The sequence below is a fragment of the Nicotiana sylvestris genome, chromosome 6, assembly GCF_000393655.2.
Source record: "Nicotiana sylvestris chromosome 6, ASM39365v2, whole genome shotgun sequence".
NCBI classification, from domain to species: Eukaryota; Viridiplantae; Streptophyta; class Magnoliopsida; order Solanales; family Solanaceae; genus Nicotiana; species Nicotiana sylvestris.
The window spans coordinates 74457635-74529723 of NC_091062.1; the positions used below are offsets into that span (position 1 = coordinate 74457635).

The following is a 72089-nucleotide window of genomic DNA, read 5'->3' on the forward strand; positions in this document are numbered from 1 at the left end:
CTATTAGGATCCATGTATAGCTCTTCTATGCTACGATGGGTTGTGATTGATTAGGTATTTGCACATACGGTGTGTTCTGTCTGGGTCTTGTGGCGAAATTTGAGTGAGATGGTTCTTGGGGTATTGAATGGTTGATTGTGCCTTGGTTATGGTCTTTCCTGGTTGTGGTATATTGTATTATTTGTTCTCCACGATTATGGTCATGTACTTCATGTGTTTGTGGTTGATATGCATATGGTAGTTGATTTTTAGCATTATGGCTTGAGATATTTCATATGGACCGGTGTTTGGATGGGGTCATGCATCGTGATAGAGTTATGTTGGGATATGATCTTTTGTGTTGATTTCATGTGTTTTGGTTCTCCTTTGGGTGATGGGTTACTAGCATTGCGCTTGTGGTGGTATCTGTCAAGCTTGCAGGACAGTTCTCTCATTTGAGTCATTTTCCATTTTTGGGTACATTTGAGTTGTTGCTTATTAGTGCATGGATTGCATGGTTTGTGACTCTAGGCAGTATTGGTTTGACATGTTAGTAGAGCAACTTTTATTTGATAAGACGAGGTCATTGGACCTAGAATGATGCTATCATATTTGACTACGTTATGATTTGAAGGATAATATAGGAAGTCGGCTTATAATTTGGTAATGGATCTTATCGAGCGAGAGCTCCATGACTTATTGATCTGATGAGTGGTTATGAGCTTCTGCGTGTTTCTTCCATTATTGGTGGTGTACAGAGTTTGAACAAGGATTTATTTAATATGGGGTTTGTTACCGGTACTGAGTTTGTTATTGAGCAGTTATTATGGTTGGGAATTGGTGCTATGAGTATCTGAGTTATGTGGCATATCATGTGATTACATCTTGGGCTATGGTTATGGATCGATACAGCTTGTTCAGACTTATATAGTGTATTTATGCGAGATTCGAGCATTATGATGTGTCCCGGATATTGGAGATTTGATTCTAATTTGTATGTACTAAGGTTGAAGTAAGGATCTTCAGTTAGGTTATTTTGTCAGGCTTATATTGATTGTGCTGACATGGTATCACCCACATGTATGTGCATGGTGAGTTTACACTGTGATTCGATGGCTTTGGAATGACTCTTGGCACGTTCGAGGACGAACGTATGTCTAAGTGAGGGAGAATGTAACGATCCAACCGATCATTTTGAGCATTTGCATTTCGTCTAGCTGTTTGAAGTCTTGAGTAACTTCATATGATGTATTATGACTTGTGTGAATCGTCGGTTTTGGTTTTCAGGTGATTCAGGATTGATTTGGAAGAATGGTTCTCAACTAAGAAGCTTTAAGTTGGAAGAGTTGACCAAGCTTGAATTTTGTATATTTGACCTCGGATCGGAGTTTTGATGGTTTTGTTAGGTCAGGATAGTGATTTTGGACTTCGATGTATGTCCGAATTTTTATTTAGATGTTTCTAGAAGGTTTTGGCGCTAATTGGCAAAAGTTGACAATTTGAAGGCTTGGAATGTTCTTAAGTTTGACCGGGAGTTGACTTTGATGATATCGAGTTTGGGTTGTTCTGGGAGTTAAAATAGGTTCGATATGTCATTTGAAACTTGTATGCAAAATTTGGGTTCATTTTGGTTTGGTTAGGCTTGAATCGAATGCTTGGTTCGATGTTTGAAGTTTATGAACTTAAGAGATTGATCTTGATCGATGATTCATAGTTTTGATATTATTATGTGTGATTTGAGGCCTCGAGTAGGTCCATATTATGTTTTTGGATTTGTTGGTATGTTCGGACGGGGTCCTGAGAGGCTCGGGTGAGTTTTGTAGTGGTTTCGGACCATGTCTAGGCCCTTTTTAGTTGCTGGTTTTTGGCTAGAGGGATGTGAATTGTGATCGCGGACCTTTGGGTTGCGTTCGCGAAGAGAAAATTGCTGTTTGGGCCTTGTGAATCGCAATCGCGGAAGCCATTCTCACGATCACGTAGAAGAATTTATGATATCACAAGACGGACTTTGGAAGCTTATATCTTGCAATTTATAAGGAATTTGGAGATGATCCAAAAATGAAAGTTGTAGACCTTTGTGTCTAATTTTTAGAAAACTAAATCGTTTGTCATTTTAGAGTGTTGTAAAAATGATTATGGCCATTATATTAGAGGCTGTCTGGAAGAGTTTGGCAAGCTTGTTGGAGTTAGTTCATCGCGATCGTAGGGACATGGCCGCGATCGCGAAGGGTAAAAGTTGTGCTGGAATTTTTTTGAATCACAATCACAAGGTTGGTGACTGGGATCCCCAAGAAGGACCCCTGCACTGCATTATAACATCAAATTTCAGAATTTTGAGTTCATTTTCTTCACTTTTTGAGTTGGGGAGCTCGGATTTAGGTGATTTTAGAGGTGATTTTTACCACATGGATTGAGGTAAGTGTTTTCTACTCGGTTCGAATTATATTTCATGAATCTATATTAGATTTTGGATTTCATGAGTTTTGTTGGGATCTGAGGTGCGGGCCTAGGGTTGAAGTTTTGGTTGACTTTGAATATTTGATTAAAGATTCAACCTTTTTCGATTAGGTTTGTTTCCTAAGGCATTATTTGATGTTTTTGAGTTGAATTTAGCTAGTTTCGAGCCAATTGGAGGATGTTTCATGGAGGATGGCATTTTTAGAGTATTGTTTGGCTTGCTCGGTATTGGATTTGGCTTGTTCGAGGTAAGTAACATTTCTATGTTTGGAATCGAGGGTAATTATCCTTCAGAACCATGTTATTTATGATGTGTTGAGGTGTCGCACATGCTAGGTGACGGGCGTGTGGGCGTGCATCGGGGTAATCATGATTCAAGTTGACTTTTCGACTTGTACGAGACTTGTTCTATTATCATATCCTGTTATATCCGCATTTCCCCTACTTGTTGATTACTTAAGCTGTGAGTCATATTTGAAATCATGTTTAGGCTATGTGATTATTCAATTGAGACCTAATGAGGCTATTTCTATTGTTTTGAGTTATCTAAATTAATTGTAATTATACACTTAGCCATGATTCTTCATTTGCACATCATATCTCAGTCTCTATTCATCATTCATTATTACATCACATTATATTATTGTTTCTTTTCCATATGTGGAGTTGTTGGGCTGAGTGATATGAGATTGTGAGTCCTTGAGACTTGAGAGGTTGATGACTGAGGTGGGCCATATAGCTGAGTTGAGGGTGTTGTTGTGGATTGGGCTGCACGACACAACATGCCTTATTGGCTTTATTATTATTGTGGATTGGGTTGCACGTTGCAACATGCCTTATTGCTTTATTATTATTGTGGATCAAGTTGCATGTCGTAGCAGACCTTATTAGCTTTTGATTAGCGCTTGGGTAGGATCCACCCCTTTAGAGTCTAACATACTAGCACTGAGCGCAGGAACGGTAATATATACACGTGCTTTAGTGAGGGGCTTCTGGGCTAGGCATCCGTACAATACTGAGTTCTTGTGTGTTTGTGTGATGAAGTGGGCAACTGAGACATACAACTTGAGTATGTAGAGTGATTATACCAGGGAATATCACCGTAAAATCATTCATATGACATGCATACGTGGTATGTAGGCATAGAGATACATTTTCCTCATACTAGACGGTAATGTGACATATATGATTTGACACGTAAGCATAGAGATATATATTCCTCATGGTAGGCGTTATATGATAATTGATTACTTGACATGCATATTGACTTGTAGGTATAGAGATGTACTTTCCTCATTCTAGTTGATAAACGAAAAGTCTTATATGATATTTTAAATTGGAAAACACTGTTCTTTTGATAAACCCATGTTTAATTGATTTCATTGGTAAGATTTAGACTTGGTCTGTTATTCTTGAAAGGCATGTCTACTTTTCTGTATCTGTGAACGAGCTGATCGTAACATCTCTTGAGTTATATACGTTTACTACCTTTACTATACTGCTATGAATTGTTATGGTTATTGGCGATAGGAACTGACCTTCTTCTGAGCTCGTCACTACTTTCAACCCAAGCTTAGGTTTGTTACTTATTGAGTACATGGTGTTGGTTGTACTCATATTACACTTCTGCACATTGCATGCAGATCTTGGAGCTGATGTTGTTGTGTATGACAAGAGCTAATATTAAAGATGTACCCGCGTTATGATTGCAGCTGCCACTTGTCCTTGGGTAGCTTTAGATTTATAAATCTGTTTATGTACATTTCAAAACAGATGATATATTTACTTCGTACTAGCTTTGTAAATTCTGAGTCTTAGCTTATGATTTGTACTATCAATCCTTAGATTATTGTATAAAAATTTAGTTAATTTATCATTAAATTTCTTACTAATCTCATTTAGATTGTGTAGACTATTAGGTTGCTTACCTATCGGGTTGGGTTAGGTGCCATCATGACTAGTTGAAATTTGGATCATGACATCCCAGCAATATCTAGTGGTGTTTCTGCTCGGATTTAGATGTATTGGAGACTTGAGGTATAACTACACGGCGTCTGCAACCTTGAAGTCCCATTCTTTATCCAGTTTTATTATTTATTTAGTTTCAAACATTTGTACCTTTTTCAGACCGTATATGTAGTATTCTAGCTGCTCATGTACTTATGACTCCAGATTTCCTGGAGTAGTTAGTATCGTGTTATTTCTGTTAACACTATGTTAAATTCTGAGTTTATTAATCGTTAAATATCATCACTCTATAATAATTGTTAAAGACTGGTTAATTAATTTAATAACATCGGCTAGCCTAGCAAGTAGATGTTAGGCGCCATTTTCTGTTTAGACCGAACCAGTTAGACCAACTCAAGTCCCGGAGGGGTTTAATTCTACTCTGATACTTCAGGACGCTCTAATCCGCTTGGTGGGACTTATGGAGAGCGTGGACTAGATAGGTGTATTTCCGGTGGAACCAACTATCTCTCAGACTGGGGAGGAGCACAAACTCCCGCTACTCACACACCAGAGCAGATGGCTCACAGATATCAGACTCCGTCAGTTTCGCTAGTTGGAGAGCCTATTGTTGTTGCACAGACCGGGGAGAGGCCCACAATGTCTTCTGAGGGGTTGATGAGATTAGACAAGTTCACAAAGTTATTTCATATTCTCTTTGGTGGCACACCTTCTGAGGACCCATATGATTTCATTAATCGTTTCCACGAGATGTTGCCTAACATGGGTATTGTGGAGTCTAATGGAGTCGACTTTCCAGTGTTTCAGATGACCGGTTCTGCCATAAGGTGGTGGCAGAATTATGAGCAGTGCACACCAGCAGGTTCACCGCCACTCACTTGGGATCAGTTTCCGTAGCTATTTTTGGAGAAGTTAATTCCTTTTACTCAGAGAGAGGAGTACCATAGACAGTTTGAGCACCTTGAGCAAGGTAGCATGAATGTTACCCAGTTTGAGACCATATTCATGGATTTAGCTCGCCATGAAATTGTCTTGATTCCTACTGAGAGGAGAGAGTGAGGAGGTTCATTGATGGTCTTGCTTTTGGTATCAGGCTGCAGATGGAAAAGGATACGGGGGATGATATTTCTTTCTAGAGGGTAGTAGATATTGCTAGACGGATCAAGATGATTCGTGGTTAGGGTAAGGAGACGGTATCTGAGAAGAGACCTCGTTGCTTTGATGGTTTTAGTGGTGCCTCGTCTGGAGGAAGGGATTCATTTGGTAGAGGCCATCCTCCCAAGATGATTTAGTTAGCACTTTAGGCATCTCATAGTGCTTTAGGTAGTCATGGTTCATATGGGTATCGTCTAGAGCAGCTAGCCAACAATGCACCTTCAGCTCCTATTAGTGCACCTCTGATCTTGATTTATCAGGGGGTTATTCAGTTCAACAAGGTCAGTTCCAAGGTCAGCAATTACGCAATCAAGGACTTGTTACACTTTTGGAGATATGAGACACGTCGTGAGGTTTTGACCTAGGTCACATGGCAACATTCCACATTAGAGTTCTCATGCCATAGTTCTGGCACTGGTTGCTCCACTACCTGCTCAGCCAGCTAGGGGCCGGGTTCAGTCTGCTAGAGGTAGAGGTCAGTCCACTAAAGGTGGAAGCCAACCAGCTAGAGGTCGTCTATGAGGCGGAGGTTAGAGTGGTAGGGCCCCACCCTATTTTATGCATTTCCAGTTAGACGTGAGGTAGAGTCATCTGGTTCCGTCATAACAAGTATTGTTCCAGTTTGCCATAACTTAGTTTTATTTGATCCGGGCTCTACTTATTCATACGTGTCATCTTATTTTGCTTCATATCTAGTTATGCCTCGTTATTCTTTGAGTGATCATGTCTATGTGTCCACGCAAGTGGAAGATTCTATCATGTTAGATCGTGTTTATTGCTCGTGTGTGGTTTCTATCTGGAGCTATGAGACTAGGGTAGATCTCTTAGTTCTTGATATGTTGGACTTTGAAGTTATTTTAGGCATAGATTGTCTATAACCTTATCATGTTATTTGGGATTGTCACGCCAAGATTGTGAAGGCTCAATTAAAGTGGAGAGGGACTCCTGGTCATTCTACTAGTAGGGTTATTTCATATGTGAAGGCTCGACATATGGTCGAGAAGGTATGTCTAGCATATTTGGCCTATATCCGTGATCCTAGTGCGAATGTACCTTCCATGGATTCAGTACCAGTTATGCGCGAGTTCTCAGAGGTGTTTCCTATAGATTCTCTTGGGATGCCACCCGACAAAGATATTGACTTCTGTATTGATCTAGTTCCAGGCACTCAACCCATTTCTACCGCACCATACTGTATGACCTCAGTTTAGTTGAAGGAATTGAAGGAGAAATTGCAGGATTATCTTGATAAGGGGTTCATTAGACCTAGTGTCTCGCCTTGGGCTATGTGAGCACGTGATTTTTGTTTTACTCAACAACCGCTCCAAAAGAAACAAATAATAGCAATTGGTCTTGCTGTACATTTGTTGAATTTTTACGTGGCATTTTTGTTGATAGTTATTTGTGATTTTCCCACAATTGTTTTATTCAAAACAAAAACAATATATATATATATATATATATATATATATATATATATATATATATATATATATATATATATATATATATATATATGTCTGTATGTCGTGTGAACCGTAATCCGTTTATTAAAAGAAAATATAATAAAATGTGTGCATCCTTCATTGTATTTTTGCCATTAAGTGTTTAGTATAATTAAATGTCAATGCAAGTGATAATTGTTATTTTTTGAGTATTAATTAATATTGGTATGATTTTTATTTTTAGGAATTTTATCTTTTAAGTTGTAAAAAGGAAATATTGGATTTGGGCCATAATTTTGAATGAAATCAGGCCCAAAACCAATAAAAACGACCCAGTCCCACCAGGCCCTCTGCAAGACGCCTAAACGACATCGTACAGGCACCATCTCTGTGAGCCGTTGATGGATTCAAAGGAACGGCCCAGATCTGGCCAATCCTTTACTTAAACGACGCCGTATGAGGCCTTTTAATCATAGCCATTAATCCATTCCTCATCCTACGGTCAAGGTCACTTCCCCATAACCCATGATGAACCCGACCCATTTCCACCCGGACCAACCCAAACCCCCGTTTAGATGAAACGACACTGTTTCTCCTAAGCCTTCATATCCAAGCCGCTGATCTCGATTGATCCAACGGCTGAGATCAACCCACCCATTACATATATAAGCCTCCTACCATACCCTGCCCCCTATCCAAGACCCCGCCTTCGTCCTCATCCCCTTCCCCTCCAAACCCTAGCCGCCCCTATATACCTTCACCATGAAAGCCGGCGGCATGGATGCCGGTGACCCCACCCTTAACACCATAGAACCCCCTTGCCATCCTGAACATGGATCTGTTAACCACTTAGCTCAAATCCCCTCCCACCGTCTCGAATCTTCATTTGAAGATTCGAGTCGGAACCTGACTTACACCAATCGACCTCAACTTCACACCAGATAGTCCCCAGACCCCCCATCGTGACCAAACCATGCTTGGTTTGGTCCGAATCTAACCAGGGAAACACGAATCCCAGATCTGATTTTTTGAACCCTAGGTTTCCTCGTGCCTGTTCCGTATCTGTTTAAGCCGAAGAGATTAAGGTCTAATGGACCTTAATCGAAGTGTTTCTCATCTGAGAAACACTTCGATTAAAGTCCGTTCAGCCTTAAGAAAAGCCTGTTCGAATCCAAACTGAGGCTCTTTGATTTTTCGGGATTTAAGGTGAGTTTTCTTTTCTTTTTTTTTATTATTCCATGTGCTGAGTAAAGGTCTGTTCATGTTTTGTTTTAATTCGTGTTTTTGAATTTTACCAAGTATGTCCTGTCCACCTTGCCTGAACCTCTGTGTTTGATTGAGTCTTTCCTCTACTTGTTACTGATAATGTGTATATGTGTGTGTGCTGTGCGAACAATTGACCTTCAAATTTTGACTGATCAACTGATTCCTCGAGTACAATTTTGCTTAGTCAGTACAATTCAAATCATGTGTTCGATACTGTTAAATGTCTGATTTTGGCTTCGATTGTATGTGTTTTAACTAGTATAGTCGAATCGATATACGTCGTCAATTGGTTTCATGTTAGAATGGTAGCAATTTGACTCAGGCTTTTGTAATTTACTGAAGCATTGTTGAATCAGATTAATGTTGTTGCCACTCGGTATTAATTTGTTTAGCCAAATCAGAAAGACATTTAAAGGATTGATTTATTAGCTAGGTTTCAGATTTTAATTTAGTTGATAGCATTGTTTACTCATCTCTCAGCCTTGGGCAGCATGTGCATTACAATGTAATGGATAGCATGTGCTGTCAGAATACATTCTGCTGCCCATATTCTGCTTTAGTTTCAGAAATAATAAGCATTACTCAAAAGGTAAGCCTGCCAAGGGAATATCATGGGGTTGTGTTCTTATTTAAATAGTGAGTGGAAACTGAAAAGGGGTAGCACATGGGAGGGTGTTCTAATTGTCTAAACATGTTGTTAAAGGGTTGATTTTAGGTTTATAAAAGAGGGGACTTCCATCAGTTTTAAGGGGACATCAGATAGATCCGATAAGAGAGAGCAAAATACATACACATACACACATAGACATGCATACAAACCTTAAGATAGACATAGATACACACACACAAACAGAGAAAAAGAGAATACACACAGAAAACTTAGTTTGGAGATTGAGAGTTGAAGTTCTGAAAAGCAGAAAACTGGAAAAGAACTCTGTTTGATAACACAGACAGACAAAACTAGAAATTGCATTCTTCTTGTTGTCTTGATTTCAATGGTCTTGACCTGTTTGTCCAATACTGATTTCTTCTAAATCCAACTGAGTCTGCTGGTTGTTTGTTGGTTTACTCTGGGATTTGGTCTAGCTGGGATCTTGATTCTATTCCAATTATTTTGCTTGTTGCTGTTGCTGCTATTCTGTTTCTTGCTGCTGCTGATTTCCCTATCTTCTTCCTCTTCTCCTTTGCATTTTCAGTATTTCCAGGTACACATCTCGAGTCTCACATTGGTGTAGCTGAATGTAACATTGAAAAGCATGAATAGAAAGATTTGAAGGAGTTATAATCACCCGCTATTTACTGACTGCCTTTTCATAAATGTTGTTAAGTTGTGTAAATTTTAGTTTATAGCTAATAGAGAATACATTAGTAAGTTTGTACTTAATTAAAGTTTATGTTAATTTGAAACTGTGGTATTTGATTCGTTTAGTAGCATACATGATGTAAATATAATTCATGGAATGTGAAACTATTTAGTACGATTGTTAAAATTAAATTCACTCCTTCAGCATGCTTTGAATAAGCAGGGGCGAGTGGCTTTTAAATCTAACCAAACATGATATAGTTTTGAATCACCCAGTTTGATTTCCTTTAGGCAGTTTATAGGATTAGTTTTGAACATCATCAGTAACATCCTTTGATAAGGAATTCTTTAATCCTGTTTAAGCAAGTTAATTTAAATCCGATTTTAGGATGTTGTTCGGATTAAGTGTTGTATTTCGTCGATCTCGCATGTGACTTCTTTGTCCAATTAAAAGCATGTTGCACAGGGTATGATGTCTCTCCATGTTATAAGTAATTAATCAGAAATTGACAAGGATCCGGGTTTGGCCAAAGCATATACTTGAATTAACGTGTGTCTTTCTTCTTCTATTTTTAGACAAACGCATTTAGAAATGTAGCCGCTTTAGGATATCCTTTCTAAAATAGAGATGAGCCTCGCCAGATAAAAATGCAAATTGCGGGGCCCTCAATAACTAACCATAATAAATATTTAGAATTTAGGACAGGCCGTTTAGTGAATTTCATGGCCTTCCCCGAAAATAATAACGCGGTTAGACTCTTTAGGCGCGGCTTAATTAAATTACATTCTTAAACTCGGGTGCACATTGATGTGACCCGCATCCAAATCTCAACGGAGTCGAAATGTGTTAACAACTACGGGTGCATTGATTGTGATGCGGTTCGAGATGCATTTTCACGATGTTGCAATTCTATAAAAATAAATGATAATAATAAAAGCGGTTTAAACTTAATAAAAGCACATAAGTCAAAACATATATTTAAATCAGATATTTAGCCATTATAACAATTTAAGCGACCGTGCTAAAACCACGGGACTCGAGGGTGCCTAACACCTTCCCTCGGGTCAACAGAATTCCTTACTTAGAATTTCTGGTTCGCAGACTTCATGTGGAAAAGTCGAAAATTTCCTCGATTTGGGATTCAAGATAAACCGGTGACTTGGGACAGCAAAAACCAAACCTTTCCCAAGTGGCGACTCTGAATTGAATAAATAAACCCATTTCGAATAATGTCACTTAAATTGGAAAAACTCCCCTCGCGCGTTTAACCCTTCGGGGCGGGCGTGCAAAAAGGAGGTGTGACATGCTACATCAGTATTGTTTGTGAAGAAGAAGAATGGAACAATGAGGATGTGTATAGATTATTAGAGTTTAACAAAGTCACTATCAAGAACAAGTATCCTTTGCCGAGGATTGATGACTTATTTGATCAACTTCAGGGTGCCAAAGTGTTATTGAAGATTAACTTGAGATCTGGCTACCATCAGTTGAAGATTGGGGCAACAGATGTCCCAAAAACAACTTTTTGGACTCGGTATGGACACTATGAGTTCTTAGTGATGTCATTTGGTTTGAATAATGCCGCAACAACAATTATGGTTTTGATGAACCGGTGTTCAATACCTAATTGGATTCTTTTGTGATCGTCTTTATTGATGATATTTTGGTTTACTGCCGCAGTCGAGAGGAGCATGACCAGCATCTTCGGGTTGTAATTCAAACCTTGAGGGATAGTTAGTTATATGCCAAGTTTTCAAAGTGTGAGTTCTGGTTGGACTCGGTTTCTTTTTTGGGCCATGTTATATCTTCCAAGGGCATTAAGGTGGATCCTAAGAAGATTGAGGTAGTTCAGAACTCGCATAGACCTACTTCAACTATAGAGATTCAGAGCTTCTTCGGTATGGAAAGTTATTATCTCTGGTTCGTGGAGGGGTTTTCATCTATCTCAGCCCCATTGACCAAGTTGACCCAGAAGGGTGCTCTTTTCAGATGGTCCGATGAGTGTGAGCTGAGCTTTCAAAAGCACAAGACTGCTTTGACTACATCCCCAATGTTGGTGTTGCCTATAGGTACGGGATCTTACACCACGTATTGTGATGCATCGCGTATTGGGCTTGGCGCGATATTGATGCAGGATGGTAGGGTGATTACCTACACATCTCGGCAGTTGAAGGTTCATGAGAAGAATTACCCTGTTCATGACTTAGAGTTGGCAGCCATTGTTCACGCACTAAAGATTTGGAGGCACTATCTGTACGGCGTTCATTGCGAGGTCTATACTAACCATCGGAGTCTCCAGCATCTATTCAAGCAGAAAGACCTTAATTTGCAGCAGCAGAGATGGCCAGAGTTGCTAAAAGACTATGATATTATCATTATATCATTCCGGAAAGGCCAATGTAGTGGCTGATGCATTGAGTAGGAAGGCGGAGAGCATGGGTAGTTTGGCATATTTATCGGTAGCTGAGAGGCCACCAGCCATAGATGTTTAGGCTTTAGCCAATCAGGTTGCGAGATTAGATGTGTCAGATCCTGGACATGATCTTACTTGTATTGTAGCACAATCTTCGATGTTGGAGCGTATCAATGCTCACTAGTTTGATGATCCTCACTTGTTGGTGGTGAAGGATTCAGTGCAGCGGGGTGGTGCCAAGGAGGTTGTGATTGGAGATGATGGTGTTGTATGGCTTCAAGACCAGATTTGTGTTCCAACTATTGATGAGTTGAGAGAATTTATCCTTGACGAGGCACATAGTTTGTGCTATTCTATTCACCTAGGTGTCACGAAGATGTATCGTGACTTGAAACAACACTATTGGTGGTGGAGAATGAAGAGAGACATCATTGCTTGTGTATCCTGGTGTTTGAATTGTCAACAGGTGAATTATGAGTGTCAGAAATAGGGTGGATTGATTCAAAAATTTGAGATACCATAGTGATAGTGGGAGCACATCACTATGGATTTTATGGTATGCTTGCCACAGACCTTGAAGACATATGAAGTAGTCTGGGTGATTATGGATTGGTTGAGTAAGTCCGCCCACTTCATTCTGGTGGCGACTTCTTATTCTTCAAAGCGATTGACTCAGGTTTACATTCAGGAGATTACCACTTGCATGGCGTGCCTATTTCCATCATTTCTGATCGAGGCATACACTTCATATCTCATTTCTGGAGAGTCGTGCAGCGTGAGTTGGGCACACTGGTTGATCTGAGCACAACGTATCATCCTCAGATGGACTGACAGTCTAAGCGTACTATTCATATCTTGGAGGACATGTTACGTGATTGTGTTATTGATTTAGGAGGTTCATGGGTTTTGTAGAGTTCACCTACAATACTAACTACCAGTCAAGTATTTAGATGGCGTCATAAGAGGCCTTATATGGGAATCGATGTCGTTCGCTCATTGGTTGGTTTGATCCTGGAGAGGCTAGGTCATTGGGCACTGATTTGGTCCGTGATGCTATGGAAAAGGGTTAAGGTGATTCAGGAATGAATTCGTACATCTTAGTCCATACAAAAGAGTTATGCAGACCGGAAGGTTCAGGATGTAGCTTATATGGTGAGTGAGAAGGTTCTTCTCCGAGTGTCGACTATGAAGGGCGTGATGTGATTCGGGTAGAAGGGCAAGTTGAGCCTCAGGTTTATTGGGCCATTTGAGATCTTAGAGAGAGTTGGGGAGGTTTCCTACATGCTTGCATTGCCTCATATCTTATCAGGAGTACATCCAGTATTCCATATTTCCATGCTTCATAAGTACAATGAGGATAGCTCGCATGTTTTGGATTTCAGCACGGTTCAGCTTGATGAGAGTTTGGCCTATGAGGAGGAGCCGGTGGCCATTCTAGCCCGGCAAGTTTGAAAGTTGAGGTCTATGAGTTTTCCTTCTATGAAGGTGCAATGGAGAGGTCAGCCGATCGAGGCAGATACACCGGATTCAGAGTCCGATATGCGGAGTAGATACCCACACCTTTTCACAAGCCCAAATACTATTCTAGGACCGTTCGAGAACGAATTCTTCCTTTAGAGTTGAAGAATGTGATGACCCAATAAGTCATTTTGAGTACTAGCCTTATTTCTGTGTTTCGAGGCCTCTATTAACGTTATTTGATGTTTCTTGATTTGCGTATGCAGTATGTGTCTTTTTCCTGAACGTTTTTCCGTAAAAATTTGCAAAAATATAATCTTTGGCTTGAAAAATAACTTGAGTTGACTACGATCAATATTTGTGTAAACGACCCTAGATCAGTGTTTTGACGATTCTGATAGGTCCGTATTGTGATATTGGACTTGGGCGTATACCCAAAATTGAATTCGGAGGTCCCTAGGTTGATTTGGCTTATTTTGCCAAAAGTTAGCTATTTGAAAGTTTGGAAACTTCCTAGGTTTGACCGTAGGTTTACTTTATGGTTATCGGGTTCGGTTTTTTGGTTTCGGGACTTGGAATAGGTCTATTTTTCTATTTGAAACATGTTTGCAAAATTTGGTACTAATCGGAGTTGGTTTGATAGGATTCAGACGTTTGGTTGAGATTTTAGAGTTTCTTGAGTCTTCTTTGGAATTTCATGCATTTTGACATCCGATTCGTAGTTCTAGATGTTATTTTGGTATTTTGATTGCTCGAGCGAGTTCCTATAGTGTTATTACACTTGTGTGCATATTTGGTTTGGAGCCCAAGGGTCTCGGGTGAGTTTCGGATAGGCTTCGAACCATTGTTTACTTAAGAGATTACTGGTTTTCAACTATTTCTGGTGTATGATGCGTTGTGATTTGTGATCATGAAGATTCTCTCGCGACCGTGAAGGGGAAGTTTGGGACTAGGGCAGATTGTTCTTCGCCAACGTAGGGGTTGGGTCATGAACGCGAGGCATAGGGCGGCTCAACCTTCGTGAACGTGAAAGGCCTCTCACGAACGCGATTTGGTTGGCGACCTGGGGGTTGGCAAATGGTTGCTTTCGTCGAATGCGGACCTCTGATCGCGAAGGCAGGTGAGAACTTAAGCCTTCACAAAAGTGTAGAGTACCTCGCGAATGCATAAGCCATTTGGCCGCTACTCTTCGCGAATGCGTCAGGTGCTTCGCAAACACGAAAAACACATGACGCCCAGGTATTAAAATAGTTAAAAGTCAGGATTTTCACCATTTTCACCATTTTGAAGTTAGAGTTTGGGCTAGAGGCGATTTTGAAGAGGTTTTTAATCCCTACTTCATTGGTTAGTAAATTTTAACTTGTTTTGTTATATATTCATAAACACCCATTGATTTTAACCTTTAATATAGCATTTTTCATTGTAGAAATTAGGGATTTGAGTAGAATTGGAGATTTTGTAGAATTGAGATTTTGACCTCAAATTGAGGTCGAATTTTGAAATAAATCATATAATCGGTCTTAGGAGTGAATGGATAATTGGGATTTTGTCCGAATCTCGGGTTTTGACCAAGCGGGTCCGGGGTTGACTTTTTTCAAACTTATTAAATATTGAATCTTTTTCGCTCGTGGTAGTTTCTAAAGCATATTTTTAATCATTCGAACTATATTTGGCTATATTTGATTGGTTTGGAGGCTAATTATAAAGGAAAAACCGCGGTTGATCATTGATTTGGTTGCATAGTGAGGTAAGTGTCGTGGTTAACTTTGACTTGAGGGAATTAGGACTTGTTGGTCTATTTGCTACGTAAATTATGTGTGGGGACGATGTATATGTAAGGTGACGAGTACATATGCATTGTCATTGGATTAAAATATGCGGGTGGGAAATTATTTTACTGTATTATGTTGTTTCAATGACTATGCTTTCCATGCCGTAGTTAGACTATTACTTCTTTAATTGTTCGCATTCATATGTATTTTTTATTTTGAAGTTATTGGGATTTTGAAAGTTGAGTTGAATTACCATTACACTATGATTGAAGTGAAATTGCTTCCCACCTTATTTTGGATTAATATTGTTGTTTGGTAAGGAAAAGTGAAAAGCACGAAGGGTGTTACCGAGCCTTATTTGTATATAGTATCATTTATTTGAGAGATTTTAAGGATTAAAGCACGAAGGGTGATGTCATGCATTTTATTGCTCATTATCATTTATCATATCATGTGAGGTTGAGAGTAAAAGCACGAAGGGTGATGCCGTGCCATTTCATTTGTGATATTACATGGTGAGGTTGAGAGTAAAAACACGAAAGGTGATGCTATGCCATTGTTGATTTCATTGCTTTACTTGATTTCCGGATTGATGATTTAATTGGTCGCATCATTATTATTTTTCGAGAAAAGGTTATTCGGTGATTTTGTAGTTGTCATTCTTATCATACTCCCCTTTATACATGTCCCGACCTAGTTAATATTTTAAATGTCCTACTTGTTATTTTGTCGCTTTATGTATATACCTGTACATGATTTATGTAGGCGTTTTGTTATAGCCTCGTCACTACCTCATCGGGGTTAGGCTCGACACTTACGGAGTACATTGGATCGGTTACTCATGCTACACTTCTATACTTCTTGTGCAGATACTCGTGTTGGTCCCAACAATGTCTAGTGGTGTGCCATCTTGGATTCGGTTGTATTGGAGATTTGAGGTATAACTGCACAACATCCGCAGCCCTGAAGTCCCCTTCTTTATCCAGTTTTACTTTTTATTTACTTTCAAACAATTGTATTTGTTTTCAGATCGTGTATGTAGTATTCTAGCTGTTCATGTACTTGTGACTCCGGATTTCTGGGAGTAGTTAGCATCGTGTTATTTCTGTTAACACTGTGTTAAATTCTGAGTTTATTAATCGTTTAATATCATCACTCTGTAATAATTGCTAAAGACTAGTTAATTAATCTAATAAAGTCGATTTGCCTAGCAAGTAGATGTTAGGCACCATCACGGTCCCGGGGTTGGGTATATAGTGTGTTATTTTTGTATATAGTATAAATTAGTTTTCTTCGCTAGTTCAACTCAATTTCAACCTAAATTTCAGTAATCTACTCCAAAATTTCTACCAAATTGACTCAAACTTCAGCCACAACCTCCAATCAAGTATTTCAAACTAAATATTATGGTTTAAGAAAAAATTTGAAAAAACATGAGAACTCCGTGGAAAAGTTGAAAAAGAACTCAATGAAAATTTCAAAAATTCTAAAAGGACCAAATTGTAATAATATATTGTTACATTATATAGTATACTATAACACCGTTGGAATGAACTGTATACCAAAATGGTATATAGTATATCATTTTGATATAATGTATAAATTCTTATTTGCCAGTTCAACGCAATAAAATATATACTATTGAATTAAATATTATATACCAAAACGGTATATGGTATGTTATTTTGATATATAGTAGAAGTTAGTCTTCTTTGCTAGTTCAACTCAATTTCAAAAATCTACTCGACAATTTCCACAAAATTAACTAAAACTTTAGCCATAACCTCCAATCAAATATTTCAAAATAAATATTTTGGTATAAGAAAAAATTGAAAAAAAACATGAGAACTCCGTTCAAAAAGAACTCAATGAAAATTTTAAAAAATTCAAAAATGACCAAATTGTAATAGTATATTGTTACATCATATAGCATACTGTAACAGTGTACCGTTGGAATAAACTGTATACTAAAATGGTATATTGTATATAATTTTGGTATACAATACAAATTCTTCTTCTCCAGTTCAACTCAGCGTTAACCCAAATTTAAAAAATTTACTGCAAAATCTCCTCTATGAGAACGTTATCTAAAATTTAAAAAAGGACCTGAAAATTTTGAAAATCTGAAAAATGGTCCAATTATAACGGTATACTATTGTAGTATATTATATACTATTATAATATACTATTGCAGTATATTGTATACTATTATAGTTGTAACGATCCAGCCGGTCGTTTTGAGTATTAGCTCCGATCCTCTATTTGTTGCCTCCTCTATGTTGTATTGTAGTTATGTGATTTTCCGAGGGTGTTTGGTTTTGGTTTCGGGTGAGTTTCGGATTGAAATGGGACACATAGTCCCTAAGTTGGAGGCTCAAGTTGAAAGAGTTGACCGTAGTTTGATTGTTGTGTAGACGACTCAATAATGGAGTTTTGACGATTCCAATTGCTCCGTAGAGTATTTTTGGACTTAGGAGCGTGTCCGGATGTTGATTTGGAGGTCTGTAGGTCGTTTCACCTTGAATTGGCAAAATTTAGAAAGTTGAAGGTTTGGAAGGTTGAGAAGTTTGACCGGAAGTTGACTTTATTGATATTGGGGCCGGGTTCCGTTTTCGAATGTTGGAATGGGTCCGTCATGTAATTTATGGCTTGTGTGAAAAATTTGAGGCCAATTGGAGTTGTTTTGGTGTGATTCAATGTTAGTTTTAGAAGTCAGATGTTCATGGTTTGTCACGATCCCAATTTCCTTCCGATGGATGTCGTGATGACATCTAGTCTCTAAGACCAGGTAAGACGATTGCTAATAGAGATAAAGCCAATTCTTAACAATGATAAATTCAAACATGGTTTAATAAGAGTGCCGAGACAAAAGCGGAATCAGCATACGTGGAAATAATCATAGTAACTTCCCAAGACTGGTAATACAAAGTCACAAACTCTAGTTAAATACATAGAATGATCTCAAGGATCGAAATACAATACTACTCAAATGGCAAGCTGACAGTACAATGTATGGAATAAACTCCAAGGGTCTGCGTCGACCAAACAACTCTACCTTGAATCCTCCCAATCGATAAGCTAACTCTGACGTGTCCGATATCTCCAATATATGGCTCTGCACAAAAATGTGCAGAAGTGTAGAATGAGTACACCACGGTCGGTACCTAGTAAGTATGAAGACTAACCTCGTTGGAGTGGTGACAAGGTACACGTCAAGACACTGACAAAATAACCTGTGCAATATAAAAGTATAAAGCTAATAATGGAAAGCAGAAATCAGTAAATGGCAACAAGAATCAACAAGTGATATAAACAGTAAAGAAATAAGTAAACCGTAAAGTATCGTTCAAACCAAATAAGGAACACAAAAGACAACCAACTAATCAAGCTGTGTTTCAAAAGTCTCACAACGAAATGACTCTGTGATACCTCATATCATAGTCACAAGTACCAGGTTTCAACCCACTATCATATACTCACGGCACCTCGTGGCCACATCTCGAATCATGACCGCATGGACAATTCACGTGCCAAAATTCACAATCCGCCTAGCAATGTCACACGCTCACAATCAAAATCTGCCCGACATGATCACATGCTCACAATATAACCATGGAAACAGAAAATACAAGAACACATGGCATGATCAATAAATGTCAAGTTTCATACTCATGATCTAGTATATGCAACATGCTACGCTGTAGCACACACTAGTTAGTAATTTCAAAATTATATTCCCCGGCAACGGTGCCAAAATTTGATACACTCAAATTACACCTATATAAATGATGTAAGGCAGACAATATCAAATATAATAACCCAACTAGGTTGGGATTGAATCCCATGGGGAATAGGTGTTAAAACGTTACTTGAGTAGTGTGTAACTCGAATTAAGCCATAATTCTACTGTGTTAGTTTAAAAAGAGTTTTGTAATTGTGAATTGTTAAGAAAAGCTATTTTGTTAAGAGAATTGATTAATTTGACTAAGAAACCAAGGTTGTGTCCTCATCAATAAAATGTAATGTTATCAGTGTTAATATGATATATTTCTAATGGAAGCAAATGGTTCCTAAATGACTATCCAGTATTTTCCAATAATTAGGTAATATTTTCTCTTTATGATTTTTCCACATATAAAAGAGTTACAATTAAGAACAACCAATTTATGCCAAGTAGAACCCACTTATCCTAAGCGATTCTATTAAACAAGGTTTAAAGCCTTGAGCTATTGCTATTCAATTCTACCAAACCTTAATCCATTTTTCTAAGTAAAATAGACTAAAAAGGCACTAGTCAATGTTTGCAACCATTAACCATAAATGAAACATGAGAAATAAATAGAAATCAACCAACCATTATATGTATATTCAATGGTAATCACCTATTAACATTACACCCGCTTAGGGTCCACAACCTTAGTATTTAAAGTTAGCTACTCATACTAGAATACAAGAATAAGGAAATAAATAAAGTCATAAAAGCTTACAAAGATGACAAAGTCTTGCAAAGCTCCAAAATAATAGTGTATTCAATGCTCCAAGTGTAGCCTCTTTTTGAGACATGATGACCCACAAAACCCCTAGTCATTCTATTTATAATGATCTAAAATTCACGGACAAAATATAACAAAAAGACCCCTTCAAAAAAGTTTTGTGATCACAGACTGCACTGCGGAATTGATTTGTGGTCCGCACATCCATAGCACTACCACACATATGACTTTCAGGGCTGTCCAGCTTTACATCGCATAACAGGTCTGCGATCCGCATAATGATTATGTGGTCGCATAGTTGATCACAGATTCATCTCCACTGGAAGTCTGGTTGCATCTTGCGACAATTCTGCAGTCCACACCTGAGTTATGCACCGCATACTGATCGTATTTTTAGCTCTTTGACACTGGAATGGTCTAGTTGTCTCTGTGATGTCTGCGGTCCACACATCATTTTTGCGGCCGCATATCTATCAAATTTCTACCTTATTTATGGTTTTTGTCATCCTTTTCAAGTTCTTGGGTCTTCAAATCCGATTTCCTGCAAAAAACACCAAAGCTACATAAGAAATGACTCACAATGCTTTACAAGATGGGCTAAAGTCTATGTAATTAGTATCAAAAGCGCCACATTTCTACGAGACATCATTGTCCCACTGAACTTGCACTACAAGTACTCTGTCTTGGTCCTGCTCAACTTGAAACCTTTAGACTCCAGGGTCTGCCTCTAAATCTCTAACCTCCCATTAACACTGCCTTGTGTCTCGTCATCCAGAACAATGTCATCTACAAATAACATCCACCACGACACCTCTCCTTGAATATGGTGTATCAACGCATCGATCGCCAAGGCAAATAGAAGTGGACTGAGGCTGACCCATGATGCAACCCCATCATAACTGGGAAGTGTTATAAGTCCCCTCCCACGGTCCTCACTCGAGTCTTAGCTCCATCATACATGTCCTTAATAACCCTAATGTAAGCAACATGAATACATCTAGCCCCCAATCATCTCTATAGAACCTCCCTTGGCATTTTATCGTAAGCATTCTCTAAGTCGATGAACACCATATGTGAATCCCTCTTCCTTTTCCTATACTGTTCCATCAACCTCCTAACAAGATGAAAAGCTTCTACAGTCGAACGACCTGGCATAAATCCAAACTGATTCAGAAATATCCACAATCCTCCTCAACCTCAGCTCCACCACCCTCTCCCATACTTTCATAATATGGCTTAGTAACTTGATGCCCTGGTAGTTGTTGCAACTTTGGATGTCACCCTTATTCTATATAGTTGGACCATCATACTTCATCTCCATTATTCAGGCATCTTCGTCATCCTAAAAATGACACTAAATAATCCAGTGAGCCACTCCAAACCCGCCCTACCAACGCTCTTCCAAAATTCCACCGGGATATCGTCACGATTGGCCGCTCTCCCCTACTTATCTTACACATAGCCCCTTCAGCCCCCTCAGCTCTTATACGCCTACAATACCTAAAGTCCCAATGACACTCAACGTGTTTTAAGTTTCCTAGCTCAATGTTCCTATCCCTCTCTTCATTCAAGAGTTTATGAAAGTAAGTCTGTCATCTATGACAAATTAGTGCCTCATCCAACAAAACTCTGTCGTCCTCGTCCTTGATGCACTTTACTTGGTCAAGGTCGCGGGCTTTCCTTTCTTGCACATTGGATAACCTGTACAACTTGTTATCCCCTCTTCTACCTCCGAGTTCTACATACAAGTGTTCAAAAGCAGCGGTCTTGGCCGTAGTAACTGCTAACTTCGCTTCCTTCTTAGCCATCTTTTACCGCTCCCTATTCATCCTTTTTGCCTCTTCATCCACACTCTCCAAAAGCTTAAGATATTCCACTTTGTTGGCTTCCACTTTACCTTGAACCTTATTACTCCACCACCAATCCCCTGTATGACCACTAGATGAGCCTTTCGAGACCCCCAATACCTCTTTAGCAGCCTCCCTAATGCAATTCATTCTCACGGTCCACATACTATTCGCGTCCCTAATACTCCTCCATGCTCCCATAGACCGCAACTTATCTCCCAATTCCTGTGATCTATCTTTTGTCAAAGCTCCTCACTAGATCCTAGGTAGACCAAACACCCCCTCTTTCTACGCTTCCTCATGATCTCCAAGTCCATGACAAGAAGCCTATGCCGAGTCGTGAAGTTCTCACTTGGAATGACCTTACAGTTCATGCACAGACCTTTATTAGGCTTCCTTAAGAGTAGATAATCAATCTTGGTCCTGGCCACCGAACTCTGAAAGGTGACCCGGTGCTCTTTATTCTTTGGGAAACTAGAGTTAGCAATCACCAAATTGAAATCCTTAGAAACATCCAGCAGGGACGTCCCACCTTCATTTCTAACTCTGAAACCAAAATCACCATGGAGGTCATCGTAGCCCCTAGACATCGCCCCAATGTGGCCATTGAAATTCCTTCCTATGAATAGCTTCTCAGTGTGCGGAATACCACGCACAACCTCATCAAAATCCTCCCAAAAATGCCTTTTGACCTCCTCATCCAACCCCACTCGAGGTGCGTGCACACTAAGCACATTTTGAGTAAAACCCCCAACAACTAGCTCCGGAAGATCCCTATCAACCAAAATACCTACCCCGTTCGTTCCACCCACGCATCCACAATACCAAAGCTTAAATGTCACAACCCAAACTAGAGGGCCATGACTGGCGCCCGGGCCATACTTGCCGAGCACCAACATACATTTTATCTAAACTTTCTTATATCTATAAGGGCCGATGAGATCAATATAAATGGTAGACATGAATCCTAAACAACAAACAGTGATATATAATGGCATGAACATATATAATATGGGCTGACAAGGCTGTCATAAAGCTATGTATAAGGTACGAGCTGACAAGATGCCATGAGAGACTATACAACAAAAATTAATCGACAAGGTAATCCAAACTATACAAGAGTCGACACCTGTCTATGAGGCTCTAAAGGAACATAAGTGCTGCAACATTGCTGAAACAAGGCCTCGACATACCCATAATGTCTATAAAAAAGTGAATATCAAGACCACGACAAGTCCGGAGAAGGGATCTCGCAAATAACCACTGAACTGGGCAGCCTACTGTGGTGGGGGAGCTTCACCTACCTATCTATCACGACTTGCAGCACGATATGCAGTGTCCACAAATAAAAGGGACGTCAGTACGAATAAAGCACTAAGTATGTAAGGCAGGAAAGCATAAATAAGAACAGTAATGTAAACATGGATAGAAACTATACAACCTATAACATTTGGGGGTACCTCTGAGGGTTATTGACATGAAATGCATGATACATATACATATACACACCCATATATATATATATATATATATATATACATATATATACATATACATATATATATATATATACATATATATATACATACATACATACATACATACATAAACTTTTAAAAACATACGCCTTTGTGGGCATCATCATCATCATATCATACCAGGCCGTAATAGGCTCGGTAAAAAATACCCAGCCATCATAAGGCTTGATAGAATCGTACCCGGCCACGTGGAGCTCGGTAAAACCCAATTGATCGGTGGTTGCACAATAGGTGTCGTATCCGGTCGATTATAGTGTGGCTCGGTAGAGTAAAAAAGATACATATATATGATGCATGTTGGACTCATTGGAATCACAATCGGAACCTTTGGGTGTAACGTAAGGTCGGTATCCTCCGTACACATTATTAGGATTAACTCTTCATCATGAATCTTATAAGAATCAGGAAGTACCAACAACATTGATAACATAAGAATAAGAGAAGCAACATCAACATCGATCGTTCCATAAGAAGGGAAACAATGTAATTACTGTTAGCTTCTAAGAATAGAGTATCTTTGGAAGCTCGTTCATTACATTATGTACAATCAGAGTCATGAAAAATAAGGAAAAGGATAGCCTCACATACCTTGTATATACTGACCAACCTCAAGCTATGCGAATGTCACGACTCCTTAGTCTACACTAAGAGAAATGACATTATCGTTATCGTTTAAGCGTCGTAACTATTATGTATCGACCCCAACCTATTTTACGTTGAAACGGACAGAACCTCCCCTATTTATATGACTTTCCACAAGTTAAAAAAATCACCAAACAACCCAAAAAACATTAATAATAATCATATTGAGCCTCCCAAAATAGTCCACCAACCAACAACATTACTAACAAGCCTTTCGATATATAACTCACAAGTTCTTGCTTCAACGACTTAGTTGTAACTTGGATAATCTTAAATACATGTAAAGTAAGAGGTTACTTACCTTTAAGCAGATAGAACAACTCTAATTACATTAATACCCCACGAAATATCCTTCCAATGCTGCCACAAGAACAATGAAGCGAAACTAGCAATCAATTCGGGTTTTTCGGCATTAGAATCACTTTGTAAGAATTGAAATCACCTACAATTGATATTAAAAACATGAGGGAGTAATTTACGGAATATAAACTTACTAGTGCCACGATATTCCCGATCTAGAACAACACAAAAATCATCAACAACAAGAAGAACAAGAAACTTACTAGCGCCACGAGATTCCCGACACTTGATTTGTGTTGTTTTCTCTTTGTTTGGGTCTTGGATCATGAGAGAACCTTGAGAGAGTGTTTCTAGGGTTCTAGGGTCTGAAGAGAATTAAAAATAACGAGTTAAAATAGGGTTGAGGGGTATGATATATATCAATATATCTCAACCGCCTATGTGGATCCCATAGAGAGCTGCTTACCGTAGTATGGCGAAACCACGAATATCTCTCTACTACAATGTTGTATCAATGAACGACTTAGTGTGTTAGAAAGTAGACTCATAGATCTTCAATATTCTGGGTAGATCACCCGTAAATCCAAGTAAATTGGGAGAAAAGCTTAGTAACATTTGACCTAAAGTTTAAGTAAAATTATGAACGTATGTTGCGAAAACTTTTGTCGACTTTTGTTTCGTAACTCGTTTAATTTCAAAACTTATAATACGGATATTATATGATTCAAATACCTTAAAACACGACCTCTTGAGAATATAAAGCACCTCTAATTTTACCCAAAAATATAGGTTACAAAATCCTTGATTCATTTAAATTCTAATACTTGTTAACCACTTTTATACACCCTTATATTGTTTAAGACCAATAGGATTAACTTCGTACCATCTCAAAGATAATCTCTTCTTGGATTTACGTCAACTAAATTACAGCGTGAACTAAAGTATATGAATATGGGTTGTAACACCCTCCCATCCTTAGGAACATTTGTACTCGAATGTAAGGGTTTATGGGGAGTCTAACTCATCGTGGATTCCGATGAAAATTTTCGACTGAGTTTCCCCTAAAAATGGACACTAGCCAAACTTGAAAGCAGTTAAACCCAACGTATGGCCTCACAATTCTATACAAAGCATTATGGATATGTACATTATGTGCATATCACCATTTTTTATTGATGAAGAGTATTCTAAAGCTATTGTTTACCTCATAGATCCGTTTCACCTTCTAATGCGACCTGCGTTCCCCTGACATCTTCGTTATCTTCAATCTGGAATAGGTAAGGGTATTTAGACTTCATCTCCTCTTCTTCTTCCCATATCATTTCTTCCATATTCTTGTTCCTCCACAATACTTTGATGGAAGCTACATCCTTTGTTCTCAGCTTGCGGACTTGTCAATATAATATAGCCATTTGCACTTCTTCATATGATAGATTCTCCATAGCTTGTACATCTTTGATAAGGACGACCCGAGAAGGGTCTCCAATACATTTCCTCAACATAGATACATGAAATACCGGGTGGACAAATTCCAATTCGGATGGCAATTCTAACTCATAAGCAACCTATCCAATCCATCGACGAATTTTGTATGGCCTGATATACTGCGGACTCAGCTTACCCTTCTTCCCAAAACGCATAACACCCTTCATCAGTGAGATCCTCAAGAAAACTCAACCACCAATCTCAAACTCCAGATCTCGATGTCGGACATCGAAATAAGACTTTTTCCTACTTTGTGCCATCCTCACTCGCTCTTGTATCACTTTTACCTTCTCAATGGCTTGGTGAATCAAATTTGTCCCATATAATTATGTCTCACTGACTTCGAACCATTCAACTGGTGATCTACATCTCCTCCTCTACAATGCCTCGTACAGACCATTTTAATACTAGAATGGTAGCTATTATTGTAGGCAAATTCTATGAGAGGAAGATAGTCATCCCAATTCCCCTTGAAATCTAGAACACATGCTCGTAGCATATCTTCAAGTATCTAAATGGTACATTCCACCTGTCCGTTAGTGTGCGAATGGAATGCAGTGTTGAGATTCAGTTGTGTGCCTAAACCATTCTGAAAGACCTCCAAAAGTTAGCCATAAATTGAGTTCCTTGGTTTGATATAATAGATACCGACACACCATGAAGCCTAACAATCTCCTGATATACAACTTTGTATAATCTTCGGCCGTGTAAGTTGTCTTAACTGGCCAAAAATGGGCAGATTTTGTAAGTCGATCAACTCTTACCTAGATGGAGTCAAACTTATGATAAGAGCGAGGTAATCCAATAATGAAGTCCATATTAATTACCTCATATTTCCAGGTCGGAATCTCTATATTTTGAATCAATCTATCGGGTTTCTGATGCTCTATCTTTACTTGTTGATAATTCGGACACTAGGCTACAAATTATGCAACAGACCTTTTCATGTTATCCCACCAATATTGCTGCTTAACGTCATGCTATTTGTCGAGACGAGATGGATGGAATATCGGGACTGATGAATCTCAATCATAATCTTCTCTTGCAACACTGCCACATTAGGCACACATAATCGACCCTGGTATCTCAGTGCCCCATCTCCTCCAATCTCGAAAGTTGTAATCTTACACTGTTGAATGGCCTCTCTCAATCGTACTAAGGTAGGATATTCATATTGCCATACTTTTACCTCTTCTACCAAAGATGATTCTAATGTATTCTGTACAATAACATTTCTGTCATCAAAGTCTAATAATCTGATTCTCATATTAGCCAGCTAATGAAGCTCTTTAGTCAACCCCTGTCTACTTGCCTCAATGTGTACTAAGCTTCCAATTGACTTACTACTGAGAGCGTCTACCATAACATTGGCTTTACCAAGATGATACAATATCTCGACATCGTAATCTTTCGGTAATTCAAGCCACCTACGCTACCTCAAATTCAACTCCTTCTGCTTCAAGATATATTGTAAACTCTTGTGATCTGTGTAGATGGCAACATGGATGCCGTATAAGTAGTGTCGCCATATCTTCAAAGCATATATTATTGCAGCCACTTCCAAATCATGAGTCGGGTAATTATTTTCATGCTTCTTCAAGTGTCTTAATGCATAAGCAATCACCTTCCCATGTTGCATCAATGTGCACCCCAAACCTATACCTGAGGCATCACAATATATCACATAACCTTTGGTTCCTTCTAGGAGGGTGAGCATTGGTGGAGATGTCAATCGATTCTTTAGCTCCTGAAAACTACATTCACAAGCGTCAGACCACTGGAACTTGGTAGCTTTCTATGTTAACTTAGTCAATGGTGCTAATATAGAGGAAAACCCTTATACAAACCGCCTATTATATCCTGCTAGCCCTAGGAAGCTGCGGACTTCTGATGGTGTTCTAGGTCTCGACCAATTCTTCACTGCATCGATCTTCTGAATGTCGAAACTAATACCCTCGTCAGATATCACATGGCCAAGAAATTCTACTGAGTTTAGCCAGAATTTATATTTGGAGAGATTAGCATATAACTTACGATCCTGAAGGGTCTATAATACTATCCGCTAGTGGCCCGCATGTTCCACCTCCGAACGAGAATACACCAGAATGTCATCAATGAATACGATCACGAACACATCAAGATAGGGCCTGAATATACTATTCATGAGATCCATAAAAGCTGCTGGGGCATTTGTTAGCCCGAACGACATCACTAAGAACTCAACACGCCCATATCTTGTTCGGAAGGCCATCTTTGGAATATCTTTCTCCTTAACCCTCACCTGATGATACCCTATGTTACACCCTATATTTTCGTATGTTAGAGTATCCGTAAGTCAATTGATATAAGCTCAGAAATGAGATCAACTTTGAAAGTACGTAAAGTAAGTTAATACTTTTATAATGGAGGTTACAAATCTTTATGATCATGAATAATGAGTACCAAAAGGGTTGGAAAGCTTAGGCACTAAATGAATTAAAGAAAATAAGTTTCGTCGAATGTCGACAAGTTTGGAATGTTATAACCTATACTTTTGGGGTGAGACAAGGGTGATTAACATGATGATGAGGTTATGTTATGAGTTAGTTTAGTCGTATGATAGTCGTGTGTTATGTTTTTAAGTCAAGCAAGTTGTGGAACAAAAGTTGGAAAAGGTCATCACAAGTTACATTCAAAAATGAGTTGAAACTTAGGTTAAATGTAGCTGAGCTTTTCTCCCAACATACTTTGAATCAAGGGATGATCTACATATTAAATTGAATATCTATGAGTCTAGTTTTCAACTCATTAAACTGTTTATCAATACGATCTCGGAGTATATAGATATTCGCATTTTCGCGAGACCCCGCAGCTAGTAGGTGACAAGTAGGTGCATCACCTACTTGCCAAAAAGAGAGGCCTCAACTAAGTCGGTCAAGAGGGGACTTTTAAGGGATTATAAACTCAGTTATTTCACCTATCTTTCAGACCAAGAAAACCTAATTGAACCCCTGCAACTCCTCCCCAAAAATTCCACACAAACCCTAGGGTATTCCGGGTGTTACGACGAGATTCTAGTGCTGAAAAGTCCGGACAGCTTGCTAGTTTCTCTTTATCCTTCTTGTAGCCGTGTTGAGGAACTTATTTTTGATGAAAAAGGACCAGATTTCGTGATTTATACTCAGTACAAGGTATTTTATGCTTCTCCTTCCATTATCTATGCGTTTGCGAGTTGTAACTCGATCGTAAAGAATATACCTAGATAGTTTCGAAAGAATGGTATGTTGTTTGTTCTTGTGTAATGGTTGGCTGGTTGTAAACTTATTTTTAAGTTGAATTCATTGCTGGTTTATTAGATAAGAGGTATAATGATGTACTTTTGGTTGTATTTCCCAATTTGAAAGAAAAGACAAGTCGAAACGTGTTTAAGTAAACTGAAAAATTATTTTTGAGTTGATGAACTTGTGGGAATATTTTTGGGCTGTTTCGTGTTGGTATTGGGTTGTCTCTTTTACTACTATTTTTATGGAGTTGAGAGGAGGAAGGTTGTGGAGAAACACCACATAAAGGCAAGGTTGTTTGTTGGTCGTTCGTCGTAACATTTTCGGGTTGGTTGACACTATTATGGTTGTCGTGTTGTGTATGAAGTGATAGGGGTATGTTGGGCTGTTTGTGATTGTTTTGACTAGTGTGAATTCATATATATAGGGGAGGTTCTGTCCGTTTCATTGTAAAATAGGTTGTGGTCGATACATAATAGTTACGACGCTTAAACGATAACGAGAGTGTCATTTCTCTTATTGTAGACTAAGGAGCCGTGAAATTGCATAGCTTGAGGTTGGGAAGAATATACAAGGTATGTTAAGGCACTTACTTCTTTCTTTTGGCATGATCTAAAGTGACATGAACATAAACGGTACGCTAATTCATAACGGATCTACTCCTAGAAACTAAGGTTGTCCATGTTGTTCTTTCCTTATAAAGTTATTCTAAACAAGTGTGTATGATCCTTAAATCCCACTAAGGTTCATATTGATGGTAGGGATGTCCATAATGTTAATCGAAGGTGCAATGACCTTACATCACTCCGAAAGGGTTAGAACGTGAATTCCATGAGTCGAGCATGCATTATATACATGTATCTATTTTACTCTACCGAGCCACGCTATAGTCGACCGGGTATGGCACCTATTGTGCAACCACTGATCAGTTGGGTTTACCGAGCTCCATGTGGCCGGGTACGATTCTACCGAGCCTTATAATGGACGGGTACGATATGATGATGATGATGCCCCACAGAGGCAAATGTTTTTAAAAAGTTCATGTATATATATGTATTATGCATTTCATATCAGTATCCCCCAGAGGCACTCATATGTTACAGGTTGTATCTCCTCTATCTCTCTTTACATTACTGTTTTTGTTTATGCTTTCCTGCCTTACATACTCGGTACTTTATTCGTACTGACATCACTTTTGCCTGGGGATGCTGCGTGTCATGCCCGCAGGTCCCGATTGATAGGTTGATAGTCCTCCTAGTTGGCTATCAGCTCAGCGAAGGTGTTGGTGCACTCCACTTGCTCCGGAGTTGCCTAGTTGGTCAGTATGCTTTGGATATGTATTGATTGGTATGGCGGGGCCCTGTCGCGATCTTTATGATTTTATGTACTCTTAGAGGCTTGTAGATAGATGTCATGTATATGGATATTTATATGGCCTTGTTGGCCTATGTTTTGAGTGTCCAAATGATCATTTCATTCTTATAGGCCGGCATGTCACATGTATAAGTTTGTATATCATGTTGGGTCATCATATGTCGAGTATTCCCTTTTGTTTTATTCTTGTTATCTCATGACGGCCTTTCTGGATCATTTACTCATAATAGTATGATAAGAAAGATATGTTACGTTGGTACTCGGTTGAGTAAAGCACCGGGTGCCCGTCGCGGACCTCTGATTCGGGTCGTGACAAAAGTGGTATCAGAGTAGTTCTGTCCTAGGGATTCTACAAGCCGTGTCTAGTAAAGTCTTGTTTATGGGTGTGTAGTGCACCACACTTATAAGCAGGAGGCTACAAGGCATTTAGGACTGTCACTCTTTCTTCTTATTCTAGATCGTGTGGTAGAGCTCTGTTGTAAGAATTCAAACTCCTAAATTCGACTTTAGTCGTAATACAACGATACCTACATTTAAAAAGATGGTTGGTAAAAGATTGTATGTGGCTGTGAAAGAGTTGAGTTAGAGGAGCTCGATTTTGCATGATGCATATGATGGGTAAATATAAGGTCTTCAGTAGATCATGTGTGTACTAAGAAGTGTAAGCTTCTCGATAAGGAGCCTTAAGGCAAAGAATATCTATCCACCCCTAAAGGCAATGAAAGATTCAAAAGATAGATACAAGCTTCAACAAGTAAAAGGAGCAAGATGGGAAGGGTACAAGGCACCTAGTTAATAAAGATTATCGGTATTTTCATCTCCGGCAGAAAAATATAAGCATTGTAAGTTACCCTCAACAGTAACAGAGGTATGTATAATTGACCATAACCATCTCAGTTATACCCTATTGGGGGCTAACATGTGTAGATTGAGAAAATGACGAGATATCAGGATCCGGTTGGGGTTAGGATAACCCATAATGGCGAATTGATTGTTTGTGTTAGTTGACAATTTCTGAAGGATAATGCAAATGTGCTAATAAATCTCCTTGTGAGATACCCAGATGGCGCACTCTAAAATAGTACAGCTAGATATGAGTACTATAAAGATAGCCACTGGAAGCCTTGAAGGGATAAATATTACCTTAGCATGGCTCGTGTCCCTAGGAGAGAGAATTTTAGGCATCCCGAAGAGCCAGTGAGATGAAGCAAGGGGAGCTAAAAGGAAAAAAATGTCTTGTTGATGTTTTCAGAATAAAGTGATAGACATAAATGTTAGTAGGAAAATAATAATAGAGTTAATGAAGAATTATGAGTAAGATGTCCACATGGATGACAACGGTGGGAAAAAAATGATGATGAAAATGACAGAATTATAGAGTTTATAGTTAAGTGAAGGAAAAAGATGAGAGGTGACAGGCCTTGAAACAACAAAGGAGCATAGGTCATAAAGTCATATATTCTTTTCGAGAAATAAGTTCGCAACTCTAACGCGATTACCAGCAGGAAAAGATATACCCCAGAGTAGTAGAAATCAGTATGGGCTGGTAAACAAGATAAACTAAACGTGAACTAGGGACTAAATGATATGATAATAGTCGGCATCATGAGAATTTCAGAGGTTGCGTTCCGGCGATAATAGAATGGATGATAAAAGAATGCCCTTTAATGGTCATTCAGGAAGTCGCTTCCCTAAAGCAAGCAATATGAGCAAAGTTAAGCTTAAGGGACTATGTGCGCCAGTTACACTAAGTGTCATCCTCGCGAGCAAGGAATTTTATTATCCTTGGTACAAAAAGCATTACCACAAGGCGAGTAAAGGTAATCGATTATGAAAAGACATCAAATATATAGAGGTAAAATATCTATAGGTAGATCGTCGTAGTTCCAGCTCTTAGTACTCCTCTAAAGGGGGGAATATGGAGTGATGTGGCATGAAGTCAGAATTTAGTGGTTCTACTAATCATGGAGTTGTAGAAGAATAATGCGGTAATGTGAAAAAGGGATGAGATTGTACGTATTCAAAGCCTACAGATATGCTACGATATCAGTGCATTATACAAACACGACGTCAAAGAAAGGAAGTAAGGGTTCCTGCCCGAAATGTCATTGATAGATCAGAGGCCAGTGCATGAGGTAAGTTAAAACAAAGGAAATAACCCAAGAAAGATTACGCGGAAAATTAATGTGAGGATAGGCCAACGAGTATTTGGGATTTGATTAAGGAAAAGCCCAGTTATGGCTAAACAGGAGGTTATAGACGAGTCAACAGATCATGCAAGATAAACGTAGTGAATCCTAATATAGTGAATTCAGTCTCGCAAATATGACATCATAAACCTTGAGAAATGCTCAGATAGGAGTTGGGGTATTTAAAGGTATTGTATAAGTATTACGGGAATAATGGAGGGTGCCACTAAGGAGATAATCAAAATCTGATTTTACAAGTAATCCTACGAGCACAACGGCACGGAGGTATGTAAGTAAGGATGTTTGTAGGCGAGTAAGAATATCAAAAATTCCTTCGAGTATACAGTATAACAAGATCACAACTTTACAAGATCCAAAAGGTCTCCTAAGTACTACCACGAAAGCCTAGCTGAGGAAATAAAGAAGAAGGTTTCCACCTAAGCATAGTGACCTAAAAAGGAAATGATCTTTGATCTTGTAACATCAGTCTCACTATAATATTGCATGCACTCCATAAGAAAGTGTCACCTATCATGGCTAATGAACAGAAAAAAAGGAAAAAAAACATCAAAGGTGATACTTGAGAGCATACGAGTTACAGGGAATTCCAGTGTTCGTGGGCACTATGATAAGCCAAGTATTCATGTAGCAAGTGGCAGAACGACCAGAAAAAGTAATTATTTACATTTAAAGACAGCTGAGAATGCGCAAAAGGGAATCTAAGGTGCTAGCAAGTTAAAGGAAGGTTCTGAGTAGAATAAATAAATATGTGTAGGTCACAAGCGAAAGTATACTAGAGTGAAAAGATTTTGGGTAGATGTGAGTAAGGGTGAGAAAAGGTGAGTTAGAAGCTGATAATAATAGGTAAGACCTCGGTATTAAGCCCATCAAATAAGAGAGCTGATGGTTTATATATGTTATAAAAGCCTCAATATAACTTGAATTAACACGGAGGAGTCTAAGACTATGAGCATTTAGAAGAGATGGAATGCTCCTCTGGTCGTAATGTAAGGGTGTAATAGTGGTAAATTATAAAAGGATGATATATAGGCCTTCATTTGAGTAATGATTCAAAGAGAAGAGATTTCATGGATGGCACGGGATTAGGATACCCCCATAAGACGAATCACATTGGGATGCTATGAAATACGGTTATTGAAGTATAGTATTGTCCCTAGGTGGATTAGGAAAACCACTTCAAATGTTCCCCGATGAGACGTGAGACTTGTGGCAATGTATTACGTAAGAGGTTTCAAGTTATCAGTGGTGGATTATAGATTAACATTAAGGTAAATCAATAATAGATGGATAAAGATTCCAAAGTATGAGAGGAGATTATGATGTCATTCTTTAGATGAACAATAATAAGGATTATACATATAGGATAAACGGTGAGAGAGTAACCTGGAGTTGAGTGGCAGACCTTGGTAATAGTAAACCGAAGTAAGAGTTATTGTATAATATGACCTACCAAGTTGTATTAAAGCCATAAGCATAGATAACTGAGGCTATGAAACAAGATATAGCAAAAGTCGTAAGTTTAACAAAGTACCGAGTGAAGAACTTCAGTATACCTATAGATGCCCAGACGGACAACATATCAAGCTTTGTATATGTTTACAACGTGCTACCTAGAAATTGGATAAAAGCTGGAGAAAAAAAAAGAGTTGCATAGGCGCACATACAAGGAAAAAGTCGTACAAGCTGCATGACAAAAAGGAGCAACAGTTACGAGATTGGAAGGGGTCCGACCACAAGTCGTGGTATGAGAAGGAGGACTAAAGGGGGAATACCCTAGACTTTGGATTTATTCAAAGAATAGTTGCCTACATGGCTATAAGAGTATTAAAGTGTTCACAAGATCTATAGGTTATGAAAATGATAAGTGGATCAGTCAATATTCGAGGACGAATGTTCCAAAGGGGGGGAATGATGTTACACCCTATGTTTTCGTATGTTAGAGTATCCGTAAGTCAATTGATATAAGCTCAGAAATGAGATCAACTTTGAAAGTACGTAAAGTAAGTTAATACTTTTATAATGGAGATTACAAATCTTTATGATCATGAATAACGAGTACCAAAAGGGTTGGAAAGCTTAGGCGCTAAATGAATTAAAGAAAATAAGTTTCGTCGAATATCGACAAGTTTGGAATGTTATAACCTATACTTTTGGGGTGAGACAAGGGTGATTAACATGATGATGAAGTTATGTTATGAGTTAGTTTAGTCGTATGATAGTCGTGTGTTATGTTTTTAAGTCAAGCAAGTTGTGGAACAAAAGTTGGAAAAGGTCATCACAAGTTACATTCAAAAATGAGTTGAAACTTAGGTTAAATGTAGCTGAGCTTTTCTCCCAACATACTTTGAATCAAGGGATGATCTACATATTAAATTGAAGATCTATGAGTCTAGTTTTCAACTCATTAAACTGTTTATCAATACGATCTCGGAGTATATAGATATTCGCATTTTCGCGAGACCCCGCAGCTAGGAGGTGACAAGTAGGTACATCACCTACTTGCCAAAAAGAGAGGCCTCAACTAAGTCAGTCAAGAGGGGAATTTTAAGGGATTATAAAATCAGTTATTTCACCTATCTTTCAGACCAAGAAAACCTAATTGAACCCCTGAAACTCCTCCCCAGAAATTCCACACAAACCCTAGGGTATTCCGGGTGTTACGACGAGATTCTAGTGCTGAAAAGTCCGGACAGCTTGCTAGTTTCTCTTTATCCTTCTTGTAGTCGTGTTGAGAAACTTATTTTTGATGAAAAAGGACCAGGTTTCGTGGGTTACTCAGTACAAGGTATTTTATGCTTCTCCTTCCATTATCTATGCGTTTGCGAGTTGTAACTCGATCGTAAAGAATAGACCTAGCTAGTTTCGAAAGAATGGTATGTTGTTTGTTCTTGTGTAATGGTTGGCTGGTTGTAAACTTATTTTTAAGTTGAATTCATGGCTGGTTTATTGGATAAGAGGTATAATGATGTACTTTTGGTTGTATTTCCCAATTTGAAAGAAAAGACAAGTCGAAACGTGTTTAAGTAAACTGAAAAATTATTTTTGAGTTGATGAACTTGTGGGAATATTTTTGGGCTGTTTCGTGTTGGTATTGGGTTGTCTCTTTTACTACTATTTTTATGGAGTTGAGAGGAGGAAGGTTGTGGAGAAACACCACATAAAGGCAAGGTTGTTTGTTGGTCGTTCGTCGTAACATTTTCGGGTTGGTTGACACTATTATGGTTGTCGTGTTGTGTATGAAGTGATAGGGGTATGTTGGGCTGTTTGTGATTGTTTTGACTAGTGTGAAGTCATATATATAGGGGAGGTTCTGTCCGTTTCATTGTAAAATAGGTTGTGGTCGATACATAATAGTTACGACGCTTAAACGATAACGAGAGTGTCATTTCTCTTATTGTAGACTAAGGAGCCGTGAAATTGCATAGCTTGAGGTTGGGAAGAATATACAAGGTATGTTAAGGCACTTACTTCTTTCTTTTGGCATGATCTAAAGTGACATGAGCATAAACGGTACACTAATTCATAACGGATCTACTCCTAGAAACTAAGGTTGTCCATGTTGTTCTTTCCTTATAAAGTTATTCTAAACAAGTGTGTATGATCCTTAAATCCCACTAAGGTTCATATTGATAGTAGGGATGTCCATAATGTTAATCGAAGGTGCAATGACCTTACATCACTCCGAAAGGGTTAGAACGTGATTCCATGAGTCGATCATGCATTATATATATGTATCTATTTTACTCTACCGAGCTGTGCTATAGTCGGCCGGGTATGGCACCTATTGTGCAACCATTGATCAGTTGGGTTTACCGAGCTCCACATTGCCGGGTACGATTCTACCGAGCCTTCTGATGGCCGGGTACGTTTTTACCGAGTCCTCTTTGAGGCCGAGTACGATATGATGATGATGATGCCCATAGAGGCGAATGTTTTTAAAAAAGTTCATGTAAATATATGTATTATGCATTTCATGTCAGTAGCCCCCAGAGGCACTCATATGTTACAGGTTGTATCTCCTCTATCTGTCTTTACATTACTGTTCTTGTTTATGCTTTCCTGCCTTACATACTCGGTAATTTATTCGTACTAACATCCCTTTTTCCTGGGGATGCTGCGTGTCATGCCCGCAGGTCCCGATTGATAGGTTGACAGTCCTTCTAGTAGGCTATCAGCTCAGCGAAGGTGTTGGTGCACTCCATTTGCTCCGGAGTTGCTTAGTTGGTCAGTATGCTTTGGATATGTATTGATTGGTATGGCGGGGCCCTGTCTCGATCTTTATGATTTATGTACTCTTAGAGGCTTGTAGATAGATGTGAGGTGTAGGGACACTTGTATGGCCTTGTTGGCCTATGGTTTAAGTTTACAAATGGTCATGTCAGCCTTATAGGCCCGTATGTCACATATATAAGTTTGTATATCATTTTGGGTCTTCATATGTTGAGTATTCCCTTATGTTTTATTCTTGTTATCTCATGACCGGTTTTCTAGCTCATTTACTCATGATAGTATGATAAGAAAGATATGTTACGTTGGTACTCGGTTGAGTAAAGCACCGGGTGCCCTTCGCGGCCCTCTGATTCGGGTCGTGACACCCTAAACATAAGTCAATCTTGGAGAAATACTTGGCATCCTGGAGTTGGTCAAACAGGTCGTCAATCCTTGGAAGTGGATACTTGTTCTTTATAGTAAACTTATTCAACTGTTGATAATCGATACACATCCTTAATGACCCATCTTTTTTCCGCACAAACAAGACTGGCGCACCCCAAAGTGAAGTGCTAGGCCTAATGAAGCCCTTATCCAGCAAGTCCTTCAACTGCGCCTTCAACTCTCGCAATTCTGTTGAGGCCATCCTATAAGGAGGGATATAGATCAGTTGAGTGTCAGGCAACACATCAATGTTAAACTCAATCTCCCTTTCAATAGGAAGGCCTGGAAGTTCATCTAGGAAAACATCTGGAAATTCATTGACCACGGGGATTGATTGTAGAGTAGGCGGCTTCGCCTCCGCATCCCTAATGTGAACGAGATGATAAATATAACCTTTTGAGATCATCTTCCTTGACTTAAGATTGGAAATAAACCTACCTTTCGGCGTAGCAATGTTCCCCTTCCATTCGATGATGGGTTCACCAGGAAACTGAAATCTAACCATCTTCGTATGACAATCAACATTTGCATAGTATGAGGCCAACTAGTCCATTCCCATTATCATATTTAAATCAACCATTTCTAACTCAAATAAATTTACCGAGGTTTTACGACTACAAATCATCACTGTGCAACCTTTATATACCCGTTTAGAAATCATAGAATCTCCTATCGGAGTACATACCACAAGTGGTTTACTTATCAATTCAGGTTCAACACCAAACTTATTAGCCACAAAGGGTGTAATATATGATAATGTAGATCCTGGATCAATTAGTGCATATACATCATAAGAAAACATAGACAATACACCTATAACAACATCTAGAGACGACTCACGATCCTATCAACCTACTAGAGCATAGGTTCAATTTTGATCACCACTCAAACTCGGCACATCATCTCTACCTCTACCACGACTTGTTGATTGCTAAAAACCCCATGTTGGAGGTCGAACTGATGAGGAAGAACCAGACACAGATCCAGTCAGCTGAGCCATACCACCACCTCCTCTGTTAGGACAATCCCGCATCATATGGCCAGGTTGTCCGCAAGAATAGCACGTATCAGAACCTTGATGGCACAATCCAAAGTGGGCCTTGCTGCACTAATCACAATAGGGTGTTAGGGGTCTTGTCTGACTAGTATCCCTATGATAATGCGAGCTTGATGCCCGCGAACTCTGACCTGGACCAGAATAGGTAAATTGATCATAGCAAGGCCTCTGAAACTGTGGAGGAGCACTAGCTACAAGTGGCACCGAACTCCTCGAAGACTAGGGCATAATACTACCTCTAAACTCATTAGAATACCCTGCAAATCTCACCCTCTTATGTTGGCCTCTATCCTGCTCCCTATCTGCCCTTTGTTGGAACTTATGATCCTCTAGGGTCTGGGCATAAGCTAGAATACGGGAAATATCCATGCCCTCCACCAAGGAGGTTGTCTTGCACTTATTTATTAGATGTGGTCCCAACCCGTTCATAAACGGGTGCACCCTATCGCTAATCTTGGCCACCATATGGGGAGCATACCTTGCGAAAGAATCAAACTACATACTATACTCTCGCACACTCATATTACCTTATCGAAAGTTCAAGAACTTATCAGCTCTAGCTCGTCGTATCTCAACTGGCAAGTAGTGACGAAGAAAGGCCTTAGAAAATTCCTTCCACACAGTTGGAGGAGCATTCGGAACCCTGGAGCTCTCCCAACTATCATACTAGAAAATCGCTAAATCCCGTTACTAATAAGAAGCCAACTCTACTGCCTCTGTATCACTAGTATGTATAACCCACAGTGTACGTTGAACCTGATCAATAAATGTCTGCAGGTCCTCCTTGGGGTCTGATCCGTTAAACACTGGAGGGTCTAGATAAATAAAATCACAAACTCTCGCACTAACTGGTTTATCACCAGCACTGGTATTCTGCCTCTGAGCCTGAGCAACTACCAAGCTAGTCAACAACTACACTGCATTGCACATATCATGGTCTATTGTTCCAGATGGAGGAACTATAGGTGCTGGGTGCCTCCTAAAATCCTCTAGAGGAGACAGAGTAGATGAGGTATGAGACAGTATCTCATTCTGAGCCTCACTTTGGCCTGCTTTGGCTGGAGGCACCTGACTGGTACCCTCTCCCACAGCTGTATCAAGCCGTCTACTAATTGCTTGCTTCCTAGATGAAGGCATCATTGAAATAAAACAAGGTGAATATTAGAGACGAACACTTAAGACTCAACTCTACGCATGACTAGATTCAGGAAGAAGGTAATAACCCTAGATGTCATGTAGCCTCTTGATTATAAATGTTGCGCGCTACACATCTATAATCATGACTATACTAGTCATGGCTCATATACAACCTCTAGGACAGACTTGCTCTGATACCAAATTTATCACGACCCAAACTGGAGGGCCATGACTTGTGCCGGGGCCATACCTGCCGAGCACCAACGTACATTTTATCTAACCTTTCTTATTATCTATAAGGGCTGACAAGATCAATATAAATGGTAGACATGAATCCTAAACAACCAACAATGACAGATAATGGCATGGGCATGTATAACATGGGCCAATAAGGCTGTCATAAAGCTATGTATAAGGTAAGAGTTGACAATCTACCATGAGAGACTATACAACAAAAATCAGTCGACAAGGCAATCCAAACTATAAATAAGTTGACACCTGTATATGAGCCTCTAAAGGAACATAAGTGCTGCAACATTGCCGGAACAAGGACTCGAAATACCCATAATGTCTATAACAAAAGTGTATACCAAGACCACAGCAAGTCCGGAGAAGGGATTTCGCCAATAACTGCTAAACTAGGCAGCCTACTGTGGTGGGGGAGCTTTGCCTACTTGTCTATCAGGACTTGTAGCACGACATGCAACATCCACAAATAAAAGGGACGTCAGTACAAATAAAGTACTGAGTATGTAAGGTAGGAAAGCATAAATAAGAACAGTTATGTAAATAGGAATAGAAACTATACAACCTGTAACATCTGGGTACCTCTAAGGGCTACTCACATGAAATGCATATATACATACATACATATATATATATATATATATATACATATATATATACATATGTATGTATATATATGTATATATATATATATATATATATACATACATATATACATAAGCCAATAACCGCTAAACTGGGCAGCCTACTGTGGTGGGGGAACTTTGCCTACTTGTCTATCAGGACTTGTAGCACGACATGCAGCATCCACAAATAAAAGGGACGTCAGTACAAATAAAGTACTGAGTATGTAAGGCAGGAAAGCATAAATAAGAACAGTTATGTAAATAGGAATAGAAACTATACAACCTATAACATCTGGGTACCTCTAAGGGCTACTCACATGAAATGCATGATACATATATATATATATATATATATATATATATATATATATATACATATATATACATATATATATATATATATACATATACATATATATATATATATCCCGTATACATATATATATATATATACATACATACATATATACATAAACTTTTAAAAACATACGCCTTCATGGGCATCATTATCATCATCATATATATATATATATATATATATACATACATATATACATAAACTTTTAAAAACATACGCCTTCATGGGCATCATTATCATCATATCATACCCAACCGTAATAGGCTCTGTAAAAACATACCCGACCATCATAAGGCTCGGTAGAATCGTACCCAACCGCGTGGAGCTCGGTAAAACCCAACTGATCAATGGTTGCACAATAGGTGCCGTACCTAATCGACTATAGTGCAGCTCGGTAGAGTAAAATAGATACATATATATGATGCATGCTGGACTCATTGGAATCACATTTGGAACCTTTCGGTGTGATGTAAGGTCGGTATCCTCCATAAACGTTATTAGGACTAAATCTTTATCATGAGTATTATAATAATTAGGAAGTACCAACAACATTGATAACATAAGAATAAGAGAAGCAACATCAACATCGATCGTTCCATAAGAAGGGAAATAATGTAAGTATTGATAGCTTGTAAGATTGGAGTATCGTTGGAAGTTCGTTCATTACATTATGTACAATCGGACTCGTGCAAAAGAAGGAAAGCGATAATCTCACATACTTTGTATATACTTCCCAACCTCAAGCTATGCAAATGTCACAACTCCTTTGTCTACAATAAGAGAAATGACACTATCATTATTGTTTAATCGTCATAACTATTATGTATCGACCGCAAACTATTTTAGGGTGAAACGAACATAACCTCCCCTATTTATATGACTTCCCACAAGTTAATAAAATCACCAAACAGCCCAAACAATATCAATAACAATCATATTGAGCCTCCCAAAATAGTCCACCAACCAACAACATTACTAACAAGCCTTTCGATATATAACTCACAAGTTCTTGCTTCAACGACTTAGTTGCAACTTGGATAATCTTAAATACATGTAAAGTAAGAGGTTACTTACCTTTAAGCAGATAGAAAAACTCTAATTTGACCTTAATTCCCCACGAAATATCTTTCCAATGCTGCCATAAGAACAAGGAAGCGAAGCTAGCAATTAATTTAGGTTTTTTGGAACTAGAATCACTTTGTAAGACTTGAAATCACCTATGGTTGATATTAATAACTTGGGGGAGTAATTTACAGAACATAAACCACTTAAAACAACCTCTCACACGAGCTGGAACAACATAAAAAGCAGCAACAACAAGAAGAGCAAGAAACTTACTAGCGCCATGGGATTTCTAACACTTAATTTATGTTGTTTGTCCTTTGTTTGGGTCTTGAATCATAAGAGAACCTTGAGAGAGTATTTTTAGGGTTCTAGGGTCTGAATAAAATGAAAAATAACGAGTTAAAATGGGGTTAAGGGGTCTGATATTGTCACACCCCAAATCTGAAGAGGCATGGCCGGCACCCTGTGCCATACTCGGTTCGAGCGTACCACTCTGTAACTTTGAACTCTGGAGGGGTAACCCTCAACTTAGGCCAATGAGGCCTTATTATGAATCATTTGAAAATAACATGTACAACCGGCAATACCAAACTAAGCATCTACATCGGACTGGTAAAGCCACAATACTGATATAGAAAATGTACAAGACTCATCTACAAGCCTCTAGGGATAACTGAATTGTATCATGGTTGGGACAGGGCCTCGACCTACCCATCAAACCTGTATATTTAAAATGGACTCCAAGGTATAGACCTGGTAACTCTGAGGAAGTGGAGCTTACCAACTAAGCTGATGTTTAACTTGTTCTACTAGGAAGGTCTATCCAGTTGTCTATCAGGACCTACAGGCATGAAAAATAGCATCCCCAGCAAAAGGGACGTCAGTACGAAATAATGTACCGAGTATGTAAGGCAACAAAATAATTAAAAGCTGAAACTAAACTGATAAAATAATAACTGAAAGTACTTGGGAGTCGAATATAATTTGAAAATATGCTTATCTGTTGATACTGACTCATCTCTCTCAGTATAGTAAGTAAAATAGTTGTCCGGGCCTATAAGGCTCGGTATGTGTAACTGCTCTGCCGTAGTAGGCTCGCTCATAGGCGCTCGACCATACTAGGCTCTATATCTTGGCCATTCTGGGCTTGCTCATAAGTGCTCAGCCACAGTAGGTCGGTATATAACTCACCATCTGATCAGAGGTTGCCTAATAGGGGCATGCCCATCGATTATAGCTCGATGGTGGTGAAAATATTGTAATACTGTATATAAATAGACTCTCTGCTGTCTTGGCTAAAAGAAGACAAAAATTAACTGAATATGAAGTCCCGATAAGGGAGAATACTGTAGCTTATGAGGCTAGGATAATGTACATAAATTCATGAATAAGAACTTCTCTTTATGCCTCGTTATCAAACGCATGTAGTTACGAGATCATGCCAAAATGAAGAAAAAGTTTAGCCTTAACATACCTTATAACAATCTTTCCAGTCACCAAGTTGAAATTCTCTTTGCATCTTAATCTACAACAATGATAATAATACTATCATTAAGATATAAAGGTACTATCGCACAATGAACGACAAGCTTATTTTGTATTAAAACGGGCAGCATCTCCCCTATAATCCATACTTCATCCAAATTCAAAATAACACCAAAAAAACAAGAACACAACAATAACAACATATATACATTATTTTCCAACCTTATATACACCATAAAATACTACAAACCAGCCCAACACACCCCAATATCTTCATACACAAAATGGCCACTGTAGTAGTGTCAAATGACCCGAAAATGTTATGACAAATGACCTGCCCACCACCTTGCATTTATGTGGTGTTTCTGCACACCCTTCCTCCTTCAAAACTCCATAAACAATAGTAAAACACACAATCTAACAACAACACAAAATAGTCTGCTACAAGTGTATATCTCGAACTCACAGCTTTCGATCACCGTCCCGTAAGTTCTTACAATTATAGAATGACTTTTTACACATATCCTGCAGAACAAATAGATGAAAAAGAGCAGTAAACTTACCTAATTTGTTGAATAACTCAGCTCCTATCTTGGTTCTTCAAACACAAGGTTTTTCCTCCAACTAGAACTTGAAAAGGAGAGAAATTCAATTAGGGTTTGTGTTCAATTTTTGGGAGAATATTTGGAGGGGTTTAGGTCTGATATGTGCCCTCTTATCACTGTATTATATGAACGAAATAGTACTTTAAAAGGTCTCTTTGGACGACCTGAACTGGCCCATTTTTGGACTCTCATTTAAGCAAGTAGGTGACACATCTACTTGTCACCTAGCAGTCTGTGCAGTCTCGCAAAAATGCATATATCTCTCTACTCCGATGTATTATGACAAATGGTTTAATGAGATAGAAAATAGACTCATAGATATTCTTGGAACACCCTGTAAATCTAAGTATATTGAGAGAAAATAGCAGCTACATTCGACCCAAATTTCAGTAAACCTATGAACGTAACTTGTGATGACTTTCATCGACTTTTGTTCCACAACTCGTTTGACTTCAAAACATAACACACGACTATCATACGACTAACATAACTCATAACATAACCTCCTTATCATGTTAATCACCCTAGTCTCACCTCAAAAGTACATGTTATAACATTCCCAACTTGTCGACTTTTGAAGATACATTATTTTCTTCAATTCCTTAGCTTCTAAACCTTCCACCCTCTTTGTACTTGTTGTTCATGATCTTCAATATATGTAGCATCCGAGGTAACATGATAACTTACATTATATACTTCCAAAGTTGATCTCATTTTTGGTCTTACATTAGTTTACTTACGACACACTTTTACGTACGAAAACATGGGGTGTAACAGATATATATCAATATATCTCAACCGCTTGTGTGGGCCCCATAGAGAGCTGCTTGGTGTAGTCTCGTTCTCTACTCCGATGTTGTATCAATGAACGAATTAATGTGTTGGAAACTAGACTCATAGATCTTCAATTTGGTGGGTATATCACCCCGTAAATCCAAGTAAATTGGGAGAAAAGCTTAGTAACATTTGACCTAAAGTTTAAGTAAAATTATGAACATAAGTTGCACAACTTTTGTTGACTTTATTTCATAACTCGATTTATTTAAAGACTTATGGTACTGATATTATATGATTCAAATACCTTAAGACACGACATCCTAAGAATATTAAGTACCTCTAGTTTTACCCGGAAATACGAGTTACAACATCCTTGATTCATTTAACTTCTAATACTTGTTAACCTCTCTTATACACCCTTGTATCGTTTTAAGACCAATAGGATTAACTTCTTATCATCACAAAGATACTTTTTCTCGGATTTACATCGACTAACTTATGGCGTAAATTAACGTACACGAATATGGGTTGTAACATTAATCCCATCTACATCTCGTGCCTTATCTCCCACCCATCTAGTCTGCTTTATACAACTATATTGACCTTCCTCTTATGGAGAATCTTTGCTAACTCTACAGACTTTTTCGTCAATGTTCCTATATTCCAAGACCCAACTTACAACCTAGAGGCATCCTTACTACCCTTACCCCTATTGCCACTACCCCCACCCCCTGAGGACCCCTTCCCCTTCCCCAGGACATGACATTACCCTGCCATTGTTCAGTATAGCCACTATAATCTATTACACTTTACAAAGAAACTACCACAGAAGAAGAGACGAACTAATAAACTACATACACAGAAGTAGGGGCTCAGCTAATGAACTAAGGATGATATTTAATTAATGAATTAATGTAGAATTTGTTAAAGTGACGCATGGTAACAAATTTGAGTAAAGTAAAACATCAAATGGTTAATGATTTTAAATTTGAGAACCATTTAAAGGAGGCATGATAACAATATAAATATGGTAAAGTACCGAGTGAGATGATGGGTATTATCTTAAGAGTCACAACAAGTAAACATATTGACAATTTTATTTATTTAAACCTGTTATGTTACTAATAACTCAACAGAATATGAGACGACGACTCCCTGCAATAAATTCATCTTGACAATCAATTCACCAAGTAACAACAAAGGCACTGATTGGCACATTCAATTAACATAAAGAATTACGTAGAATGCATGACTCACACAAGAAGTCACTATCGTTCCAATACAAATAACAACAGTCAACCAAATATAATAAAAAATACATGTGAAATAATGTAAGGAAAAACAATAACCGTTAAACCGATAAATCTTTCCAACGTAGAATGTACCATGAGATCACAACCGATGATAACTTTACTGTCATAACAATTACAACATATCAATTTGTTGCGGCGTGTAACCCGATCCCACCTATATCATATCATCTCTCCTTATCTCTTCATATCATATCATATTATTTCAATACCATTGTGGCGTGCAGCCCAACCCCTAAACAATATGAATTGAATAAACAAACTACAACCATACGGTGTATCACAAAAATTAAATGAGAAGATAAACAAATAAAGTCACAAGCGGATAATATAATTACATGATAATCAAAAATTCAAATAGCAAGAACTGATAGTTCATAAATAAAGGCACAGTTATAAATATTCAAGTAATAATTAAGGCACGTAATGGACAAGGCAAGAATTCAACAAGCAATTGCAATTAACAAATAAAGCATGTAAGAATGAACTTGACAATATAAAATAGAACATGTACTAACAACTTCAAGTAAAGCACGTAAGAGCAAGCCTAAGAATAGAAGATATAACATAAAATGGCAACTTCAATTAAATGCATGAAAGAAGCCTCATAGTCTAAACTAGTCAAATACCATATATAAGCTCGTGTACACACTCATCACCTCGTGTACACGTCTTTCACATAATTCAAATAGTACATAAACCCAAATCCTAATGTGTAGTTTCCCCTACACAGTTAGGTAAGATACTTACCTCAATTAGGCCAAATAAATACTCAAAATAGCTTTTCCTTTAAAGTTCACCTCCACTCGACTCAAATCTATATACGGTAAAAATCAATGCTCCAATTTTATGATCATTGAGGCGCCTCATAAAGACTGCCCCCAGAAGGCTCGGGGTTTCGACCCCAAGGTTCTCAATAATTGACCTCGAGGCAATGTAAATCAGCGGCTACAGTGGATTGATGTGAGGTTCCCAAGGCACGTGACTAGAGCTGACAAAGTCTATTTGGCTAGTTCAAGCCCATACCATGTCATTAAATGGTTGTACCAACTATATATCGTTGTAATAAATGCATTTGTACTATTTTGGAATTCCTCCTCATATATAAAGGGGACCCTTGTCATTTTGTAAGGGACAATATATTACACACTACATCCAATACAAGAACATTCTCTGCTCTCTAACTCAAATATACTCTCTATTTGATCCTGTTGCTTACATTTATTGCCATACTCATATTTGTTACATTTCATTAATTTTTCTTCATTTATTGCTCATTATTGGTCATAAAGAGCCGCCATCAAATTTATCATAACTGTTAATCCTCCATCGACTACCCTTAGCCGAGCATTCGACTCGACCTCGAGGCCCCATATACGTAAGCTCGAGACCCCAATTTCCAGCCGTCCGGTTTGATTATTACATCATCTACAAGCTATTATCTTATTTATCTAATCTTTCACTTACCATCTATTGCCTAACAACTAGCATAAAAGTAGATCACAAATTTTTAGAACTACAAAATCAAATCTAATTGTTATTACCATTTTCAAGGTAAACAGTTTGGCACCCACCGTGGGGCTAAAAATAATAGTGATTGTTTTCTTACTGGTTCAAACACATAACGCAAGTTATCTTTCACGCATTTTCTTGTCCAAGAATCTTTGATTTCAGGTTAAAATATCTAACTCAGTAAATGCATATGAAAACAATGGTCTTGAGGACCATGGAGAGAATGTTGTAGCTGTTCCAGGTATTGGTGCACTACCACTAAACCCTGAGGGCGTGCCAGAGCCAATCCCCGCAGATGTGGTCTCAAGTGATGCCCAACACGTCGATATAAGCTCCCACACTAACAGGAGCGTACACCTAGGAGACCAACAAGAAGCTCAAAAAACCCCAGCTAGGGAGGAACGAGAGGTTAGACTTCACGTTATTTTTGAAAATTTACAGGCACAACAACTAGCAATTGCTCGGCTACAAAGCCACCAAAAAACTCCCAGCATGGTAGCACCGGAAACGACTCCTAAGCCGAGCAGGCACCAGAAAGATCAAGCAATAACGGGTCGGCAACCGACCCCGCCATCATAAAGATGCTCGAGAAACTCACAAAGAGGATCGAGTCAGGCGAGAAGAATATAGAAGCCAATGAAAAGAAGGTAGAGACCTACAATTTTAGGGTCGATCAAATTCCGCGCGCACCCCCAATCTTGAATGGTGTAGATTCGAAGAAGTTCATAAAAACCGTTCATACAGGAAGCGGCCCCAAAACCCATTCCAAAGAAGTTCGGAATGCCCGACCTTCCGAAGTACAATGGAACCTTGGACCCCAATGAGAACGTCACTACTTACACTTGTGAAATGAAGGGCAACAACCTAAAAGACGACTAGATTGAATCCGTCTGACTAAAAAAGTTCAGAGAGATGCTTTCAAAAGGGGCAATGATGTGGTATCATAACCTAGCCCCGAACTCAATAGATTCATTTTCCATGCTGCAGAATACTTCATAAAGTCACATGCTGGTGCCATCAAGGTAGCTACAAGGAAATCTGACGTCTTCAAAATCAAGCAAAGGGAGAACGAGATGCTACGAGAATTCGTATCTCTCTTTCAAATAGAACGAATGGAACTACCACCAATCTCCGACGACTAGGCAGTGCATGACTTCACTCAAGGTTTGAACGAGCGAAGCTCGGTATCTTCGAAGTAGCTGAAGCAGACATTAGTCGAATATCCCACCGTGACTTGGTCGGAAATCCACAAATGATACCAATTAAAGATCAAGGTCGAAGATGACCAATTAGGAGTCCCCTCGGGCTCGGTATATCATAGCAGGCTTCCAGCAAAGGAGCCAAAAACAAACAAAGAAAGATACCAACCATACATTAAAGATAGAAGAAATGCCCTGAGGCGCAACATACACCGCAATGACCGAAGGATGGATCAAGACTAGAATCCTCAGGGACTCGTTAGTAGAGCTGGATTCGATAGGCACACAGGGCCGACGGAGGCGCCCCGCTTGTCGGAATACAACTTCAACATCGACATTTCAGACATCGTATTCTCCATTAGTAAAATTAGATATGCGAGGTGGCCAAGGCCTATACAATCAGATCCTTTGCAAAGGAATCATAACTTAGCATGTGAATTTCATGGCACACACGATCACAGGACCGAGGATTGCCGGCAACTCCGGGTAGAATTAGCTCGACTACTCAGCAAAAGTCACCTCCAAGAATTCCTTAGCAACTGAGCCAAAAATCAGTTCCGGGAAAGACAGGCGACAAAGAAGAAAGAAGCAGATGAGCCGCAACATGTTATCCAGATGATCATGGGAAGGGTCGACATCCCACAGGAACCCACTATCAGAAAAACAAAAATATCCATCACTAGAGAAAAGCGAACTCGAGGTTGCATACCCGAGGATGCTCTCACATTTAGCAACGAGGACATCGAGACCTTGTCTCAGCCTCAAAACGACGCATTGGTAATCTCTTTTCTCGTAAATACATTTCAAATTAAATGTGTACTTGTGGATCCAAGTAGCTCGACCAATTTTATTAGGTCGAGGGTGGTGGAGCAGCTCAGACTGCTTGACCAAATCGTGCCCGCCTCTCGAGTCCTCAACGGGTTCAACATGGCTAGCGAAACTACAAAAAAGGGAAATCACCCTCCCGGTCAACGTGGCCAGCACTCTCCAAAATGCCAAATTCCATGTCATTGAAGGAGACATGAGGATCAACGCGTTGCTCGGAAGGGCATAGATACACTACACGAGAGCAATACCATCAACCCTTCACCAAATGATGAAGTTTCCAACAAAGGACAGAATAAAAACCGTGTACGGGGAACAACATGCAACGAGGGAGATGTTCACGGTACACGACGTAGCACCGGTATCGACTCCTTTGACGTTGAAGGAACCGCATGACAAACAAATAGTGAAATAGCAATCATGAGACACATTCTCGGTTATACCCGAATAAAATAAACAAAGGACTGTGTCGTGTCCTTAGATCAAATATTGAAGACCTACCGAGGCTCAAAGCGCCATCGCCACTAAGGTATAACCATTTCCCTTTTTATTTACATTTCACACTAACCTTTATGCAGATGCCCGATCAGAACAATCGAAGTTCCATACAACTTGAAGGCCTTAGGTTCCGAAAGCATACATTTCACTCTTTTCCTTCGACCGGGTTTTTATCCCAAGAAGGTTTTATCGGCAAGGTTTTTAATGAGGCAACATCCATATGCTACCTAAGGAAGACTCAACAAGTATTCAAGGCTTCTCTTCAATCAACCTCGAATACTGGGGGCATCCCCCGGAAGGTCACCTCCTCGGAGAAGCCAAGATGTGTTAAAAGGGGTCTCGATAGGAAAACGATGCACCGGGCCAAATGGACAAACGAACCGTGTCCGTATAGAATAATTGTCATGCCCCAACCTCGGGAGGCACGACCGGCGCTCAATCGAGTGAACCCAACTGAGCAAGCCTCATCAAACACTACCCATCCAACTCAATATGAATAGGGAAACCATGCTTTCATTTATTTAGACAAGGAAAGATAGTACATTCAACATTTTAGTTCATTGTAAATCAAAACATTTAATTGTAGTTAAGTGTCCAAGATTCCATACAATTATAGTTTAAAACAAAGCAAGAGTACAAGGTTACAACATGGTTCATTGACCTATCCAATACCCGTACATAACCCACATAAACGTCTACGAAGCCTCTAAGGATACAAAAGACAGTGATAACAATGCCGGCAACAAGGCCCCGGCTATACCTCAAAATGGATGTCTATAACAAAAGGTGTACCACATGACCCCTTGAAGGAGGAAGGGGCTCACCAAGATTTTGAGAAAAGGATGCTCTGTTACACACGATCGGCACTATCCGCTAAGGAGCCACCTACATTCATTTAAAAATGTAGTGCCCCCGGCAAAAGGGACGTTAGTACCATGGAATAGTACTAGTATGTATAACTAAACACCATCAAATTAGAAAGAACCTTTATAGACAAATAAGGAAATCACATGTATCACTCCAAAGCTTTAAACGATCACAACATTATCAACATGAAAGAATTACACAGCCTTCACATCATGTTTCCATAGACTTTAGTTGGGCATTTCATACTGTTCCACATTGTTCACATTACCACCGCTATCTTGAGCGTAGTCCGATATCGACCCGATCGGCTAGGCCGTCTCCCGGAGACGTTACCAATATTCTATTCACACTTTCCACTTTCAATCATAAATGCATAACCACCATGTGTATATGTCATGGCGTCCGATCACGGCCCGATCAGCTAGGCCACCTTACCGAGGCGTTACCATTTTCCATTATTCATCCCACTCCAATCTTTGGTTACACATGTATTAGTTTACCGACACTTGGGGCTTTCACATTCCACAATTCACGTTTCACATTGTTCCCATTTTCAATATTAGGTTTGTAATTCAAGAGAGTATGGAACACAAGAGCAAATAAGGTTGTAGGCGTAGATGAGACTTCATGTAAATGGCACAACAACGCACTTCAATTTCAATCTTAGGTCTAAGCATTTCAATTCATGATTCATAGTCCTTGCACCTTTTCAAATTATCAAGAATAGCATGTTGATCAATTTGAGACACTATCTCCATGCATATAAGGTTGCAACACCAAGTCAAGTGAAATAGCAATCAATACAACAATTCAATTTAATCTTACAGTACTCACACAACCAACGATGAGGCTCAATTTCTAAAAGACGGGGTTTTAGCCATACATACCTCAATAAAGCTTTCCTTATTCCTTACAAAATTCCGGAACTTTTAGCACTTCGATCTATTGTGTAAGAATTACAAATTAAACCGAGAATTAGAGACGAGATTGAGATTCTAGCTTGTTTTGAGCACACTATCAAACACTAAAGGTGCATTGTGATCTTAGGCCCTTTTTGAGAGAAATTTCTATCATTTTATACCCCTCTTGCTTTCTTTTTAGTTCACTACCTCCCAATATTCTATGGTGTGATATGCATGCAAAAATTCATTCTTATATCCATGAATTACTTCACTAGTGATCCCTTATCGCTAAGCATAGGAACAAGAGCTGAGGTAATGAAATCTTACCTCTTGGGATGAAGATTTAGGTGCCCTCACTTGATTATCTTCAAAGATTTATCAAGGTTTCATGGAGTAATTTTATGGGAAGCACTGCCCTCTCTAGGACCCTCTCTCTCTCTCTCTCTCTCTCTCTCTCTAAAAGCATCAGGAAATATGCTCAAAATGAACTATAACACCGAATATATCGATAAGGGGTCGGGTTTAAAATTTAGAAAATTGGAGCCCCAAGTCAGGTTGCGATCGCAAAGTGGAAATGCGGCCCGCAGAATGGACCGCAAAAGTGCTCCCAAAATCTTAACATTCTGTTTGGGTATACGGCAGAAATGCAGTCTGCATACCCGTTCTGCGGTCGCATAATGCACCGCATAACTGCTCCTTACAAAATCCCAAGGAAATTATGCGACGACTATGCGATCCGCATAACGGTTATGTGATCGCATAATGGACCACATATTTACCTCAAATTTGACTGACTCACTTTGCGGCGATTATGCGGTCCACATACCTGATATACGACTGCATTTTCGACCGCAGAATCGTATTTTCTAGAAAACATTATTTCTTGGCACCATGGGGTTTGGGGTTGTGAGTAGGAAATTCACGGGGCCTTACAATAATCGAGCCCTTGACAGCAAAAACGTGTATACTTGTACCAAGTAATCAAAGAATTCTTTCCCCACCATCAAAGCATTTCGCGTTTCAAAGGAGTTAGGTATTTTTTTACAAAACGGCTCCAGAGCCAAAAACGTCCCGAGCACTTGGGGACTGACGTCAAAAATGTGAAGCCGTATGACCTCCGAGTCGGAAGCTTCGAACTTGTAAGCCCTCAATGAGGCAACATCAAGGTTACAAAAACAACTCCAGAAGCCAAGAACGTCCCGAACACTCGGGGACTGGCGTCAAAAACTCAAAACCGTATGACCCCTGGGTCGGAAGCTTTAAGCTCGTAAGCCCTCAATGAGGCAGTCTAAAAAAATGGCTCCAGAGCCAAGAAAACTTTCAATGTCTTAGGGACTGCCGAGGCCATAAGACCCCATACGGGCAACCTCGACCTTGTAAGACCTCAAGCAAGGCATGAACCATACTTGTGCAAAGTAACCAAAACTGTAAGACCTCAAGCAAGGCATGAATCATACTTGTAACAAGTAACCAAAACTGTAAGACCTCAGGCAAGGCATGTAAAATTTTAAGATCTTACAAAAAGGCATTCCCCGATCTTAAAGTTAAGGCTATATATTCGAACTTGTAAGACCCCTAAAAAGGCATACCCTCGATATAAATGCCAAAACTACTTCACTCGGGAACTAAAAGGCTACGGCCAAACATAAATGACTACGGCCATAAGGCTTTGGCCAGACTAACACGACTCGGGGACGCCCGACCGTCACTATAAAATCACAGGCCTTCAATTACTTCGAAAGTACTTCGAAAAGAACCTGTTAAACAGGCTACCCTCGACATAGGCAAAAGAGCTTCGACCATGTCAGCTCCAAACTATAGGCTTCGAAACACTTAGCCACCGAGCAAAACCTCATGAGGTGCTCGTTCATCACCACATAATGACTCACAATTGAGGTTTTTATCGAATTGTCGAAGAGTTAGGCAAACACAATTTCTAAAAGTCCTTAACGCGGGAAAAATAAAGCCTATATTAGAGGTTATACTGACCCAATGTGTAAGAGCCACTGTCGCCAGCCCATATAAAGGTTCATACCGACCCAATGCGTAAGAGCCACTACCGCCAGCCCATATAAAAGGTCGTACCAACCTAACGCGTAAGAGCCTAAGGGCCAGCTTTAAATTCAAAAACTTAAGGGTCAATGAGCTCGAGTCGAAACCTGGCTCGGAGACTGAACCCGAAACAATTGACTGAATATGCCTAAGAGCAAAAGCTTAAGAGCTCAAACGCCAACTAATGCTAACAGGTCGTACCGACCAAACACATAAGAGCCTACGGGCCAGCCCCACGAGCCCCTGGGATGTACTATAAACCTAAGGGTTCTTTTTAACTCGAAGACCAGTTCAATCTGGCTAATGACTGACAAACATTGAAGCAAAGGGAAGTGCATGATAAATGAAACTGCAAGGCTTCCTCTTATACGTATATGTGAAAAAAATACAAAGCTCCACTTACAATGTTCTTTAAAAGAACTATACACAAAATCAGAAAAGAAAGGCCTAATCTGCATCCCCCTCGGGGAATATGGCCCGTCGGCCTCTTTCTTGCTATCTTCAGCATCAGACAGAAGGAACATAGCGTCATATTCGTCAGCCTTTGCCTGCTTTATCTCTTCTAAGAGATCGAAGCCCCTGACATGGATCTCCTCAAGGGTTTCCCTCCGAGATTTATACCTAACATATTCTTTGATCCTACTCTCCTAGTAGAGATCCCCCCTTATCTCAGCACGAGCATCGGCAATGTCCTTCAAATAGAAGGCCACTTTCTTATCAGCCCTAGTTCATATCACTTCGGCTTCAACCCAGGCATCCATAATTTTATCCTTCATCTTTAGAAGCTCAGACTCGAGCCTTGTAATCATGTCCATTCAGACCAAACTGTTCTTATGAGCGTTGCGAAGTTGTACTTCGAGGGCGGAAGCCTTGGCCAAAGCATCCTTCTCAGCCACAACCTGGGTGTCCACCCGAGCCTTTGGCATCACGCTCACACTTGGCTTGACCAACTTCGCTCCAAAGGCATTCCAGGTCCTCCGTCTTTTTCTGCAACTGAAGTAAACGAAACATTAGACTCAGAAGATAGAAGAATAAACATGCACTCCCTTGAAACAAAAATTACATGCTCCTCGAGGTAGTTTTCGTAGTTCAGGCTTCGACTCGCCTCTTACCGCAAGTGTGCCAACTCGTCTTCCCTTTTATTGCAAAGAAGCATGAGGGATTTCTCCCCATCCACGGATTTTCGCAGCCTGGTCTCACGACAAAGCAGCTTAGATTTGAGCTTGTTAAAAGCCTATAAAGGAGAAACTCGATAAGAGAGTAAAAATTGCAAAAACTGTAAAACCAATACGATCGGCCAAAACTCACCACAGAGTAGAGCCGCTGAGATTCCTCAAAAGTCGAGCACACATCTACTAGTCTAGCTCCATCAACCCCAGTAGAACCGCTCCTAGTTGGGATATGGTCGCTCGATATATGCAGCCCCTGGCTTCGAATATCCCTCGAAGTGCCTTCGACAGGAGAAGAAGTCGGCAGCAGAGAACCCTTGTACCTCGAGGTACCTTCGACGATAAAAGAAGACGGCAGTGGAGGAGGCACCATTTTTCTAAAACCAGAGATCTCGGGTGCTGCAAGCTCAACTGATATATCCTCTCTGAGCCTGCGGGCTGGACTCGTCTTGTTATAATCATCGTCGCCCTATGAAGGCCCTTTCTGCTTATTATTATTATTTCTCGGCCCCAAAGCTGACGATCCTTCTCCCTCTCTGAGAGGGCATGATCTCGCCTCAAAGAACTCCCAATGCCTACAATGACGGAGTTAGTACGCATAAAAAGAAAGTGCCTTTCAAAAAAAGGAGCAAATCATATAGCACGTACCATAGTGTTTTACCTCCCATCTACCCTTAGACAAGGCTCTCCACTTACGTTCATCGTAAGTCGAGTGGGTCGCCAACTTCTAAGACCAATCTGTCAGGTCGGGGACCTCGTATGACATCTATGGAATTACTGCAGAAAGGGAAAGAAATGCGCGTTTACGGAGCCCGCCCCCGCTATAAGCAAAACAACGAAGGCACAAGTGGACCACTTACGTGTAAAATTCCATTCCTCAGGAAATGGCAGAAACTCCACGGGGATAATATCAACAATCCATACTCGGACTAATCGGCTCATCCATCCCCGATCCCCATCTTCTTCATCACCGACAATGAAGGGCCTGGTGGATTGGCATCATAGGGTTTAGCAGACCTCAGTGGTAAAAAGGCTAGTACAGCCTAATGAGATGACTAAGGGTGAACTCAAGCCATGCTTCCTCTGTAAAGAACCTCATCATTAATACTATCCTCCAAAATGACGGATGAACCTGTGCCAAGGTAACCTGATACTTTCGACAGAAGTTGAGCACGACCCTATAAAGGGGGCCCAATGTAAAGGGGTACGTGTATACGTTCAAAAACTCCTCAACATGATCCATGATGCTCTCATTCTGGGGAAGGTACCCGCGGTATTACCTTTTCCCCCCATTCACAATCATTTCTTACTAACTCAAGGTGCCCCTCTCCTATTAAAGAAATAAACTTTGAGGCATACTCCCAATGACCCTGAACATTGGGAAGTTTTTCTGACGGAAAGTCCCCCCCTCGAAACAAAATGTCCCGAGGTTAGCTTGCCTGGCACCAACGGCGCACCACCAACCAAGCGGGAACCAGAGGCGGAACTTCCTTCTCCTTACCGAGCGACCCTGGCATAGCAACCATAACTATGGTAAAACTAGGGAATTAGAGCGGGAATTTGAGCAAGGACTTCAAAGTTGAAATGTTGAAGGACCTAATGCAGGAAAGAAGAACTCTATGAAAGAGGATAGCTACTCATAATAGCAGAATCCTCAAAGGAGGGAAGACAAACCAATATATAGAGAAAGTAGTGACTATCTGCCTGCCTCAAAGGCCAATTAAAATACTAACTAAGCCATTATCGCTTTGTGAAGATGTACTAGCGGTATTGCCTCGGTCGTTTCATAACCATGTCATACAATTAACTCTACGGTATGACGTTTTGGGGGATCAAAGACGCCCGCATCAACAAGACTCGAGATGGTACCTGATCTCGAGGACCTCTGTCAAAAAGAAGATAGGCTCTAAGGAGCCATGGATATCATTACAAGCCTCGAGATGATACCCGATCTTGAGGACCTCTGTAAAAAAGAATATAGGCTCTAAGAAGTCGTGGATATTATTACAAGCCTCGAGATGGTACCCGATCTCGAGAACCTCTGTAAAAAAGAAGATAGGCTATAAAAATTTACTCATATGGGCCTGGCCTCGAGGTGGTACCCTACCTCGAGGATTTCTACTATTGCAAATGTGGGTCATTCACTCGATCCTCTGGCCCTCGAGCTACCTGAGACCGAGCCAATTTTTACTCAAAAACTACTAATAAAGCCTTAGGGCTATTTCTCGCCTTTGGATCGAGTTAAACGTCCTCTCGATTACTTTAATCCAAGGTTTATCTGAGTCTAGGCGTGCCCTCATCCGGGATCTATCTATAACGCCTTAAGGCTATCTTCGCTCAAAGTTAAAAACAAGTTTTCAGGTCGCCCAAGCTTGAGCGAACTCTCACTCGGGGACTGCCTTCAAAAAGCCAAGGGCTATCTTTATTCTCAGGCATCCGAGAAAGTTCCCCTCGAGGAATATCGACGGGGTCTGAAAGGCTATGTTTTGTTCTAAAAATTTGAAACCCTATTCTCACTTAACTTGAAATCGGGGGTCCCAGCGGCCTAAGCTTGTATCAATTCAATCCAGGCCCAGTCCGAGGAATGACAAAGGGCTCCACGGGATATCATATTAACTAATCAGGAACCGGGGAAATATTTACACCCAGCCTCGGTATTCGGACCGATCGGTAGAGTTATGCACTCAGATTCTTCACAAACGCATATAAAGGGAAATCCAGCATAAATCAGAGACAAATTGAAGAAACTTCTTTGTATTAATAAACGATGATTACAAAAGGCCCATGAAGGGACCTTATACAGAAACAAATAAGCAGAAGTAGCAGCTAAAAGTCTCATTTACTCTCAGGGGTACATCCTTAGGAGCAATGCCTTCAAGAATCATTTCTTCGGGGCCTCATCTCGGCCTTCCAAATGGCGTCTTCAAGGATGAAGAAGAAGCAAAAAAAAAGAAGAAGTGGCTGGGTGAAAAATTTGGTGAGTATGGGTCTCGCCAGCACTACAGTTGTGAAGCCACTTCTTGAGATGTTGCACCGGTGCAGGATGCAACAGTTAGTAGATGGCACCACCTTACTCCACGGAAAGCAAAATGAGTGCAGCGCCGCACCGAGTAGTTAAGGGAGATGAGTAGAAGTTCATAGTCCGCATCCTTTAATGCGAAGATAATTTAAGATTTCCCTCTCATTATTTCGGGTCAATAACAACAATAACAACAAACCAGTGCAATCCCACTCAGTAGGGGAAAGCTCTGGGAAAGGGCCATGGCATAACTGATAAGAACATTGTCGTGTGACCTTATGGCCATGGGTTTCAAACATGGGAAATAGCGATGGATAAGGACGAAGAGAAGAAAGGAGCAAAAGGCTATTAAAGAATCTTTGAATGAAGTTTTGGTTCAAGAAAGCTTCCATTTATAGAAAAGGTGGCAGCGTAACCAATGGCACACTCAATTTCTTTGGAAAATGTATCGACAGGCGCAGTCAATGCCTTTTAGGAGACGGATAGGCGGCTATATTATCGCCTTGAGAAAGTAAACCGGCGCTACATTAAATGTTCCTAGGAAAAACTTATCGATGGAACGTCTCAGTCATTGCAAAAGCTGACGCCATAAGCATGACATCATCACAAGAGGATCGAGGAGATCAGTGTCAAAATCATTTCTTATCATTTTAATCTAAGAAACGCAGGGACTATCTGTATACGGTAAAAATCAATGGTCCACTTTTATGATCATTGAGGCACCTCGTAAAGACTGCCCCCAGAAGGCTCGAAGCTCAGCTCGGGGTTTTGACCCCGAGGTTCTCAATGATCGACCTCGAGGAAATGTAAATCAGCGGCTACGGTGGATCGATGTAAGGTTCCCAAGGCACGTGACTAGAGTTGACAAAGTCTATTTGGCTTGTTCAAGCCCGTACTGTGGCATTAAATGACTGTACCAACCATATATCTTTGTAATAAATGCATTTGTACTATTTTGGGATTCCCCCTCATATATAAAGGGGACCCTTGTCATTTTGTAAGGGACAATATATTACACACTACATCCAATACAATAACATTTTTTGCTCTCTAACTCAAATATACTCTCTGTTTGATCATGTTGCTTATATTTATTGTCTTGCTCATATTTGTTACATTTCATTATTTGTTCTTCATTTATTGCTCATTATTGGTTATAAAGAGCCGCCATCAAATTTATCATAACTGTTAATCCTCCATCACCTACCCTTAGCCGAGCATCCGACTCGACCTCGAGGCCCCCTATACGCAAGCTCGAGGCCCCGATTTCCAGCCATCCAGTTTGATTATTACATCATCTAGAAGATATTATCTTATTTATCTAATCTTTCACTTAGCATCTATTACCTAAGAACTAGCATAAAAATAGATCACATATTTTTAGAACCCCAAAATAAAATCTAATTGTTATTATCATTTTCAAGGTAAACAAAATCCCAAAAATTTCCTTTCAAATCCCGTGATTTTGATGTTAAATCTCATAAATAATCATGTAATATAATTGAAAATTGATCAAAATCACTTACCCAATGGTTTGGTATGAAAATCTCTGCATGAAATCATCTCCCACTGAGTCTAGGGTTAAAATATGATAAAATGAAGCTAAGTCCTGAAATACTCAGCTATAATCAAGATGCAGATATCGCATTTGCGACCTGGGGTTCACAAATGCGGAAACATGATTGCAAAAGAGACCATTGACCAACTTTGTTGCCATAAAAAATGAGGCATAAATCTCGCAAATGCAAAGCTTGGCACTTCGCAAAAGCTACAGGAATGTCGCAAATACGGAAAATCCCACGCCCAGGTACTATCCGAAATGCAGTCAGTTTATTCGCAAATGTGAACTCCACAGTGCCACTCCAACCTCGCAAATACAGAAACCTCCTTGTAAACGCGACGTTCACAAATGCAAAAAAATATCTTGCATTTGCGAGGCCTAAAGAACCAGACCAAAAACTAGCAAAACTTAAACTCTTTGAAACACTCCGAAACGCGTCCGAAACTCACTCGAGCCCCGAGGCTCCACACCAAATATTCACACAAGTACATAAACATCGTATAAACTCTCTCCCATGATCAAACTACCAAAATAATATCTAGAACCACAAATTAGACACCAAAATACATGAGAATCTCAATGAAGTTCAAAAATTTCTAGAATTGCAACCAAGCGTCTGAATCATATCAAACCAACTCCAAATGATACTAAATTTTGCACACAAGTCCCAAATAGAAAAAACAGACCTATTCCAAGTTCCAAAACCAAAATTCGAACCTGATTGCCATAAAGTCAAATCATGGTCAAACATAAGAAAATTCTAACCATTTAAATTGCCAACTTTCGGCCTAACAAGTCAAATCAACCTAGGGACCCCCGAATTTAATTTTGGGATTACGCCCAAGCTCAAAATTATCATATGGACCTAATAGAACCATCAAAACTCCGATTCGAGGTCAAATACAAAAATCAAACTTGGTACACTCTTCCAACTTAAAGCTTCAAAAATGAGAATCATTCATCCAAACCAATCCCGAACCACTCGGAAACCAAAACCAACGATAAGTACAAGTCATAATACACCATGTGTAATGACCCGTCCGTTTATTTTGTGTATTTTAGCCCCGTTCTCCAATTTATTGCCACTTATATTATATATTTTGGTTATGTGACTTTCCGGGGTAGTTGGCTTGGTTCCAGGTGAGTTTGGAGTGAATTGGGACACTTAGTCCCAATGTTGGAAGCTTAAGTTGAAAAAGTTGACCGGAGTTTGACTTTTGTATAGATAACTCCAGAATGGAGTTTTGATGTTTCCAATAGCTTTGTATGGAGATTTTAAGATTAGGAGTTTGGATATTTATTTGGAGGTTTGTAGGTTGTTTTAGCTTGAATTAGCGAAAGTTGGAAAGATGAAAGTTTGGAAGGTTGAGAGACTTGACCAAGAGTTGACTTTATTGATATCAGATCTGAATTTTGGTTTTGGGTGTTGGAATAGGTCTGTTGTATCATTTATGACTTATGCGCAAAATTTGAGGTCAATCAGACTTGGTTTGGTATGAAACGACGTTAGTTTTGGAAGTTGAATGTTCATAGATTCAATAGGGTTGAATTGGGTTGTGATTTATAGATTTGATATTTTTTGATGTGATTTTAGACCTCAAGTAGGTCCGTTATGTGATTTGGGACTTGATGGTATGTTTGGGAGGGATCCCGGGGGGCCCCGGATGTGATTTGGATTGAATCCAGAATTATTTTGGACTTGGAACAATTTCTGTCCAGCTGAGGTTCTAGTGCAATCACACCTGTGCACGTTGGGTTGTCGGTGCAGCACTATAGAAGCGGACTGTGAGCTACAGAAGAAAGTTTGGGGTTAGGTGAGCTATGACCGCAGGTGCGTTCGTTTCTCCGTAAAAATGACTTGTTTCCATAGAAGCACAAGCGCAATGCACTGAAAGGTCCGTAGAAGCGATTTTCCTTGGCTTAATGAAAAGCCTCACCTGTGATGGATTTTCCGCAGGCACCGAGCCGCAAAAGCGGTTTTTGGTCCGTAGATGCGGAATTAATGTGAAGAAAAGGGGTTAAATCGAGGGTTGGAGTTATTTTTCATCTTTTGAGTTAGAGAGTTCGATTTTTGGGCAATTTTTAAAGGGATTTTCAAGGAGTTGATCGGGGTAACTGTTTTTACCCCGGTTTGATTATTACTCATGAATCTATCATTTTTTTATCATTTAATTAGTATTTTGAGTTGTAAAAATTGGAGAATTTTGTGAAAACTTCCTAAACTAAAAATTGAAGGCTTGAGGGTCAATTTGAGGTCGTAATTGGATAATTTTTGTATTGTTGGACTCGTTATTGAATGGGTGTTCTGAATTTGTATGTTTGGATGGGTTCCGAGATGCGAGCCTAGGGCTGACTTTTTTATTTTCTTTAAAGATTACAACTTTATTATCCGTACTAGTTTCTTATGGTTTGTCTTTATGGTATAAAATTAATTTTGCTAGGTTCGAGCCGTCCGGAGTTGGATATTCACAGAAAAGGCTTACTAGTGGATTGAGTTAGCTTGTTTGAGGTAACTATCTTGCCTAACTTTGTGTGGGGGAACTACCCCTTAAGAATTGGGATTGATTGTGCTATTCGTGATATGTGAAAGCAGTGTACGCACGGTGACGAGTGGGTATACGGGCTATATGTGGTATTTGACCGGTTTAGGCTTTTTGGATTCCTTTCATGCGTTTAATTGAATTGTCATAGCATGTTATATTTTTCATTGTTAGTCTACCCTTACATGTATTAATCTACCCTCACATGCTTTGTTTGACATTGTTAAAACTTGTTCTACCTCTTAGTTGTTATTTGCTCTTTTATGCTTAGGTTAAAGTTATTATCTTCCTTATTGTCTTGTTATCTCTTTAATTGTTGAATTATTTACTTGAAGTTGTTTCCACGGAATATCTTCTTGTTGAGTTATTGGTGTTAGAGTTGTAAAACGAGTGATCAAATTGAGGCAAAGTTGTTAATTGATGAAATAATATTCTTGTTGAGCTATTCATTTTCAGTTTGCTATTGTAAAGATTCTTGCACACATTGTGGTTGAGACATGGGCTAATTGTTGTGTAAACATTGAATTTGTTGATTCTTTTGGCAAGTTGTGGCATTGGGAACTTGAGGTGCGAGTTGTGATACGTTGTGATATTGATATGCATGCGGTTGTATAAGGCTAGGGATTGATACGCATGCGGTGAGATAAGGTGGGTTGATATGCGTATTGCTAGTAGGGGAACTACTTGAAACCACACGGTGCAATAAGGTAGGCTAAAACGCATGTAGCTATTTTAGGAGAATGATTATCAAAACTAAATGTAAGGCTCCCGCGGTGATATAAAGAAAGATTGTGATTGTGATATGAGATTTAGAGGTGATATCCATCCAGGAGAAAACCATAATACATAACATATCTCTTATGCCAGTAGCAGACAGCCAGCACAAGTTGTGGTCGACACCATCGAGAACTTTCTGAGACCCGTCCGCATATAACTAATCCATCAGAATTGAATCTTTCTAACTCAACCAACTCACGCAACCCGTCAAACCCAAAAGTACTACCACAAAAACACTGGTATAATATTACCATCCAAAAAGTAATAATTACTTTTGTTGCTATGCTGACCCAACATCACTGAGCTGACCCATTTATTCGAATTCCCATCGACTTTTCTTTAGGGTAACACTTCTCCTTGTTGATACACTATGATCCCAAACCAAAGCTTACTAAGGAGATCCTAGCATAAACCACGTCACCCGAAAGCTCATAAACCACTGTATTTTCTCTAAAGCACCCCATAATGCTGCAACCGAGATACCCGCTCAGAAAAGACCTTCCATGAATCTGAAGCTACTTTTCTAACCTCTCTGATACTAAAATGTAGAATTATTAATGATGCAGAAATACCACAAGTCCTAGTATTATCCCATGCTAATCTTGGATCTTAACTATATACAATTTCTGGGGAACTGTTCAATACCACATCTATACCTCAAACCAAGGTTGATATAACACATGACCCTGCAATCTAATTGTCGATAATAGACTCCCCCACTTGGCACGAAGCCATATGACATAACATATGATGATCCACAATACCAACCTTCATAGCTCGTACAACACCAATTATAAGATAGCTCAAATTATCTACTACAGACATGTCTACCCTTATGACAGTCAATATCACTTCAGTCACAACACAAATCTGAGGGCTGCGACGGGCACCCTGTGCCTTACTCAACCGAGTACCAATATAACATATCTTTCTTATCACACCATCATGGGTAAATGGGCAAGAAAGGCCGTCATGAGATAACCAAATTAAAACATAAGGGAATACTAGACATAGGATGACCCAACATGATATAGAAACTTATACATGTGGCATATGGGCCTATAAGGTCGACATGATCATTTGTACTCACAACATAGGCCGAAAAGGCCATACAAGTATCCATATACACGACATCTGTGTACAAACCTCTAAGAGTACATAAACGTCATAAAGGTCAGGACAGGGTCCTGCCATACCAATCAATACATATCCAAATTATACTGACCAAACAGGCAACTCCTGAGTAAGTGGAGTGCACCAACACCTTCTATTGAGCTGATAGACTACTAGGAGGACTATCAACCTATCTATCGGGGCCTGCATGCATGAAAAGAAGTATATAAAGGAAAAATGGACGTCGATACAAATAAAGTATCGAGTATATAAGGCGTGAAAAGCAGTATATAAAAGATATGAAAGAAACATGGAGTAAAGGACTCAACTTGTAAGTCTGAATAGCTCTGTGTATCATGAAACATTTATAATGTCATACATGTGCATATAAATGTCATATCATGCATAGGTATATCCGTACATAACAACATCAAGCCTCTGAGGGCATCCTATAATATCGTCTCGGCCTTTGTGGGCGAAATCATCAACGTATACCAATTGATCAGGTAGTGGTGCATATATAACGCCATAACCTTTCCCCATACCCTATATACATATAATATACACGTATAAAATTCCATCTGTTCATGTGTCAATGTACACTTATAAATTAATGCAATCCATAATGAAGTAAGTCAATAAGGTCTCTCGGAATGTCATAAGATCAACATGCCTTCGGATAAACTGTATCAACTTACATATTTTCTGAGACCCATGAGAAGACGATATAATTATAGGACATATGGGGAATCAAGAATATGGGCACACCTAGTACTTCTATGAATAGAGTCATTGATGAAAGTTGTGCATTTGCTTGTTTCGTTTGTATCTTACGGATCCTGCCAAAAGGAGAGAAGGGATGGACTTAACATAACTTGACCCCGTTGAGTCCTTAATACCTTCCAAACAAACCTTCAAATAACTAAACTCAATCTTCCATAGCATAAAGAGATTCAAAATCAGTGTTGAGTAAAGGCTAAGGCCGTAATTTAAGCTAGTAGCTCATTTACGTATATTCGGCAGAATATCCCTTGTAATAAGAGCCTCCTCCAATACCATATACCAACAAAAATGACCATCACAATACGGAAACATATAACTATCAATAACAAGACACCATATAACAACAACAAGTCACAATTACTTTACGACGAGCGGCAAGCTCCGATTGGAACCCGTATACCCCGTATCACACCTTATAGACTTCTTACTTTAACTTAATAGTATAATTAACATGATAATGAAGTCATTCATAAACTATTCCATCCATATACCATATATTTATAACAAAGAAAATAATCTACAACTCCAACTATCCTCAATTAGCAACTTTATTCACTAGTTCATGTCTAGTCCATCCATTTAACTTAATTAACGTCAAGATAACCTTAAGCACATTCAAGAATACAATACACTTACCTCCTATAGTAGATTAAAGTTTAAATCCAAGATATATTTAGCTTGCAACATCCCTCAATGGCAGCACCATAGAAATGACTTAAGCTAATCTTCAGTTCAAATCTCAAGCTTCATATGTTTCTTTCATCAATTCACTTGATAAACATATAGAAATGTATAACAATAGAAATCATTTCATAATCAAGTTATAAATGACTTAAGCTAATCTTCAGTTCAAATCTCAAGCTTCATATGTTTCTTTCATCAATTCACTTGATAAACATATAGAAATGTATAACAATAGAAATCATATCATAATCAAGTTATATCCCCTAATACCAGCGATAAACACACACACACACACGCATATATATATATATATATATATATATATATATATATATATATATATAACCTTAAAACAACCCTAAAAAGGATAACAATATCTCTTCCCCTTTCAAATGCTATCTTGTAATCTTTCACTCAAACACCACAACTAACATGTAATTAACCTTAAACATCATCAAAAGGATGTTAAACACACCTTAGGCAGTAGATAAATTTCGAACCCCTAGCTTAACTTAGCTCACCATCATTCTTTTTCACATCACAACACCATAGAGGGGTTATTCTTCACCTTTAACTAACTTTGATGTTAGATTATGGTGTATTTTTTTGAAATTTGTTTAGAGCCTTTGGGGAACTGTTTCAGAGGGTTTGTAGAGTGTAAGGATGGAAGGAGATCGAAAAATGAACAAATCTCATCCCAAATACAAGAAAAGAATAGGTGAAGGTCAGCCATCGACAAGTGGGTCCCCTAGGGGCTACCCGCGCAATTTTGCAAAAACGCAAATATCTCTCTACACCGATGTCATATTGATAAATGGTTTAATGAATTATACACTAGACGTTTCCATTATATTGGGAGAAAATCGTAGCTACATTTGACCTAATATTCAGCACATTTATAAATATAACTTGTGATAACCTTTGTTAACGTTTGTTCCACAACTCGCTTGACTTCAAAACATAATATACCACTATCATACTAATATAATGACTCATAACATAACCTACTTACCATTTTAAGAACCCTAGTATCATCCTAAAAGTATATGTTATAATATTCCAAACTTGTCAACATTGGACGAAGCTTGTTTTCTTCAATTTGTTTAGCTTCTAAGCCGTTCAAACCTCTTGGTACTTGTTATCTATGATCTTAAAGATTTGTAAACTCTAAGGTAACATGATTAACTTAATTTATTTACTTTCAAATCTAATCTCATTTTACGACGTACTCTCACGTACGGAAATATGGGGTGTAACATCATTATCTCCTTTGGAACATTCTTCCTCGAATGTTTATTGATGCACATATTAGTCTCATAACCTATATCTCTTACCAATAATTTAATGTTTTCCTTTCCATGTAGGCAATTATTGTGTGAATAAATCCAAAGGTCAGGGCATTCTCCCCTTTTGGCCTTTTTCTCACATCACGAGTTGTGGTCGGAATTCTTCCAATATTGTAACTGTTGCTACTATCTGCGATGCAGCATGTATGAATCTTTCCTTTTATGTGCAACTCTTCTCTCCTTTTTCCTCCAGCTTTTAGCCAATATCTTGGCCTCACTTTGTGAACATACACAGAACTATGACAAGTTGTCCCTCTAGGCATCTACAAATGTACTGAAGTTCTTTGTTTGGTACTAGGTTGAAATTACGAATATTGCTATATTTTGTTTCACAGCCTGAGTTATCTATCCTTATGGCTTTATTGCATCTAGGTAGGTCATATTATACCATAACACTTACTTCAGTTCATTATTACCGAGGTTTTCTACCCAACTCTAGGTTATGCTCTCTCTGCTTATCCTATATATATAAATCTAAGTCCTTTAATACTTCCTCATTACTATTCATCTTAAGAATGATGGCCTAATCTCATCTCATACTTTGTAACTTTTATCCATCCTTTGTTCATTCACCTTAATGTTGATCTATAATCTACAACTGATAACTTGAAACCTCTTATGTAATATATTGTCACTAGGGTTCACGTCACATCGGGGAATATTTGAAGTGATTTGCCCAATCCACCTAGGGACGATACTATACTTCCATAACCGTATATCATAGCATCCCAATGTGATTCATCTTACGGGGAGTATTCTAATCCTATGCAATTCATGAAATCCCTTTTCTTTAAATCATTACTCAATCAAAGGCATAAATATCATCCTTTTATCTATAACAATTACACCCTTATTCTCCTACTAGGGCATCATTTTATCTCTCCTAATTGCTCCTAGTCTTAGACCCCTTCAGTTCATTTAGGCTATACTGAGCTTTCTATAACTTAAGGAAAATATCACCTCTCTTGATTTGATGGGCTTAATCCCCAGGCCTTACATATTTCTTCTCACCTTCTCGCTCAACTTTTCTTATCCTTACTACTATGAACTATCTACCTAAAACCTTGTCGCTCTACAATATTTTAGCATGCGACCTACACCTATCTATTTATACTACTCGCAACCTTCCTTTAACTTTCTAGCACTATAGATTTCCTTGAAGTGCCTTATCAAGTTGTCTTTAAATGTAAGCAATTACTTCTCTTGGTCGTTCTTCCACTTGTGGCATGAATACTTGGCTTATCTTATTTCCCACGAATACTGGAATTTTTTGTAACTCATATGATCTCAAATATCACTTTTGATTTCTTTTTCTTCCCGTTCATTAGCCACGATAGGTACCATTTTCTTATGCGCAGTGCATACAATATTGTAGTGAGACTGTTGTTACAAGACAATTTCTTCTTTATGTCACTATGCTTAGATTGAAGCCTTCTTCCCCATTTCCTCAACTACTCTTTCTTTGTAGTACTTAGGGGAGACCCTTTGACTCCTATAAAGCTACGATCTTATTACATTGTATACTGGAGGGAATATGTTATGTTCTTACTCGCCTATAATTATCCTTAGTTACTTACCTCCGCGCCCTTGTGCTCGTAGGGTTGCTTCTGAATTGAAATTTAAACTGTCTCTCTAGTGGCACTTTCTTTTATTTCTGTAACACTTATACAGTACCTTTAACTGCCCCAACTCTTCGCAAGGATCATCATGTCATATCTGCAAGACTGAATTCACTATGTTGGGGTTCACTATGTTTATCTTGCATGATCTGCTAATTTGTCTATATCCTCTTGTCTAGCCATAACTAGGCTCATCCTGAATCAACTACTAACTACTCGTTGGTCCATTCTCATATCTATAGTCCGTGTAATCTATCTTAGGATATGTTCTTTGTCTTAACTTATCTCTTGCACTAGCTCCTGGTGTATCAAGTGTCCATTCACATTTATTTATTAATAATATCCTGTCCAGGAACTCTTACTGCCTCTCCCCGGCATCGTGCTTGCATAATGTTCTAGAGTCATGATATATTTGTAGGATCTGAATAAATGCAACCACATCCCTTTTGCCTTTTTAGCACATTCTTCCTTTACCATTCCATGGTTATCTGAACCACTTAACTCCGATTTAATACCACATCATACCATCTTCCCCCCTTTAGGGAAGTACCAAGATTTAATGCTACGACGATCTAGCAATAGATGTTTTACCTCTTCATCTTCGGCGTATTTTCAAATCATCAATGACCCTTACTCACCTTACGATAACCCTTCTGTACCAGGGATAACTGAATTCCTTATGCACAAGGGTGACACCAAGTGTAGTTGGCACACTTAGTCCTGTATACAGTGAATCCAGGGGCCCAATTTTCCCGTCATAAGGTCGTCTCACGGTCATGCTCCTTGAAGCTCGAAGCTAAGGTCGAGACTCACCCTCGGGGGTCGTTAGGTACCGGTCTGGAGGGCATTGCGTTCCAACGGCTATAGCAGGAAAGAGGGGAGTTCCCAAGGCACATGGCTTAATCTGACAGGGCTGACCTATCCGGGGCCTATCTCAAGATGTCACGTCTAGCGTCCTATCTCCATGTCTTTACAGCTAACACATTTTGTACTATAACAGGATTCCCCTCCTATATAAAGGGGATCCCCATCACTTTGTAAAGCCCCTGTCTACTATTGCTCCAACTATTCTACACAAGATCAATAATAGCTCTCTCTCTCTTTCTTCTCTCTAACTTACTCGCTCTTACTCACTCGAGGCCACTTTTAGCATTTATTGCTTTCATACTTGTTCTTCATTTATTGTTTAGTATTGGCCATAAAGAGCCTTTTTAATTATATTCTAACTGTTATCCCTTTCCCGGTTACCCTTGATAGCTCAAGCTCGAGCCGGATATCAACCCCGAGGCCCTTCATCGACCAGTCTGAAGCCCGGGCAGTAAGCTCCTCAGTTTGATTAGTGCCTCATTTTAGCTTGTATTTCATCGTTAAACTTCATACCAATAGCATCAGCTGCTCTAACAACTAGCATAAAAATAGATCATGTATTTTTAGAGTCCCATTTACAAATTTATTTGTTGTTACCATTTTTACGGTAAATAGTTTGGCGCCCACCGTGGGGCTAAAAATAATAGTGATTATTTTCTTGCTGGTTTCATTACAAAAACGCAAGTTATCTTTCACACCTTTTCTGGTCCAAGATCTTCGATTTCAGGATAGAGCGCCTAGCTCGGTGAGTAAAATGGAAAACTGGAACCTTAAAAACAACAGAGAGAAGGACACGACTGCCCTAGATGCCGGTACACCACCGAATTCAACCCGGACGGAAGGGAAGGTTCTCCAACATGGGTCCACATGATTATTGGGGGAACCAACATTCCCCAAGGACCCATGTTCAAACGAACGAGAACGTCCACTACGGAAGAAGGACCGATCTGAAACCGCGTGCGCAAAAATACCCTTGTATTCAGCGAGGAGGACCTCGAGGATATGATGGAACCGCACAACGACATGCTAGTGATCTCGTATCTCTTAAACAATACCAGGATAAAGCGCGTGGTCGTGGATCCAGGCAGCTCGGCCAACATAATTAGATCAGAAGTAGTAGAACAACTGGGGCTGCTCAATCAAGTCGTTCCCGTCCCTCGAATCCTCCACGGCTTCAATACAGCTGGCGAAGTAACGAAAGGAGAGATCACCCTCCCGATCAACACGTCTGGCGCGATCCAGAACACTGAGTTCCAGGTCATCGATGGTGACGTGAGGTACAACGCCTTACTCGGCAGGCCTTAGATACACAATATGAGGGTAGTGCCCTCAACCTTGCACCAGGTAATAAGGTTTCCCGCGAGAAATGGCATCACAACCATAAATGGAGAACAACGGGCGCCAACCCCCACATGCCCGGTCTCGAACGAGGAAAGAAACATATAGACCCTCGAAGACAACGAAGAAGATTTCTTCGCCCCCCGAACCTTCATCGCCCTGGAAGAATCAGATGCGACCAAAACAACAGTCGAAGAGCTGGAGCAGACCATTAATCAAGCACCTCCCGGATCGTAAGGTATACTTGGGAACGGGGTTGACCCTCGAACTCAGGACAGTGTTTATTCAATTTCTTAGTAACAATATCGACTGTTTCGCTTGGTTCCACTTAGATATGACAGGTATCCGGCCGGAAATAACCTTCCACAGGCTGAGCGTTGATCCCAAATTCAAACCCGTAAAGCAAAAGAGAAGACCGCAATTCGAGGTAAAAAATGCTTTCATCAAAGAGGAGGTAGCGAAACTTCTAAAAATCGGATCCATTAGAGAGATAAAGTATCCCGAATGGCTGGCTAACGTAGTAGTAGTGCCCAAAAAGGGGAACAAGCTAAGAATGTGCGTAGATTATAAAGATTTGAATAAAGCATGCCCCAAAGATTCCTTCCCCTTATTAATATCGATCGTCTAATCGATGCTACGCCCGGCCACGAGACCCTCACTTTCCTCAATTCCTACTCAGGGTAAATCAAATCCAGATGAACCCCGAGGATAGGGAAAAAACCTCTGTCATCACAAAGTATGGTACATATTGCTATAACATAATGCCCTTCGAGCTAAAAAATGCAGGAGCAACATACTAGCGCCTAGTTAATAAAATGTTTAAGCATCAAGTAAGTAAATCAATGGAAGTATATATTGATGATATGCTAGTCAAATCCCTACGCACGGAGGACCATTTGAACCATTTGCAGGAAACGTTCAACATCCTTAGAAGCTACAACATGAAGCTCAACCCCGAGAAGTGTGCCTTCGGAGTAGGTTCGGGCAAATTCCTGGGTTTCATGGTTTTAAATAGGGGGATCGAGATCAATCCCGACAAGATATAAGCCATCGAAGAGATCACGATGGTGAACAATATAAAAGCCATCCAACGTCTAACAGGACGGATAGCGGCCCTGGGCAGATTCATATCAAGGTCATCAGACAAAAGTTACCATTTCTTCTCCCTACTCAAAAGAAAGAGCAACTTTAAATGGACTCCAGAATGCCAACACACCCTAGAAGAACTAAAATGATACCTGACTAGCCCGCCTTTGTTGCACACACCCAAGGAGGATGAAACACTATACCTATACCTGACCGTGTCTAAAATAGCAGTAAGCGGCGTACTGGTTCGAGAGGAGCAAGGTACACAATTTCCTATTTATTATGTAAGTTGAACCTTGGGGGACGCCGAAACACGGTATCCCCATCTAGAAAAATTGGCTCTCACGCTGATAAGCACCTCATGCAAGCTGAAGCCTTATTTTCAGTGCCACTGCATCTGCGTTCTGTCAACTTATACCCTCCGTAGCATACTGCATAAACCTGAGTTAGAAGGTCGATTAGCCAAATGGGCCATTGAACTTAGAGGGTATGATATTGAGTATCAACCTCGAACGACCATCAAGTCCCAAATCCTGCCAGACTTCGTGATCGATTTCTCGCAATCCCTCGTGCCCGAGGAGGAGAAGAAACTTTTATTGAAATCGGGCACGTCCTCCGGGGTATGGACCCTGTTCACAGATGGTGCC

At 39.4% G+C, this 72089-nt stretch overlaps 1 protein-coding gene across 1 annotated transcript; it reads right to left on the reverse strand.

The window, feature by feature from the left end:
- Window positions 1–21799: 21799 nt before the first annotated feature.
- LOC104213311 (uncharacterized) lies at window positions 21800–22147 on the reverse strand. Its single transcript, XM_009762795.2, has one exon. The coding sequence runs from the start codon at window positions 22145–22147 to the stop codon at window positions 21800–21802; it is 348 nt and encodes a 115-aa protein (XP_009761097.2).
- Window positions 22148–72089: the final 49942 nt, after the last annotated feature.

Bases quoted from the DNA above. Each gene is read 5' to 3' on its own strand.
- LOC104213311 (XM_009762795.2), bottom strand. From the start codon at position 22,147: ATGTCTAGGGGCTACGATGACCTCCATGGTGATTTTGGTTTCAGAGTT.